The 60,211-nt window shown below is 38.6% G+C and overlaps 4 protein-coding genes across 4 annotated transcripts; 2 read left to right on the top strand and 2 right to left on the bottom strand.

The window, feature by feature from the left end:
- Nucleotides 1–12,320: 12,320 nt before the first annotated feature.
- On the bottom strand, nt 12,321–26,298 carry LOC139733972 (inhibitor of growth protein 3-like). Its single transcript, XM_071644784.1, has 10 exons — nt 26,271–26,298; nt 23,714–23,785; nt 22,408–22,508; nt 20,443–20,508; nt 19,773–19,869; nt 17,444–17,500; nt 16,378–16,634; nt 13,962–14,137; nt 13,155–13,356; nt 12,321–12,458 (listed from the first exon to the last, which is right to left on the bottom strand). Exons 1-10 carry the CDS (start codon nt 26,296–26,298, stop codon nt 12,321–12,323), a joined length of 1,194 nt encoding a protein of 397 aa, XP_071500885.1.
- An 8,354-nt stretch (nt 26,299–34,652) lies between these two features.
- On the top strand, nt 34,653–38,048 carry LOC139733971 (cytochrome P450 2U1-like). The gene is made up of 4 exons (XM_071644783.1): nt 34,653–35,028; nt 35,756–36,384; nt 37,045–37,372; nt 37,870–38,048. The coding sequence occupies exons 1-4, from the start codon at nt 34,653–34,655 to the stop codon at nt 38,046–38,048; spliced, it is 1,512 nt and encodes a 503-aa protein (XP_071500884.1).
- Nucleotides 38,049–42,858: 4,810 nt separating this feature from the next.
- On the top strand, nt 42,859–53,191 carry LOC139733970 (MICOS complex subunit mic25-like). Its single transcript, XM_071644782.1, has 7 exons — nt 42,859–43,037; nt 45,228–45,282; nt 45,784–45,821; nt 49,124–49,204; nt 50,014–50,084; nt 50,431–50,566; nt 51,513–53,191. The coding sequence occupies exons 1-7, from the start codon at nt 42,963–42,965 to the stop codon at nt 51,549–51,551; spliced, it is 495 nt and encodes a 164-aa protein (XP_071500883.1). The 5' UTR covers nt 42,859–42,962; the 3' UTR covers nt 51,552–53,191.
- A 3,239-nt stretch (nt 53,192–56,430) lies between these two features.
- LOC139734013 (mitochondrial inner membrane protease subunit 2-like) lies at nt 56,431–59,829 on the bottom strand. Its single transcript, XM_071644820.1, has 5 exons — nt 59,700–59,829; nt 58,715–58,818; nt 57,883–57,948; nt 57,450–57,552; nt 56,431–56,640 (listed from the first exon to the last, which is right to left on the bottom strand). The coding sequence occupies exons 1-5, from the start codon at nt 59,820–59,822 to the stop codon at nt 56,431–56,433; spliced, it is 606 nt and encodes a 201-aa protein (XP_071500921.1). The 5' UTR covers nt 59,823–59,829.
- Between the last annotated feature and the right edge of the window lie 382 nt (nt 59,830–60,211).

Below are 60,211 nucleotides of genomic sequence, written 5' to 3'. Positions count from 1 at the left end.
AAATTAAAGCAACATATCAGTGAAGTTCAAGCAGAACATGTATAAAATAATATCTGCTCACTTGCTTTGCAAGCGAAATGAAAAGACATAAAATCCTCCTCTCCCCTGCTGCACGGAAGAATGCCAACATAATATCCAAAATATGAAGATCATGACGTTGCCATGCTATGTAAGAGAAATTTAGAAATTCAGGACAATTCACAATTTTCATGTTGTCTAAAGGATTCCACGTAGGCTGACTATACGCTGTAGACTATACCCACTATACCTCCTTTTTCAAATAGTTAGGATGATAAACTAGTGTTACATATACTGTATATCACTTGGCCTAAAAGCGACATTCAAGTAGGTTAGTGCATGTACATAGAGAAAAGGTAAGCTTACATAATGATTAATCATGTTCTTTAACCCTTTATCTGCCATGGTGGAAACCCCCCATGTGGGGTGAGACACCAATGTAGTCATGCGTTGAGAAAACATCTCTTGTTCAAATTTTTACTTTTACAGATTTCTGTTAAATTGCAGATGAAGTGAGCAAAGTTGCAGATACTGCCAAGCTTTGCATTGATGTACATTCTATGACAAATCTATAACTGCTTTTCTTTCAAATGCCCAGTAGCTACATTAATGTAAATGTGTGACTTTTTGCACACAAAATAGTGACAGATTAGAATTTGCAAGGAAATCTAGTATGAAACACTGCTTGTTACTCAATCACCACATAAAAATGCAGGAATCGCGAGAAACGCTTTCATTGTAATGTGGCATTTGGCGATTTATCGATCGGTTTGGGCGGGTTTGTGCATTTGAGCGGAATATGCGAAGTTGGCAAGCCATCCACCGAATCGAACGTGCGAACGTGGCACATAAAGAGCTAAAACAATGCAGAATATATGCCAGTGATTGGCACATTAGATTTCATTCTTCCACAGGCCACAGCACAGATGAGACACTTTATACCCCACTTACACTGCGGGCGGGTTTCACAGCCTCAGTAAATGTGGTTCGAAAGCTTACAAGTTGTAAAGACTCAAAAAAACATAACAACAGTCTCTTCTCTGTTTATACTGCTCAGGTTGGTTTTGCCCAAGCAGGCCTGACTGCCTATGTTTCCATGGTACAGTAATCGAGTTCCCGTCCAATACACATTGTAGGCTTTTGAATTTCTTAGATATTTATCCACGAATGTGATTGAGCACAAAAGTGTACAAATCGTGTGGTGCTTATAATCAGCGGTTGATTACGACAATTTGTGTGTTTACATTAACCAACAATGACCTTCAGTGATAATATTCGGGTCGGCAACAAAAGCGGCTTCTCGAACCCTTGGGTCAATGATATCGATAGACACAACTCACAAGTCTATGTTGACATCAACAAACAAATTCTTCATGCATTGTCGGTAGAGCCTGAAGGTAGATCAAGTCAGGCCTAACTGCGACCAGCCCCAGGGCTTTGCGTTCGGGCTGCGGATTGTAATATTCGGAGTCTCGTACGGGGTAGTATTGCCCCTAAATTCCAACTTAAGCACTAAAATTGCTTCAATTTGAATACATACCGATGTAGTCTTTTTTCTCTGAAATTTGGTTGTCTTTTTGCACTGATTTTTTCACCTAACTACTAATTGCGCAACACAAAACTTCGCAGGTAGACTAGCAATTTACGTTAATCAAATACATTCATGCGGGTGCAGACTTGTGTCTGTAAATAATCGTAACCCTTTCCCATGGTCGAATCAAACAGAAAAAAAAAAAAATCTGGAAAGATACATCAGCATTTTCACCCAAAAATCACACGAAGGATGATCTATCCACGTATTAGATATATGTGTGAAGTTTCAAGGGATTTGATGGTAAAATAAGGGAGATACGAGAAGGTGAACTTTCGAGATTTTTTTTTTCTTCGCTCCGCACAGTGCTTCGATGACCGGTAGGAATTTAAAAGCATTGGCTTCTTAGCGAAGTTAATTGCACCGTATCGCCATGGCCTGTTTCTGTCGAAATTGATGACTTTAAATGATACGGTCAAGAAGAATCTGTGAAAACGACATCTGCTCCTTACGACGGATTTAAAATCTGTGCGCTTTGTTATTTTTTTGTTTTTGTTGCTAGCCGGAGTGCAGTGTAGCCTTTTGACAAGGCCCTCTCTCGCTGTATTGTGTTGCTTTCTGGGTGAGTGAAATGCAATTCCAGCTGAGCATGACATCGTGAAAGCGAAAGGGCCTTGTCCAAAGGATAAAACATTGCACCTTTCAGGCATATTCATATCGCCAATGCGCAGTGTGCCATGCAAAAGTTGTTTCGAAAAATGAAGGAAGTAACGGGGAGAATGGAAATGGACTCGTAGAAAAACGTCTTTTCAAGATCATGGAATTAGTCTGGAAATAACCAAGTAAGCAGTAGGAATGAATTGGGAAATGCATGTATTAACAAGGAAAAGTAGAAATCACGCGGTGCGTACAGTAATATATGTCCCCGCCGGAAGTAGCATTTAGTAGCAAAATGTACAATTTAGGTAAAAAATCAAGGCAAAGGTCAAAGAAGTCAAAGGTCAAAATTCTGTGTAGAAGTTTTGAAGCCCTCACCTAGTGCCATCACATAAAGCAAACGGAATCGAAATCGGGTTAGAAATGGCGAAGGAGTAGCATTTTGTAGCCAATGTACAATATAGGTCAAAAATCAAGGTCAAAGGTCAAAGAAGTCTAAGGTCAGAATTCTGTGTAGAAGTTTTGAAGCCCTCACCTAGTGCCATCGCATTAAGAAAATGGAATCGAAATCGGGTTAGAAATGGCAAAGGAGAAGCATTTTGTAGCCAATGTACAATATAGGTCAAAAATTAAGGTCAAAGGTCAAAGAAGTCAAAGGTCAAAATTCTGTGTAGAAGTTTTGAAGCCCTCACCTACATGTAGTGCCATCACATAAAGCAAACGGAATCGAAATTGGGTTAGAAATGGCGAAGGAGTAGCATTTTGTAGCAAAATGTACAATACAGGTTAAAAATCAAGGTCAAAGGTCAAAGAAGTCAAAGGTCAAAATTCTGTGTAGAAGTTTTGAAGCCCTCACCTAGTGCCATCACGTAAAGCAAACGGAATCGAAATTGGGTTAGAAATGGCGAAGGAGTAGCATTTTGTAGCAAAATGGTCAAAAATCAAGGTCAAAGGTCAAAGAAGTCAAAGGTCAAAATTCTGTGTACAAATTTTGAAGTCCTCACCTAGTGCCATCACATAAAGCAAACGGAATCGAAATCGGGTTAGAAATGGCGAAGGAGTAGCATTTTGTAGCCAATGTACAATATAGGTCAAAAATCAAGGTCAAAGGTCAAAGAAGTCAAAGGTAAAAATTCTGTGTAGAAAATTTGAAGCCCTCACCTAGTGCCATCATATAAAGCAAACGGAATCGAAATCGGGTTAGAAATGGCGAAGGAGTAGCATTTTGAAGCAAAATGTACAATATAGGTCAAAGGTCAAGGTCAAAGGTCACAACTGAAATTCTGTGAATAAGTTTCAAAGCTCCCATGTAGTGCTATCATATAAAGCAAACAGAATCAAAATTGGCTCATAAATGACAGAGAACTAGCAAATTGAACATTTTGATCACACACCGACACACAGACAGACAGACAGACGGACGGATGGACACACGGACACACACACACGTACGGAGCCCGTTTCATACTGTAAAAGTGGAAATTTTCGCGGTGTTCAAATTTTCGCGCATTTCACGCAACCAGAAACTAGCGCGAAAATAAAAGTACGCGAATATTTTTGCTTGCCATATGTGCCTGTGCATGATGTCTTGATTCCGCGGAATTAAAAACACGCGAAACTCTTCCGACCCGGCCAAGCGCGAAAAATTAGTCACACGAAAATATCCACTTTTACAGTAGTCCCCTGCTCGAACTCGTTCGGCGGGGACAAAAATATACTGGTAGTACAAAACTAAATTTGCCTTTTGCTGGTGAAATACATGTACATAACATATATTTCTGGAGGGGCAAAAATTTCTGTTTCTCTTCCATCGTACAGAGATAGCACTCTGTTGACTCAGGGCACTCCCACTATCAAACTGTGGAGTGGAGGAGCACCCCGGAGTTTAAGTCAGGCCCGGTCAAGTGTTCCTGTTAAGTGTTGCCTAGTGCTGTGTCCCCTGATCATGATGATATTGATCTACATAACTTTTCATAAACCACAACTAGATTCTAGTCTACATCTAAAAATAAAATGTCTTCCAATTGTTATTCAGGCTCTTTGTTAGAGCATGCATGCAGTATCCGATCGATACAACATTATTCTAAGGAGCTGCTTTACCCATCCCTAGCCCAGAGCAATGCAGCCCCTAGACAGAAAGATCCGTCTGTCCGGACGAGTCCTCTTTCTTTGATGTTATCGCTCTCCTCCTGAGCCAGCATCATAGCCTTCGGTCTGTATCATGTTATGGAGGGGATCTGTGAAGCCAGACGCAGTCTCCGCAGAACATATCCCCAATGACCAGATGCAGACCGGTCTTTTGGTCAATGCAGCCCCCTGTTGGATCTGCCACTATGTAGAAGTCCTATGCTTGTACTCTTGTAAGATGATCAACGCTGTTTTTATTCGCACTGAGCACTCATACTCACATTTTATTGTATGATTGTGAGACACTTACTTGCATACATGTACACTGAATGACACCCCCTCACGACACACAGCTTGAGTTCATCCCAGTATAGCTTTATGTAAGAGCTGCTTCTCAAGGGGTTACTGCATCAAGCAGGTAGGTATCACAAGGTAAGGTATCAAGCCTTAGGGTGGCCTCACACTATGCGGTTCTTTCTTGCGACTGCTTGCGGTTTTGAGAAGTCGCACGTGGTTCTCGACCGCATGCGACTTCGCGCGACTCGGAGGCGTCCGCAAGCCTTGCGACCTCCTTGCAGCTGCTGTCAAATTTTGAACATGTTCAAAACCTTGCGATTGTCTGCGGTTGCCTCTGCGATCCCTTGCGACCGGCTGAAGCCTGGTGATTGTTGCGCTCACACTATGCGACTCGATTATTGCGATCTAGCTGGCAACCGCAACTGATCGCAAGCACTGCGATCGAAAAAAACGCATACTGTGAGCTTGTGAGGCCACCTTAAGGTATCCCACCCGCCAGCGAGCTTCGCGGGCAAAAGGGCGCGCCGGTGAACTCAGTTTGGCAGTGCGGATCTCACCGTTGCGTCGCCCTCGGCCTCCGCCTCATACAGCTGTATGCCATGTAAGTGAAGTGCGTGTGCGTGATGGCAGTCATGCATTTTCATCGGTGCGATATTTCATACCCTAATAAAATAGCCTAATTTAGCAGTGCATGCAAAGTCGAGTCCTACTAATTGGTTGACCGACAAGTAGACTCTATGTCTAATTCCGCGAAAAACTTCCCAGCAAATGTCATTAAAATTTATTATAATTTATAAATGAGAAGTTTTTCGCAGAATTAGACATACGTCATAAGTGTGCTACGATGGGTACGGACATAAATTTGATGGAAAACGCCAGAGTGGTTACCACGGTAACTAGTAAAATACACACCCTACAAATGATAGCCTAGAAGAAAATTTCTACGTCAGATTACACGGCACGTAGCCCGAGGCAGATCAGACGCCGTGCCGCACCACCGTGCCGTGTAAAGCGACACTACGCGGACAGGACTGTAAAGTTACACGGTGCACGGCACGGTCAGTGCCAGCTGCCGTCTGTTAGCAGTATCGGGACTATCGGGGTTCGTTTTAACTTGTTAGAACCTTTGAATATCGCTGCCAAATGTGATAAACAGAGACGTTTGGAGAACATTATACTCACATGGCTTACTCGTAGCAGGTTCTCAGCAGCTAGCTATCAGGTGTGGCGGCGAAGAAAGGATGCTGATTGGTAAAAAGAAACGAATGACCCAACCCTTTCATGAAATGTGGATATTTGTAGTCGCTGACCTCAACGGCATTAAACGCTGTAGAAGTCAGTGGTACTGTAGAGCGAGCGTATGGCGTAGACGAATACGCTTGGTACACGTTGCACGTACGCGTAGACCTCGCGCTGGCATCCCGGAAGTACGCACTGACTGAGGGCTATGCTTGCTAAGTTCGTTCATTACGTAATTCTCCACATGGCTTTGGCTGGTCATGTTATGATGTCATTCAGAAGTTTGTTGTTTCTGATGTTTATTTGCTTGCATTTCACCGCGTGTTTTTACCACAGAACACCACATCGGAATAAAAAAGTTTATGAATGACAACTCAAAGATGACATATTTCACGTGCAATGTGATATTGACTGATGATGACTAGGCCCTAATTGGAAATAACAGAGAACTACTTATCATGGCTTTTATAGTTAATTAAAAAGGAAAACTTAATTCATTAGCCTTCCTTAATTACTCTGGCAACTACTTAACCAGAGCAAATTTAGAGACCGAAAGATGAGCATTCTTTAGTTTTTTGTAAGGAGAATTCCTCAAACCCTAGCTGATCCTAGCAACATATTTGTGCTTGCTCCATACAGCTAGGAACTTAGTTGGTAATGGCGTGACAAATTTCATCATCCCATGAATCACCCACAGTAATGTCATAATGATGACAGACACAGGTTATACAGGATCATAGGGAGTAATTAATTTGACACAGCCAGGGGATAATGTTTCCATACACATCCAATTAAAGCATGCACTTGTATAACCTACAAATAAACGGAGCACACATGCACTAAGAAACATTGAACAAAAACGACAACAAACAGAACATCCAAAACTATAAACTTAAGCGGAATTCATTTTGCCAAAAGTAGTCTGCTGAATCCTGCACAAAGAAATGTTTACACTAATTATATAGACACGGCTACTCAAGACCCATAGGATATACACATACACATTAATGGATAAATAGATGAGTTGATAAATATATAAACATATATACAAATACATTGGTCTATTCGAAGTGTGTATGTGTGTGTGCATGCATGTGACAATTCATACATATATGTATATATATATTATATGTAAATAAACTATGTATATATATATATATATATATATACATATATATATCTATATATTCATAAACACACACTATAGAGATTGGTGTAATCTCTTCGATACACACACTGTTTGCCTATACATTCATATATGTGTGTTTGTGTGCATATGTGGAAGCATGTGTTTTTGTCATGTTGAACGCTTGTAATAGCTATCATTATTCATTGTCATATTACCACTAAAGATGTATAAAAGCAAGACGACATGCGAGACACGTGGATATGTTTGTTCAAAGTTATTTCCATTAGATCAATGAATGTTTTGAAGTGATATGATTGTACATATATTTATGCTCTCTATAAATGTTAACATCACTTTTCATGTCGTCTGCAATGTGGAATTTAACCTAGCTGCCATTGTAGCTAAATAAGGACCTGTAAGCAAATCTTACTCACAATCAATTCCATTTTGTGCTCAAATATTCACTCTGAAGGCCTGTGAATATAATAGCCATGTTCAGTAAATGATTGCTTGATACATGCAATCAGTTTGTTCCTCTCCCCCCAAGTTGACTGATGACAATGGAACTCCAGAGCTTTTCCACAGCAAATAATCTGTTAGAATTCAATGCCCACTTTTTTCCCCCGATGCATGGATCATCACCTTTCACTCTGCCACATTCCGGTGAGCTTAATCATAAAAAATAGTGACCAAATCAGTAACATTGTGCAGCACTTGATGAGCAAGCACTGCAACACACACACACACACACACACACACACACACACACACACACACACACACACAAATGCACACTTGTACACATCCCCCCATTACAGATACTCACAATATCATCACATGTCACCATATTACAACCACAACAGTAACAACACTGATAACATCAGACAGCAAATGTTGTCTTTGTAAGAAGGTATGCATTATTTAATCTTTTCTCACTTCTCAAACTTGTATTCTCTCAGTACTGCAGCTCTCAAAGTTAGATGCAACTCTATGTACAATTTACATTTATAGGTATAAATACATATTTTCATTTATATGCTACATAACATGGTATGTACAAATAAATTTCAAAGAGGTCAGTCACCTAAACTAAACCCTATGACACTGGTGTGTTGGGGACAGCTACAGACACAGCATGCCCCTTTTAGGTGAAATCTCAAATTCAATGCTGGAAGATATTTTGTGATATAGTAACAGACACAAAATCACAAATAAGAAGAAAAAGAAAATATGTGTATGTCTTTGGATCACTAAAGCATTCTGCTAGAATTGGATAGAAGACAAAATGATAAAAATACACCTATTTTCTGAAAAGATTTAATGTGTGAGTGAAATAAATGTGTGCAAACTATCCCTCAGTAACAACCATGGAAATACTTCAGTAGTATATATACAGAAAATGGAAGCAAAAAAAAAAAAGACAAACAAGAAAATAGCCAATCCAAAATCAAAGCTTATCAACCAACCAAGAAAATACTCTTTCTCGTGTTATTCATGTAGTTCTGTGAACATGCATACACTATGATAATCATCATTGCACTCCTCATATCTCCATGACTACAAATCATTAAATCCCCGGGGCATATGTCTTAAGGATAGCATGTATTGAACAAGGTGGGTGATCTCTGCTAATGAAGTGACAAATTACTACTTGTCACTGGGAATTAGTACATTGTAGCACCATTCTGTTTTTTTTTTTTTTTAAATCGGGGGGGGGGGGGGGGGGGGGATGTAGCACCTCTAGCTTGCCTTATAAAGGTGCAAATGTGCCACCCCTCCGTATCTCCCCCATAGGAACCATTTATGGAATGCTACAGTACACATTACAGCAAGCACATGTAAGTGTTTGTTGGGTTGTTGTTGTTGTTGGTTTTTTTCCCCTGGCATAAAGAGATAAAAGAGAGAATATATAATAATTCTACTCAGAGAAGTTCTCCACACTGTTCATTTACACTTCCAGCATCAGTTCAATCCCTGGATTTTCCTTGTAAGACATTAATTTCGTGAGAGACTAGCACAGCATCTGAAAGAAGGCAATGCCAATCAATCTTGTTCAACAATCAAGTGAATCTTGAACTCCCATCAAATATATTACATTACTACATGAACCGTTTGAATACATGTCGGCCGTATTTCGAAAGAGCAAGTTTGAGACAGAAAATACATTACAAAGGAGCCTTACTTGGAGGGTAGTGCTAAGAAGTCCTACCTAGTTGTTTCCCTGATTTTAGTTTACCATAGATAAAGTTTCAGTCAAATACACACTGGTCATAGCTCCCACATACAAACCAAGGAGGAGATCTCAAAAGAAAATACTCACTTAATCCTACAAAGATATCACAGCCACTTAACATATCATCACCCAATGCAGGTAGGTGATGGTCCATGCATTTTTGTAGTACTACCTCATACAGTGCATGTCGTTAACATGTGGGGACTGTGCAACCACAAATATGAATCCACTGCTTGAAATCTGGCTGCTTCCTTTCTCATTCATAACTTTGGGGATGAGTTTGAATTACACCTTTGGCTCACGCCATGTCACATGAATTTGATGGATCAGCATAGGTTTGATAATAATTGAGAAACCTTGAAAAGATAGGTGGGAGCCAGTAGTGATAGGTATATCAGAGTATCTGCTGTTCATTTGAACATACCGGTAAATCATGGATAAGACTGAAAATGTACGAAACTGAGTAGTACAATATATTATGCTGTTCAAAAAACTTTACCACTATGTTTCATTATCAATAATAGAAATTACCTCTGTCTATATACTTTTAGAATACAATCTCATTAGCACATATAATTAAAAAATGCTTCTACCATTGTTTCAAGATCTTGTCAGGTTGAGACTCCCATGCACTTTGGATATTTTTATCCAAAATTTTACAATAATTGCAGAAACCAGATAAATATTTAACTTTTCACCATTTTATGCAATACTTAACAATCACATCAGAAGGCATAGCATGTTTCAGTGAATTTGCTACAGTGATCATCATTATTACTCATTATCAATGTTTATTCAATTATTAATTTATCACAGTGAATGTCTTTTAACATGGGTCTTATGTGGCCCCATAACATATCTCACTGAAGGTGAAAAAAAACCCAAAACAAATCTATTTGTCATTTCTGTTGATTTCTTCTGTGAATCAAAATTCATGAGTATTCCCATCAACAATCACATGCCACATCCCAATATCACATCCAAAACAATACAATAGATTCTGCCTGCATGAAGCAACATATACCCGGTACTGTGTATTCCAGCATACATGCTCAGTCAATATCAGTGCAATTCCAGAACTATAAAAACACACATGTACTGTGGACCAGGACCAGGGGTGACCTTGTGCCGATCCGAAGCGGCACCAACTCGGCAAATATGAAACACTATTTATGAAATCATTAACAATTACAAAGGGCAGGGGACATTTTCAGGGTGTATATGGCTTTTAGTATTCTCAAATCAGATTATCTTAGGTATGAATGTCTTCTAAATTGTTCATTCTTTGGTCTTCATTGGAGTTCTACATTATCATAGATAAGTTTATTGTAACAAAATAATGAAGGTTATTATTTCTCCCTCTGCACTTTGATTGCTAACTTGATCCACAGAGAAAAAGAAAGGGGTTTACTATACTTTCACCTGACAGTGGTATAATCATCCAGCTTCTTAGCTGCTCACAGACGTAACTTCATTCTTACACATCTTACAACTAAATGCACAAGCAGCCTATAACGCTGAAACAAACCAACTTGAGAATACATTTTGGAGAACACAGAAACCGCTTCATCACTTCAGAACTCTCACCCAGTTACAATATTTATTTTTTCTGTCACACATTGTGTCTCCTGTTGTTGGTTTTGCTAAATACTGCTACAAAATAAACTTTCAGACAAGAAAACAATCACACAAACAAATATTAGTATAAACTCAACTTCACGAAGAAAAAGAAGAAGCCACGATTCACAGATACGATGTTTACTGCACCACTGCACAAAGAGGTGGAACCTCCATGCAACATCACCTTAAGGTAGTTCTACAGCTAGACACGGAACTACCAATGGTGATGGGACTGTGAAAAGGGTAAAAGCTAACTTCATGCACAAGAACGGAAAGAAATATAACAACCAATATCCGACACGAACAGTGGTCACACTAGATTGTGGGATTTGTCTGACTGTGTCATGTCAGAATGAAACCTTTCTACAGTGATGTTGTGGTAGAGAAGGGAGGTTGTTATCGACCTGACATGCCAGAACTTTTGTATATGCAGCTCTGGCATGCGGATATTTTAAAGGTCAATTGATCACGAAGGGGCTTTGGACTGACCGGGATAACAAGGGAAGTAATATTTGCCACAACTAGATACCAACGTAGCAACAGTAGCCTATTTAGGCAAAGGAGAGCATCACCACCTCCTTTGCCCATACTGTTGCCCATACTATTTTGTGTAATGTTCCCCAGACGTAATTGCATACACATACCTCTCAGCAAGATAAATGAGCTCATACTTGCGTAAGAGTGATACTCAAGACAGAAGTCCTCTTTTGCAAAATGGTGCGGGACGACAAAGTGACTACTAGGCCATTGTAACTTAAGACATCATGTGGAAGAGTAAATACATCAGAATTATTCCATTTGTGCGACATCTTTCATAAATCTCACCACCAAAATAACAGAAGTGACTGAGAGATGCCTTTAGCATTTCCAGGGATGCCAATATTGTTCACATTATTGCAGTAATCCAATGGGTGAAAAGGCATTCTTTCTTTTTTTTTTTTTTTGGGGGGGGGGGGAACAGTATTTTAATTTTTCTGCAACAGACATATGTGTAATACAATTTTGAAAAAAAATAACACAAAACAGTGTTTTCTATGAAACCTACTGGCAGGTTTTGCAAAAGAGGACTTCTACTTCTGAGTAATCCAAGTTTGCTCTTACAATGATGGACAAGAGCACCTTGAATCACCTGTAATCACTCTCAGCTCTGGGATAAGCTGATCTTCGGCATGTACTGAGGTCGTCAAATTTTGAGATGGGGGGAATATTTAAGAAAAAAAAAAGTCTTAATAGTTTGCCCAAAGAGCAACAAAATTCAGTAACTATAATTATGATGAACATTCTGCTTGTTTTCCGGAAGGCAACAAGTTCCTATAGCAGTCTCCCAGTACTTTACAGTGTTATTGTTGATGACCAAAGTGGAATAATCTGTCTCTTTGTCCAAGCCCCTTCCATCCGTTCTTGCTCACAGCCATTCTGGATGGCTTGGCATCTCAGCGAGCTTTCTTCTTCTTTTTCTTCTTTGCTAGTCACTTGTGCTTGTGCGATGACGGCACGTCTTTCTTTTCTCGGCGCTTCATGGCGGCCGTACACTGTGGACAGAACCACTTGCCCTTGGGCGGGTTTGTGATGCCCACACACCCATAGTGGAACCATTCAATGGGACACTGGGGAAAAATGCATACAGAGAGGAAATGGTCAGAACAAAGAATCAGAGCTGAGACAATTTCTTCATTGATATTTCAAGGTATACTTTTCAAAGTATACATACATATCATCATTTCTCGGTTTTTCTTTTCATTCAGCTGCCAGAAATATCACTGTTAATTGATTGCAGTATTTGTCACCAAACATCTAGACAGAATCACACAGGAATCCTGGCATCCCTTGTGATTATTCATGTCAATCTATCTTGGGCATCTTGCCTTCCAAAACCTTCCGAGGAAATATTTACAAAATAAGCAGGAAAATAACCAGAACTCCCTGCTTCAACAGGGTGGAGGTGCCATGACACAACTGAAGTAGATGGTTACCTAGTCCCTACAATCTTATTAGATTTCTGATCTTATCAAAAAAGAAGCAAGTACATAGAATTATTGCACTAAATAAGGTGGACTTTCTTGTCCAAATATGCAAGTGAGAGATGAGGTATGTTCAGCTGTTATGGAAGATTCAAGCTCTGTCCATAGACCACAAGCTTGCAAAATATGTGAGCACATTCCAATTGGTGTAGCAAAGGGCTGAATTCCAGTACAACTCCAAACGTAACTTTACCCACATATTTTCAGTACACATTCCATGGGGGTCAGGCCAAGAGCCAGTGTAATCGGCAGAGATTCAGTTCCAGTGTTGAACTATCTTACCTTGGGGTTGTCACAGCCAACCATTTCGCCATAGGACACCTGGTTGCAAACACAGTATCTGGGCTCGTTGGGGTCATACGCCCAGTCGTAGCTCTGTGAACTCTCATCCAGCGGTTGCTCTGCGAGAGGCTCTATTAAGGGAGGTAGATCTACTGCCTGTTGCTGCTGCTGTTGACTACTTGAGCTTGATGAACTTTTGTGCCTAATGAAGGGGAAGCAAATATTACTCACAGTGCAAAACAGTAACAAAGACTATTTCTTGAAGAAAGTGACTTTGATTAAACAATTTTTTTTTTTTTTTTTTTTTTTTTTTGGGGGGGGGGGGGAGGACCCAAGATAATCCAAGTACGAACTGCACAGATGAATGGAAAGAAATCTGTAAGATATTCTTTGAAACTGGACGAGTGTTGTACACTTGAAATGCTTGTTAACATCTAACTTGGTAAGTGTCATCTCTTGTAGACCCAGTAGCATGGGGATACCATGGAGTGGGAAGGCTGGACCGCCTCATATATTTTAGAATCCCTGTAACGAACTGTATACAGCTTTAGCACTGATCTCTATGTACGTACACACACAGCCGAGGAATCTTGACTGGAGTTGACCATTACTGATGTGTGTATGCTTTCATACACATATTTGCTAACGGATGCTATTTGTGGTGTTTTAATGTACCTGGTGGGCAGCAAATGAAGCCAGATTCAATTGGACCACCCATGTTTCCCCATGCTCAACAACCACAATAAAATGACATGCTAACATCCCTTTCTACCCAGCAACATCTTGGCAGGAAGAGGAGAAACTCACTTCTTGTTTCTGTGACGTCCACTGGACTTATTGCTGGAAGATGATGTGCCTTCTGAAGCTGCCGAGTTACTGCCATAAGTGAAGTCTCTGCCCAGCGTTCCCAGGCCAGAGTACGCACCGGACTTGATGGCTTCGTAGCTGGCCTTTAGACTTGCTGTTCTTCTACCCTGCTGCATCTGAACGTTGGATAGCATGGCATAAAAAATTGCACGTCACAAGACCTGGTATTCTGCATGGCCAGGAATTTATACATCTTATCATCAGCAAAAAATAAATGGGTTTTCCCATGCCTCAGAGGTATAATAGAAGCAGTTTCCCTATTTAACCATTTAAGCTGACACAATCCATTCCTGTACAGAAACTTCAATCACTTGAATATAAACAATTTACCCATTCTGAAAAATATACCCCAGACACAAGGTTGACATGCATGCTTTTTGGCAAATTAGAGCCCGAGTACGTTTTTGGCAACCAAAATATCTTTCGTAGTGTGGACATGCAACAATCAAACATGTAGAAAAAATGAACAACAACGTAATGATAACCACATACTCCTGCACAAAACACAAAAAATCACGCAAATGGAACTATGTAGACTTTACAAAAGCATAAAACAGATATTCAACAGTTGAAATTTTGATTATACAATGAATAATTCGCTAAATTGTTTCTCGTACGAATCTGTAATGATGTTTCAAATGATGTGACTGTAAACATGGAAGCGCTCTTACCTCTAGCATAATTTGGCTTGTAACAAAATATCTGAAGGCTTCATAAACCAACCTTTATACTTCATGGCATCTCTCATCTTTTTATTACATTCAGCTTGAGGAGATGGAGGCCATCATGCTCACATTATACAGGTAACCAATTATTATGACAGTGATGAATACTAGGGGGTTAAATTCTTCAGCGGCTAACAAATGGTAATTTTACTTTTTCCCATACACTTCATAAAGATTAACTAGAAATGTTGCTATGGCGACTGGTATGCCTCCGCCATAATGCATGATTCTCCTAAGAGGTCTGTAGTACGTCTTGACAATGTGTGATGACAGTTTAACATAATTAGCAAAATATCAAAATGACATGATTGTCACAAATGTGTTGAATGTTCGCTTTCCTTCAACTAGGTTTAATTGGATGAATGGCTATATTTTCTAAGAGAGCATGTATTTGGGGATTTGAGGATTTTTTACTAGACTTTTGACTCTTAAGTTTTACATGCATTGAGTAATTTTCAAGGGATGGAGAAAAGGTATAATTTCAGTATTAAATAGCGAATTGTTAGCATTTTAACCTGGCCGTTGACCCTTGACCTTTGACCCTAATATTCTTAAGAGAATCACTGTCAGGCAGAACATGCATAAATATGTACTAAGTTTCATGATGATACCTTGAGCCACTTCCTAGATATGGAAGAAGTGAAATTTACCACTTTCACATGACCTTTGACATTTTCACCATTGACTTTTTGGCAAAAGACTTTCCAGAGAATCTCTATCGTGTAATACATTGTATACACTAAGTTTCAAGAAAAACCAGGCATTGCATAAACATGAGGGGAAAAAGTGAAATTTTGAGGAGTTAATCTTGACCTTTGACCCCATGACCCCAAAATTCCCTAGATATTCACTTCCAGTCAGTATATGCATATGTACTAAGTTCCATGAAGATACCTTGAACCACTTCTGAGATATGGAGAAAAAAATGAAATTTTAACATTTTCACTTGACCTTTGACCTTTGACCTCATGACCCAAAACTCTGTCTAGAGAATCTTCATTTGGTAGTACATGTATGCACTAAGTTTGAAGAAAATACAGTCAGGTATTGCATAGATATGGGGGAAATAGTGAAATTTTGAGCACTTGACCTTTTGACCTTTGACCTTGAGCATGTGCACCCAAAAGTTGATAGGCACAATTTCGCCCACTCATACATACACATGCCAAGTTTAATCAGAATACCTCCAATGGTTTTTCAGTTACGCTGTCCACAAAATTGATTACAGACGGACGGACTAACGAAGGACAGACAACCCGAAAACATAATGCCCTCCGGCGACACTTCGTGGCGGAGGCATAAAAAAATGTATATACAGACAATTACCACAGAGATTTAACATCATTGTATACATTTGTAAATCTTGTGACAATTATGACTAGGATTTTAGAAGCTTTGAGAATGATAGTAAATGATTGTAAATATGGTTATCGTGAGCATATCTCTTTGCATTTCATGCACAATGCATTTCTTTTTGTGTTTGTCCGTATAATATCATTGTCTTTACCTCTCTTTGCAGGCACTACTTGGTGTGCACATATACCACAAACTCATTGTTTGATTATGATTAAAGTATGCAGCACATTCATCTTTTATGCATGCAACCCAACGAAGACTTGACAACACCTTACTTGTAATGTGTTGGACACTGCTTGGGCCGCAGCCATGGCGATGGCAGTGCTTGAGCCCACGTTGTCCATGTAGGACAGGGTTGGCTGCGCATTGGCCCCCGCACTGTCCCTGGAGTTCACCATCCCGGTGCTGTTGCCGACCAGGCCGCTGCCCCTCGGCGACGCGATATCCTGTGCGGCGTTTGTGGCTAGTGTTGACAGAAGCTTGTCTGCATTTACCCGTTTGTCTACATGATTGTCAAGAGCATGTTTTCTCTCTGTGAGGGCAAAAAATATGTGATGACATTAAAGTGACATCCATGAATATGCTCTGGCTTCATACACTAAATGTGCTACATATCTCCCACCTTTCTCCTATCTATCCACCGTCTCATGAATTCCAAATGCCATCAATCAGTCTAACTTGTGGTTTAACCCCCTACTGTTGAAGCAGCAAGGACAAAATCCATTTATTGATGATTACTGTTATGATGGCTACACATTTTACCATACCTGACTACATTTTGTCAAATGTTTGTAACATTTTCCCCAAGGAAAGTGGTTTCTTAAGATCACAGGTTGACCATCAATCCCGATCTTTGTCATATCCTCCTCAGAATCATCTCAATGAATGACTTCCTTCAAACTAAATACTTTTATCTTATCTGACTGAATTTCATCTGACATCTCTTCCATTACCACAAAAAAAAGGAATGAAATTTCATGTTGACTATTGCTTATAACCTTGATCCTTATATCACACCAGACAGTTGGCCTGTCATGGTAAATTTCATCAAAGTTTATATAATTTCACCAACCATTCTACTTGCGTGAAATGATAACTATTACTCAATGACTTGAGCTTGACCGATGAACCGTGCCATTATGAAAACACAGCATAACAACATAACCAATGCATGAGACGTGAACAAGGTCTCTTTGGATTACCTCTTAGGATTCTCGCATTATCATGGAATTAACAATTAATGAACAATTGTTTTACTCTGGAAAATAAATAAACAAACAATAAAATATAATAAAACAAAAAGTAAATAAACAACTAAAAAGTAACAGTAAATGAACTTACTGTCCGACTTGGATGACCCTGATTGTGCTTTCTGTGAAGATTCTAATTCTAGTGATCCTGGAAAACAAGATGAAAAAAAAAATGGATTACATATCCATACACAAACTCTCTGGAGTAAACTCAATGAAACTTGAAGATAAGCATGCCAATCATGTTTTACTTTATGCTCATTTGACATGGCAGTCCACGTAAAGGTTGTGGGCAAAAATTTGTAGTTACTGTTACTAAAAGGATTAAAAAAAAACATTCTAACACACCGGCATTAAATATACTTTGTGAAAGAAGCGGTAGCACTTTGATGCATACAATGTATATACACGCACACAAAGACAGAAAAGCATACACACAAGCACATACTACAGAAGGTGTGTATATGAATACATATATATCAATTATATACAGGGTGGCCCAGAAAGAACGGAACACCTAAGATCTTTAATTTCAGCAATATTATTGCAAATATGTCATTATTTTGCATACTATTGGAAAGGCCTTTCTTTTTCCAATAGAATGACACCATGTTCTTTAATTTTGGTTAATGCATTATGATTTTAGGACCATTTTGGTCACCCTTGCAATTTTCAAAATGTGATCTTTTTGCACTCTCAGAGATACCGAAACCAGCGAGAATTCAGCTTGCCATAGAACCAGCAGCCATTCGTCTCATTCACAATGATAACGGACAATGACAATCACACCGTCTGCCCCACATTCCACACATTGTGAACGCTATTGGTTCTATGGCAAGCCGAATTCTCGCTGGTTTCAGTATCTCTGAGAGTGCAAAAAAATCACATTTTGAAAATTGCAAGGGTGACAAAAATGGTCCTAAAATCATAACGCATTAACCAAAATTAAAGAACTTGGTGTCATTCTATTGGAGAAAGAATGGCCTTTCCAATAGTATGCAAAATAATGACATATTTGCAACAATATTGCTGAAATTAAAGATCTTAGGCGTTCCATTCTTTCTGGGCCACCCTGTTATATATATAATATTACACACACACACAAACATACCAGTGTATGAGATAATTCTCCTTCAAAAATTCTTCACTGTGAGCTGACTTTATGTGATTACTACTGCCCTGCCCTGATTCACATTCTAACTAAACTAGAAATGTCGCTATGGCGACTGGTATGCCTCCGCCATAATGCATGATTCACCTAATACGTCTGTAGTACATGTGGACAATGTATGATTACATTTTCACAAAATTGGCGAATTATTAAAATGGCATGTTTGTCACAAATGTGTCGAATGTTCACCTTCCTTGACCTACACATGTAGGTTTAATTAGATGAATGGGAGAGCATGTATTTGGGGATTTTAGGACTTTCACTTGACTTTGACCCTTTCATAAGTTTATGCATTGGGTAATTTTCAAGGTACGGAGAAAAAGTGCAATTTCTGTATTGAATAGTAAATTGTTACCATTTTCATCTGGCCTTTGACCCTTGACCTTTGACCCTCAAATTCATAAGAGAATCACTGTCAGGCAGAACATGCATATGTACGAAAATAAGTTTCAAAATAACTTGAGCCACTTCCGAGATAGGGAGGAAGAAGTAAAGTTCAGTACTTTCACTTGATCTTTGACCTTTTGACCTTTGACCTTTTTGGCAAAAAAAAAAAAACTTCCCAGAGAATCTCTCTTGGGTTATTCATGCATACACCAAGTAAAAAAAAATAATAATCTTGCAGGCAGTGCATAAATATGAGGGAAATAGTAAAATTTTGAAGTGTTGCCCTTGACCCCTGACCTTTAATCTCATGAACCCAAAATTCCCATGATAATCACTGCCAGTCAGGACATGCATATATACTATGTTCCATGAAGATACCATGAATCATCTCCAAGATATGGAGAAAAAAGTGAAATTTTAACATTTTTACTTGACCTTTTGACCTTTGACCTCATGACCCCAAACTTTCACCAGAGAATCTTAATTGGGTAATACATGTATACACTAAGTTTCAAGAAAATATCTTCTAGCATTGCACAGATATGGGGGAAATAGTAAAATTTTGAGCATTTGACCTTGACCTTTTGACCTTTGACCTTGAGCATGTACACCCATAAGTTGATAGGCACAACTTCACCCCCTAATGCACATACATGCCAAGTTCCATTACAATACCTCAAAAGGTTTTTTAGTTACGCTGTCCACAAAATTCATTACGGACGGACGGAAGGACGGACAGACAACCCGAAAACGTAATGCCTCTGGCACCACTTTGTGGCGGAGGCATAAAAAAAAATGGGACTTTCTTTTCTTTACCAAAACCTTTGATGTAGTACTGTATGATCCAAAACTGCTCACTTACTTCTTTCGAGGATTTCTGTTATACCCGCATGATCTGCTTCTAACTCCATCTTGAATCTACTGACTTCTTGATCTAGCTTGCGTAAATATCTATCCACCTACAATGAAAAAGAAAATAAAGCAAATTGTCATATTTAGGCAATCACATCAACATGCTCAATCATTTTACACAATTCTTCCATGCTCACTGAGACAAGATACACTGTAAAAGTGGAAATCTTTATGCATTTTGCTCGACATAAAACTGAGTGCAAAAATAAAATTAAGCAAATTCGAAACACTGATCAGTAAGCCTTGAGCATATAATGAAAGTGCTGCCAGAGCCCTAAACCATCACAGCAGCGGTGAGCTACTTGAAGTGTTCACTAAATTGTCGTGACCATTCGCCAAATCAAAAACATGTAAAATTCACCTCACCTGCTTGAGCACAAAACAAACTATTTGCACAAAAATATTCATGACATACAAGTAGAATACTTTTTCTTTGTTGCTGTTTTTTTTTTCTTTTAAACAAATACAGAATTGTGTCAGGAATGTTGGGAATGCAGAAAATACACTTTATACTTTATATTTCGATAGCCCTAGCACAATATTAAAAAAATTGCATCAACGATACATGAAATTTATACCTTCTACACTTTCATGATAAAATATCTGTTGCAACATCTTACCGTATCATACACCTGATTTGCTAGTTGAACTTTTTCATCGGCACCATCTAATAATTTGTAGTATTCCTGAAGAGGAAAACAGAACTATGTGAATAAATGCATGCAAAGAACACATAATACAGTGGTATTTACCTCATGTCATGATGCAATGCATGCAAATGTACTTGTACAATTCATTATGCTATGAATGTGTAGCATGTTCTTATTTTTGTCCGTGATTTAGCCACAGGTATTATGACGTATGTACCTGTATCTAAGTTTTATGCGCATTCTATTATTAAGTAATAATGAGCGCTGCGCTATTTGAGGCGTGCCTCTTTGTGCGTTGTCTGAGCGCATCGCGCTCAAGTTTTAGTATTGTTATGTCGTTGCTAAGACGTGAGATTCTATTAACGCATTGTCTTGCGGACATTTCTTTTTAAAGAAAGAGATAGATATCTTGTTTCATATACTCACACTCTCACTTACTTACTTACTTACTTACTTACTTACTGGTGAATATTCAAGGCAGGAGATGATCCTATAATTTCCAGATATTTTTCTTTATTGTGGAGAGAGCTTGCCACCTTTTTTTTTCCTTCAGAGACACTTACATTTCGGACTTTGTTGTTCATCATCACGCGATTTCTTTGATCTTATTACGGAGAGAGCTTGCCACGGTTTTTCCTTCAGAGACACTTTCATTTCGGACTTTGTTGTTCATCATCGCGCGATTTCTTTGATCTGTCTGGCAACATCTCATTTCATCTCATCTCTTCTGCGAACATCTCTTCTCATCTCTTCTGCAACATCTCATCTCACCTCACCTCATCTGATATCATCTCATCTCATCTAATCTCATCTCATCGTTTCCTGACTATTTCTGAACTCTCCCTCATCACTATCTTGTTTTCTTTGGAACTGTTACATCACTGTCGCTATTTCAACTGTTGCATCGCTACCGTTTATCGCCGCGCACTGTCTCCTATCTGCAACGAGGTTATTCCAAGGACATTTATTTCTCATCAGAGCCTGATCTCTCTTGGCCACCCGTTCGTATATAGATCTATTTAATAATATTTTCAATTATAAAAGATTAACATTCAATTGCTTTATTTTTAGGGGTTATTATTAGAGCATTCCTACAGTGTAAAGTGATCTATGTAAGATTTTAATTAGATGAGTTTATATTGAAGTTCTCAGAGAGTGTAAAACGTGGTCTCTTATTCTTATTAGATTTATTTTTGAATCTTAATACAATTATTAAGTACTCAATTCTTGTCATTGTTTACAAACATATATAATTTCAAGTTCAGGTTTAAAAATCCACTGGAGAATCTGATATTTTATTGTTTTAATAATAAAAGAACATAATCGATTATTCAATTAATTCCTTTGTTTACATTTGTTGATATTTGTGTTGTCCCAACCGATTACTTTTTATTTTTGGAGGTTAAACACGAAAGAATATTTATTAATATACTGGATAGTTTAAAATCCTCCACAAATGAATGAATTTTCAATGACCAGAATTTCACACATAGCATGGTGACTGACTAGCAGAGCTGATTCCCAACGTAGATTTGTGTATTACACTGCAATATTTAGTTCTCTTCACAGAATTGAATTAACATTTATACACTGAGCCTCATTATCATTACCATTTATGCATATTCATCAAGAATGTGACTATAGATATCTTTCTATTTCTTCATAAATCTGAACTGTATATGCTAAGAATTTAGTTTGATATATGAAGCAACTTTACTTGACAAAATTCTGTTGAAAAGAGAGTGTCCTAAGGTTGTATTGCCTTACATGTATTGTTCCTCATTCATAAAACCAGAATTATGAAAAGATTAAGTCCACTTTCACTGGGACCTGCCATACTATAAAACTTAACCTGTTCAGTCGAAATGTGATATGATTAATGTACAACTTTCCAAACTGTCAGCGCTGAGAAGGAACTATCTTTTGTGCTCTCACCTTTCGTAATGTTTCATATTGCTGCTGCTTGGAGTCTGGTTTCAATTTTTTGGCAGCCTCAAAGAACTTTTTCACTTTGTCCTCCAGTGTATCTACAGAATCTGAGCACATAGAAAAGAATGGGAAGAATCTCACATGCATTTAATACCAGTATATTTGCATGTGTGCAGTGCATTTTTCAACAAGCTCGCAAATAAATTCACAGAATGACTTCAAAAGATACATGGATTGCATCTGTTTTTTACCTCATAATAACGCAGAATCTACTCTGAGACACATTTATTCTTGTTTAGATTTACAAACTAGTGTAATGGGGAAGAGAAAAATGATATGAACAGTGCCGAAGAACGTTTATGAGTTTGGTTCAATTTAAACTATTTCAAAAAGAAACAGACCAATAAACACAGCTATGGATGCTTACACAATTTTTAGCAATTTTCCTTTCCACTGTGTAGAGCCAACAGCCAAGAGAAAGAGTTGCCCAAGAGGCTCACTGTGATCTTTTTATTCAAGAAAAAAAAAATCCTGGCTTTTTGCAGATAAAATTTTACAGGATCAACGCAACTATTTTCTGTAAACTAACATTACATCAGAAGTTGTACAATTCATTCTCCACTCTTACTCTTATTCTACAATCATTAATGCTACAAACACCAAAAAAAAAAAAAAAAGTAACAGTGCCTGTTAAATAATCAAGACTATGTGCTATCAAGACTATGCTTTCTCTCCCTCTCTACTCTACATGTACTGTATATACATTACATGATACAGGGCTCAACACTAACATTTTTTCTAAAATCTTAGAATTTGAAAGTTTGGTAGCTGAATTAACAAAATGTTGTGCCTCAAAATTATATATATATGGATATATATATATATATATATTGATATATACACATATATATGTGTATATACATACATATATATATATATATATATATATATATATATATATATATAATGCAGTTTTGAGTTTCATCTGCCTAATCAGGCCACCAAAAGACAAGCTTTTTGGAAATTTGGTTGGCCAACATCAATGTTAGCCAAAATCACTGCTAATGTCGAGTCGTGGGGCCCGTTGCATAAAAGTTACTACTATGGTAACTTTGCCATCCAATGGTAACTACCATGGTAACAATACTCAACAGCCAATCAAAATCAAGAATTCCATGGAAGTTACCATTGGATGGCAAAGTTACCATAATTGTAACTTTTATGCAACAGGCCCCTGGTGTATATACATACAAACACACAAATACATACATACATAAGATAATACAATGAAGGTGTAGATGTCATATCTTACTCTGAATTTGTAAATCCATTTCTCTCATTTCTGTGAACCTTTCCTTTAGTTCCATCGGGAGCTGCTCGATCACTGGAAGAAACAATGAAAAAGATTCCAGAAAATTAATATTTAACTCATGTGTTGTCAAATGCCTTCATGTAGAAGTAGGAGGTGGCAGACAGTGCAATATATCATCCAGTCTTGTTACAGTTTGCATTTGATATTTACACATACAACGGTAGATGTTATGAATCACTTGACAAGAAACAAATTATCATATCCCGTATCTGAATTTGCCATTACAGAACATTCACAGATGAAATTAAAAATTAGTTATTTACTGCTTATAGGAATAAATTTTAAGTATACTGTTTCTAATATAAAAAAAATTAAACAAATAAAAACATGATTTGCATATGATGCTGTACCGAGTACCCTGGGGTACCAAGTAAAAATCCACTATTTTGCATCATTACCTTCCAGCTACCTGGCGCCTCACCCTAGATGAGCATGCACTTTTTAAAACCTCAAATATGCGCAGCTTCAACTCTCAAGTTCATTGACCATATCGGCCAAAAGATTTACAAATCCTTCAGAAATCCATAAAAATTTCTGCAGCACTACTAAATCATTTGTTCCATGTGTCATTATCAACTTCTCCTGCAAGTTTATCAGTCAAATCCTTTCACAACTTGTTTTTTTTTTTTTGCAAACAGACAAACAAACACATCAATGAGCCTCCGTACAATGAAAACAACCTCCTTCCTTGAATTGGCGGAGGCAGTAAAATCTAAATAACAATGATAATACTGATAATCACCTATTGTGTGTACACCTATGGTAATGGTTAGAGGATTAGGGTAGAAAATCAAGTTTGAGTTTTATTCTAAATTTTTATCTTCAATGCCACTGGGCCTGCAACGCAATGTCAATGATACTGATGACATCGATGTATCTTTTTTTTTTTTTTTTTACTGGAATAAACTTCAATGGATATTGATATAAAAAGTCAGGAAGAATGAATGGAAAGAGTTCCTCATGTCCCCCCCCCCCCCCACTAGTTTGCACAAAATAGATAGGTTGCTGTTTTGTTTTTGTTTTTTTTTTGCTGTTGGTGGACTAAATAAAAGGTTATGGGAAGTCTTCCTATAAATGGCATAACCTTTATTTAGTTTATTATTGGGAAAAGGGAATAGTAGTTTGTTTGTTTTGTGCAAGTTGGGGGGGGGGACATCAGGAACTTTTTCCGAATTAATGTTGAAAAGAGAGTTGTTATTCAAATTCATGAATTTTCTCCCGTCGAGATGTTTTCATTGCAACTGATTGACAAATTAGTGATTTAGATATTCTAGAGTAACGATGTTAGACCATTCTAGTCTAGATCCTATAGCTATATGGATTGTGAAAATAATTATGAAATTATGAAATTCGTGTAAAGATTTTTGTATAAATTTGTTTGTACATTGCGTTTCTAATTGATGAAAAATAAAATATTCTTTAAAACGAAAAAAAAAAGTACCAATTATCAATATCATCACATCGATCATCATACTTATATTCATAGTATATACTTGGGTGACCCGCACCTCGTCATAGTAAATGTTTGCGCATATTTGAATCACATTTCGCCACTGAAATTCTTTGAAATCCAATTCACATACAGGAAAAATGCTGAAAATTCCGATGGAATCACAAGTTCACTGATGAAAAGATCGAAAATTTACAGCTATCATCGTCAAACGCGAACGATGCGAAAAAGTTGCACGCTAAGGAAGGGGCCCGCAACTCGTCACCTGCGCTCCCATAGACAAAGCACTGAAAGATGTGTGCGGGTGACCGTGATGCTCCCATAGACATACATGTAAAAGATGCGTGCGGGGACAGTGGCGATACTTGAACACGTCGTCATAACGTAGGGTCCTATTCCGATTAAAATTTCAGATTTTCGCGAAAAACTGTTTTGTTTTCACGACAATTTGCTTGGTTGTGGTAGCCTACCAAGTTTCAAGCGTACTGAATGAACACAGTCCCGGGCATAAATTTTTGTTTAGCGCGCTTAAAACAATTTTAAGCGGGGTTACGGTATTCGGGCCCCTGCCCTGGCGAGGTGCGGGCACCTCGCTAGACTATACACAACACACGGACACACAACATGATCTTTAGTATATGGGACTACAGACATCACGACGCCGACGGTTCGGCTCGTAAGTTGAAACCAAAACGTTTTAACGAATAGTAATACAAATGGTAATACTGAGACGAAACCATAACTTAACCATGAGTCTTAACAGTGAGGAATGTAACCACAGACATAACTGTAAATTCATCGAAACTTAAAGTATGACCGGAAACACAGTATCGATTTCCTTACATTATAGCCACGTTATGCACGACTTTCGCGTAGAAAATGATTGACCGGAAATCACTTGCACTTGATACACCATTCCTTTATACACAACACAGATAAAGAATAAAAAGCATTTTCGATCAATGTAAACTCTGAACAAGCCAAGGTTACCCTCAGATGTATGTATTCACTACAAACAACAGTTCTACTTTGAAACAGCATACTCACTTTCAAGATAATCCTCTAAATACAACATTTTAATGGTTTATTCCGCGCGCTACGGCCTATCTTGCACAACCAATTGCGATCTCTACGTATGAGATACAACTTCAACGTTGATGGGGCTATTGAAGCAGAGAGAGAGAGGCCAGCCGAGTGCATGAAAAAGAGGCTATTACTTAACAACATGATCGCACGGAAGGCCCGTATATCTGTTCGGGTCTAGGGCAATTACTAGTACCCCTTGGCAATTACCCCGGACCCTTCTCCTGGCCGTAATCCTAATCCTAATCCTGAACCTAATCATAACCCTACCAAAACTCTTAACCCTAACCCTAATCTTTGCTCTAACCTTACCACATTACCACTATGTGGGGGGTTAATTGCCCGGATACGATCTGTTCAAGGCACAATGTGGATATGTAACCATCATGTTAGTTTAGGTCTCCGGTAGCGGGAGACACATCAGAGCCAGGGCGGGAGAGTATAACGGAAGAACAGGAGAACGGGGGTTTTGCGGAATAATGGGCTTTGGCGGGAGATCTCCCTTCGAACTAGAGCGGGAGAGCCTGGAGCCTCTTCCAAATTCCAGGACAAAGTTGTTAGTTTAAAAACAAAGAGCAACATCTTACAAGCACAATCAGTGAAAGCCACAGTTGCTGTTTGATCGAAGTCGAATGAAAATTAAGGGAGTTGTGAAACTTTTTGTGAAGTTTTCGCTAACTTTCAAGATATATATAGTCAAGTCATGAATATGCAAATGAACTTTTGATGACTCCCCTCACAATTTGCCATAGTAAACTTGAATTTTCGTAATTTTTCTGTATGGCAAATTGTATAATCACCTGAAATGAAGGTGATAGCATCGGCAGCTCACTCATTTGCATATTCATATCCTGGATTCATTTCAACTGTACGAGAACTGTTTTGAAGAAATTAGCAAATCTTCACAATTTTAACTTACCAAATTCTTATATCCGATTTTGATCAAATTTCTACTCTTGCGCCTGTAAGATTTTACTCTTTCCTATCCAGACCATAGGCGTACCCAGGATTTTTTAGAGGGGGGTGTTCAGTGGCGTACCGTGGGTCAAGACATTGGGGGGGGGGGGGGGGGGGGGGGCGCACCTCATGGCCGGAAGCAACATCAGAATTGCATAATTGTACAATTAAATGCGAGCGAGCGGAGCGAGCGAGCTTGAAAATTTTGATATTTTACAGTCCCCAAACTGCCGTTTGTAGCTATGTATAATAATATATGTATATATATATATATATATATATATATATATTTGCTTTGGAAATTAAGGGGGTTGCACCGGGTGCAACTGCTGGCAGTTGCTGGCAGTAACATCAGGAGAATGGCATAACGATTAAATGCGAGCGAGCGAAGCGAGCGAGCTTGAAAATTTTGACATTTTAAGTCCCCAAACTGCCGTTGGCAGCTATATTTTTTTTGCTTTAGAAATTAAGGGGAGGGGGCGCACTGGGCGCAACTGCTGGCAATTACTGACAGCAACATCAGGAGAATTGCATAACGATAAAATGCGAGCGAGCGAAGCGAGCGAGCTTAAAAATTTTGACATTTTACAGTCCCAAAACTGCCCTTTGTAGCTATATTTTTTCGCTTTGGAAATTAAGGGGAGGGGGCGCACCGGGCGCAACTGCTGGCAATTGCTGACAGCAACATCAGGAGAATTGCATAACGATTAAATGCGAGCGAACGAAGCGAGCGAGCTTGAAAATTTTGACATTTTACAGTCCTCAAACTGCCGTTTGTAGCTATATTTTTTCGCTTTAGAAATTAATGGGAGGGGTGCACCGGGCGCAACTGCTGGCAATTACTGACAGCAACATCAGGAGAATTGCATAACGATTAAATGCGACCGAGCGAAGCAAGCGAGCTTGAAAATGTTGATATTTTACAGTCCCAAAACTGCCGTTTGTAGCTATGTATAATAATATATGTATATATATATATATATATATATATATATATATATATTTGCTTTGGACATTAAGGGGGTTGCACCGGGTGCAACTGCTGGCAGTCGCTGGCAGTAACATCAGGAGAATGGCATAACGATTAAATGCGAGCGAGCGAAGCGAGCGAGCTTGAAAATTTTGACATTCTAAGTCCCCAAACTGCCGTTGGCAGCTATATTTTTTCGCTTTAGAAATTAAGGGGAGGGGGCGCACCGGGCGCAACTGCTGGTAATTACTGATAGCAACATCAGGAGAATTGCATAACGATTAAATGCGAGCGAGCGAAGCGAGCGAGCTTGAAAATTTTGACATTTTACAGTCCCAAAACTGCCGTTTGTATAGCTATATTTTTTCGCCTTAGAAATTAAGGGGAGGGGGCGCACCGGGCGCAATTGCTGGCAATTTGACAGCAACATCAGGAGAATTGCATAACGATAAAATGCGAGCGAGCAAAGCGAGCGAGCTTGAAAATTTTGACATTTTACATTCCCCAAACTGCCGTTTGTAGCTATATTTTTTCGCTTTGGAAATTAAGGGGAGGGGGCGCACCGGGCGCAACTGCTGGCAATTACTGACAGCAACATCAGGAGAATTGCATAACGATTAAATGCGAGCGAGCGAAGCGAGCGATCTTGAAAATTTTGACATTTTTACAGTCCCCAAACTGCCGTTTGTAGCTATATTTTTTCGCTTTGGAAATTCGGGGGGGGGGGGGGCGGGGGCGCACCGGGCGCAACTGCTGGCAATTACTGGCAGTAACATCAGGAGAATGGAATATAACGGTTAAATGCGAGCGAGGGAAGCGAGCGAGCTTTAAAATTTTGACATTTTACCGTCCAAAAACTGTCGTTTGTGGCTACATGTATATATACATTTTTTTCGCATTTTTTTTTTTCACATTTTTTTCGCCACTGGTCGTCAAGGGTGTCGGTTTATGTTCATGATTGGGGGAGGTATGACCAGTGAGCTTGAAAATTTTGACATTTTACAGTCCCCAAACTGCCGTTTGTAGCTATGTATAATGATATATGTATATATGTTGATAAGGTAGTATATATATATATATATATATATGTATATATATATATATATATATATATATATATATTTGCTTTGGAAATTAAGGGGGTTGCACCGGGTGCAACTGCTGGCAGTTGCTGGCAGTAACATCAGGAGAATGGCATAACGATTAAATGCGAGCGAGCGAAGCGAGCGAGCTTGAAAATTTTGACATTTTAAGTCCCCAAACTGCCGTTGGCAGCTATATTTTTTCGCTTTAGAAATTAAGGGGAGGGGGCGCACCGGGTGCAACTGCTGGCAGTTGCAGGCAGTAACATCAGGAGAATGGCATAACGATTAAATGCGAGCGAAAGTCCACTTGATATGCTTTTTCGAGCACTTAAAAGGTTTTTTTTTTTGAGGGTGATATAAAATCTGATAAATTTAAGAGGGGTCTTTTGAGGGTGATTTAAATGTATAAATAGGCAACCCTAAATTTTGATATATTTTGGCGAGCGAGCGCAGCAAGCGAGCCGAAAATTTTTATATTTCAGCTTTATACATAACATGGAATTCTTGTCATTTTTGGTTATTAAATCTTCAAATTACAATTCTAATCATAGTGACGGCCTTATAGATAACGATTTGTTCCAACAGTGTCCAACCCCATCCCGGTAGGGACTTAAAAAAAGTCCACATGATGTGCTTTTTCAAGTACTTATAGAAGGGGTCTTTTTGAGGGTGTTTTAAATGTAATAGATATTGAAGAATTTTGGCGAGCGAGTGCAGCGAGCGAGCCGAAAATTTTTGTATTTCAGCTTACAAAACATGGAATTCTTGTCATTTTTGGTTATTAAATCTTCGAATGACAATTCTAATCAAGATATAGTGACGGTCTTATAGATAACGATTTATACCAACAGTGTTCAACCCCAATCCCATCCCGGTAGGGACTTTAAAAAAGTCCACTTGATGTGCTTTTTCGAGCACTTAAAAGGTTTTTTTTTTTTGAGGGTGATATAAAATCTGATAAATTTTGATAAATTTTGGCGAGCGAGCGCAGCGAGCGAGCCGACAATTTTTGTATTTCACCTTACAACACATGGAATTCTTGTCATTTTTTGGTTATTAAATCTTACAATTCTAATCAAGATGGGATAGTGACGGCTTCATAGATAACGATTTATGCCAACAAACTAAGGACTTGGAAAAATACTCTAAATTACTACGAGTGAGTGACCCGAAATTTTTATATTTCCACGTCATCATTACGTTTTGTTCTTCTTTTTTTTTTTTGGATAAATTTTGGCGAGCGGGCGCAGCGAGCGAGCCGAAAATTTGTATATTTCAGCGTTACAAAACATGGAATTCATGTTTTGTTTTTATCTTGTTTGATTTGGTTTTCTGTTTGCGCGTCAGCTTCGCGCGCGGTGCAGTAACGTAGTATTAACACGTACTGTACACGAGTTCTTTAGTGCGTATGATATTATGTAACTCCATAATGTATCATCATCCACACAAACATTAAAACAAGGAAGAGAGAGAGAAAAAAAATGAACGCAAAAGAAAGGAAATGCGGAATTCAAAACGGAAATAAAAGCGGTAAAGACAGCTTTTGTTTCATTTGTCAACATCTAAGCATTGCTGAAGAGGGGTGTTGAATAGCTCAAACACCTCCCTCTTGCCCAAGGGGGGTGTTTGAACACCTTAAACACCCCCCTTTTGGCAAAGGGGGGTGTTTGAACACCCAAAACACCCCCCCTCGGTACGCCCTTGATCCAGACTAATTAATAACTGGCGCGGAACTCTCCTCTAATGATATCCCTGTACATATCGATCATTGAGCTACATTTTGGGACTTATAGGCCTATATCTCCCGTGTTGTTTGCTATTGTAACGGGGTCTTGTTTTTGTGTATTCCACGTCTGCCGTTTATAATGTTCATCTTGGAATTCACTGACGAAGGCCTGAGGCGGGTTGAAAATTTTGTGAATAAAAACCTTCTTGTTGGATCTACACATGGCGCATTTGAGACTCATTCTTCTTATATATATATATATATATATATATATATATATAATTATATATATATTATATATATATATATATATATATATATATATATGTATATATATATAAATATATAAATATATATATATATATATATATATATATATATATATATATATATATTGTATATAGGCCTAATAATCAAAATATGACAGTTCTGCGTCGGTGTGTAATAAATAGATACCAAGAGCAAAAACAGTCATATAAAAACACCGCAGGAGCAAAAAATAAAAAATAAAAGAATAAATGAATAAAAAAAAAAAATGGACAGACGTTTCGGTCAAAGGCCATTATCAACGTCAAAGACTTTATCCGGGATTTATATCAACTGTACGAGAACTGTTTTGAAGAAATTGGCGAAACGTCACAATACCATAATTCTTTCTACTATCCGATTTTGATCAAATTTCTACTCTTCCGCCGGTAAGATTTTACTCTTTCCTATACAGACTAATTATAACTAGCGTGGATAAAGGTCTTTGACCGAAACATCAGTCTAATATTGTTTGGCTCCTGTGGTGTTTTTTCTTTTTGTTTATATATGACTGCTTTTACTATTGATATCTATCTATTATTTTTATAATATTCAGGCGTACATGGCGTACCTCACTTGCTTTGGCGTCTTGAGAGGACGGATGTATACCCAACGGACACACACACACACACACACACACACAAACAAACACACACACACACACACACACACACACACAAACAAACACACACACACACACACACACACACACACACATCATGAAGAGTTCGTTGTTTGCAAAAACCGATAAGTCCATTTTTGAAGATTTTGAAGTACGGTCTCTTTCATAAAGTACAAAATAATACCTTTTAAATGATATATTGGTCACTACATAATTATAAAGGTACATTTTAGAAGTTATGGTCAAACGAAGCAAAAATTTTCTTATTATTCTCTTTATTTTTCTTGACCTTTAATCGCAAATATCTCCATTTGGCAAATATGGACTTACCGGTTTTTTCGAACAAACTCTTCATAATACAAATACATATATTTTTCATTTGAACTAGATCAACAAATTTTCTCCCCCATTTTTCTCTCTCTCTATCCCTAGCTCTCCCCCCCCCCCCCCCCACTCCTCCTCCTCCTCCTCTTGATCACTCATCTTCCGGTTCAGCGTTGCCAGATAGTGATCTCGGTAACAACAACAACAACAAAAAAATTAAATTTGGTGATTTTTTTTTTTCAAACCCTTGGTGATGAAATTTTAGCCTCGTTTACCAAATCAATATTTGGTGATTTTTGTTAACTTGACCCCCAAACATTGATTGACAATCATTACATAAAATCATGTACGTAGGACTCCATAACATACGGATCGAAAGTCATATTGATGGTGCTGGCAGGGTGGAAAATCTCTTGGCAGTTGTGATTGTACGTCTCACAAGCACGTAGTATGCGTATATGAATTTATCATATAACTTGAAATAACAACAACATGATTGTATACACTCATAGTGTATCTATATCTTCCGTATCATGAACACGAACGCGATTTACAGTGTAGGCCCTGTAGGCCTATAACAATATCCAGGGTATAGTCGTCAATGGCCACAGGGATATCTTCTAGAGCATATTTTCGTGTGTGCGTGCGTGTGTGTGTTAGGGGGGGGGGGGGATCTCCACTCTCTAGATACTGCGCCTTGTTCAGATGTTTCTAATCTCTCCCTGGAGTCCATATAGGAAGAAATTAGAAACATCTGAACAAGACGCAGTATCTAGACTACACGTATATCACATTTCCTCTCTTTCATTGACAACAAAATGCGCCTGGTGAATTAGCTATTGGCGGTGTATTATGCTAGTGTGCGGTGAGCCTGAAAGAGTATACGTCGAACAATGCATGGGGTAATAATTCACTCTTGTATTCACTGCAGCGAGAAATGAGGCAACGTTCGGACGGTAATGTCTGCGAGGAAGACGTTCCCATATTCCTAACGTCGAAGTTGCAGTGAGGCGTACTGAGATTTTTCACACGCTGGTGTCTGCTGGAACTTCATCACACCGAAGTTCACCGCTCCGGATCTGCGAGTCACACAGCAGTTTTGATCGTAGCTGCAGGTTAGTTCGATAGCTATATATATACCTACACTAATTATTTAAATTGTGTGTATAATCAATCTGATAATGATACCATTAGCCTGTATGCTTGTATGTATTACAATCCAAACATGGATATCTCTGCTGGGAGTGCTGGTATATAACCTACGGAGGTGCTCGACCACCAGTATACCTCCTTGGTATAACGCACACGCGCCACATTGGGAACTCATACAGCAGGACTATGAAATACATTACGGTACCCGTAGGCCATATCACTATAACGATGGTGTAACAGATAAGGATATTTAGGGTACAAGTACAGAATATAATATTATGTCAAGGATGTCAAGTTCAAAAAAAAATTATGAGTGAGATTTTCATGACTCGGCATCTCGGCTGGCGAATGTGCGCGCGAGCGAGGGTGTGGGAGGGGTTTTCTCCCCTGTGGCCTCCCACGGTAGGGAGCTTTTTTCAATTTTTAGATCTTAATGGTGCGATCAGGTGCATACTAATTAAGTGACTATTTTTACTTATTTTGAAAGACAAAAGGAAAATATACCTTCTATTGCAACTATCATTTTAATATTTTGAGCTAGGCCTATGCTCATTATTATAGGCCCAAGTTGCAGACTTCGCCCGATGCGTGAGAAAAATGGGTGCCATGCGTGAGATCGTGAGACGGCCCCTAAATGCTTGAGTCTCACGCAGAATGCGTGAGACTTGGTAGCTCTGATATTATGTACATAATATATTATGTTTGCTAATATTGTGTGCACGTGTATGCACGCTCTCGTTCTGTCCTTAGACGTATATAGCAACAATGGTTCTGCACAACCGTGCTTATAATATGCATGCATGTCGAGTCCTCAACAAATGGATTTGCGGATGATAATGATTTAATGGACTATGATATTCCGATGAGAGCTGGGGCCAAGATTGGAGTTATGTGTTTGTCCACTGGTCGCTGCACTCAAAAGAAGTACTATTTGCATATGATATGATAATTATATCTATTTTATTTTTCACTGTAAGATTTGTTTACTTTTTACCTGTTGGAGAGAATACAGACGCTAGCTCTGAAGTGTTAAATTATATTTTCCTGGATCAATCTTGTAGAGATAGAGGCTGTTGTTATTGTTATACAGCGACTGTTATGACTTTTACTGCTTATCAATATAAATTGCTTTGCATTGACTTCATTTTGTTTTATTGTATTTTGTTCTATCGTATTTTAGGGAAAACGGGGGCCCTACAAAGATATGGATCCAGGAACGTTCACACAAATATGTATAGGTGTTGCTACGGCGCTCTTAACTTTTCTTTGGCTACGCCGTCGAAAGGGCGGGGCATCCGGCTCACGCCCTGCCCACCCATATCCACCTGGCCCTACCACACTCAGCATCTTCCTTAGCGACCTCTGGCGCATCGTGTCGCGTTCCAAGCCGCCCAACCTGATCGAGCTGGTGACCGACCTCCGCCGGCGATACGGTGACATCTACTCCGTCCAGAAGGGGAAGAAGCTCCTCGTCATCATGAGCGACCCCGAGATGGTGAAAGAGCTGTTCGTGAAGCAGGCCGCGATTACGTCGGGAAGGGACACCGCGCCTCTTGCCCACGTGGCATTTAAGGATGAAGGTATAAAAAAAGCCGAAATAAGGTACATACAGCGTATAGAATGCCTGGATTCTTGCTAATTAGTGATTCAAGAGGTGTATAGATAAGGTCAATTAGGTTATGTTTACACGAAGGCCTATATAGGCCCTATTGCTTCCCTAATGTATAGGCTTAGTGGTGTGGATGATTACTGTGTTACGACGTAACACCCCATCACCCCACTCGATCAGGGTTACCTGAAATTGGAATATTGCCTGCTCTGACTGTTTCAAGTGGCTAAGGGATAGGGCCTACTTGTGTACCTCCAATAATAGGGCCTACAATAATTATGATGCCATATAGACATTATGTTTACGTTTTGAGTTTTGAGTTTACACATACGTGATCATTGAACTGCACTTGAAAAGCATTGTCTATTGGCTCAGAGTACAGATGTATTATGAGAATGATGATGATATATACATGTGATATCCTTAGCGCATGATAATTATTGCAACCCATTTTATATGCGCTTTACGTAGAGAGATTCAGACCCCGATTACATAACAATAAAATGATTACTCTTTAAGAATTAAGAAAGTTATGAAAAATGACTTTCCTTTATAAAATCAAAAGTAACAATAAATTCTACTAACAGTCTTCACTTGATTGATTCAGATTGAGTTATGTAATGATTATGGTAATGATCTCCAAGAATAATACATAGAGTATTGTAACGACGCTTTACTCCTTTTCCTTTATTCGTCAGGAAGTATAATTTTTGCTGAAGGGAAGCCTTGGAGCGAAATGCGTCGCTTTTTTCTACATGCCCTTCGGAAGCACGGTATGGGGAAAAGGACCTTAGGCGATACTGTGAATGACGAGGCTCACATCCTCTGTCGAGAATTTTCCCGTACCGATGCTCAGCCCTTCGACCCATTCCGCATGGTAAACTACGCTGTTGCAAACATAATTCGAACTATTACGGCTGGAAGAAGGTTTGAATACTCAAACGAGCGTTTTCAGCAGATGGTGCAGCTTATTACGGACGTGTTGGGTGCGGAGAACTTCTATGGTCCACTTGAGATGTTGCCCTGGCTCTACTACACTCCTCTGTTCAACAAGGAGCGAGGCATGTGTAACGCTCTCATTGGATTGATGAAGGGTGAGGTGACGGAGCACCGCGAAACTTTCGATGCCGAACATCCGAGGGATGTAATCGATATGTGTCTGGCCGAAATTGATCGGGCCGAGGCAGCAGGCGAGATCAGCTACCTGGACGAATCAACTCTGTGGCGCACCCTGCTGGACATTTACCTGGCCGGGACAGAGACGGTTGCCACTACCCTGACGTGGGCGATGCTCTACATGGCAGGGTATCCGCAAGTGCAGGCAAAGGTACCGGTGCTGGTTCCACTCAACCACCTATCATCATGCTATGATCATCCTCTCCAAAAATGTCAATCCATTCCGGGAAATTTAGTGAACATAATGCTGTGATAGGTCAGTGATATTAAGTTAGACCATGGTCATCACATTCATCTAGTTTGTATAAGTTGCTACATACTAATTTTACAAATTGAAGCATTGAAATCTACTAACTTTTTCATTTTTTAGTTTAATGAGTTTGATGAGACCTCGAACATCCTGTTTCTTTGATTTTGAAAGACAAACGTATAGACGGTTTGACAGTTTTATTATAGAGCAGTAAGAGGCCAAAGCGCAAACAGTCCATAAGGTCCCTTCCAGAAATACGTGTATTTTAGATTCAAAACGGTAGTGATAATTTTTACCGTGTTAAGTAACATCTCCGCAATATCTGTCACATCTGTGTTGAGAAACGTGAATCGTATATGAATCGAAGGTCCTGTTTCTAGATAGCCGATTTATTTGCCTCTACTCTCTATAGACCAAACGAGAACTTTATAAACGAAAACTTGGAGATGTTGTATAGAGACGCATCTTATCCTGTGATCGTTGAAATTGCCTTGGCGAATCGTGCTTTTATCTTTGTCTATTCGATGGCAATTTCACTTTTTGTTTGTGGGATATCTTCAGATTGGGGAGGAAATTGACTCCGTGGTCGGGCGACACGGCACGCTGAGTTACGACGACCGTATCAAGATGCCGTACACCGAAGCCGCCATTGCTGAGCTCCTCCGAATCCGCCCCATCGCTCCTCTCGGCATTCCACACATCACGACCGAGGACATCTTGTTCCGAGGCTACCATCTCCCCGAGCGGTCAATTGTCATGATGAACATGGTTGGCATGCACCTTGACCCCCAGCTGTGGCCTGACCCCGAGACCTTTGACCCCATGCGATTCCTGGCCGAGGACGGGAGGACGACCGTAAAACACGACGGACACCTGCCATTCGGAGCTGGTATGACCTTAATAAACCTCTTCAGCTCCGACGTCGTGCTTTTTTGCATCCAGGTGTTAAGACCAATCATAAAGTTAACTACATGTATGAATTAAAAACGCTCATACAGTGAATTATAATGATTACGATCATGTATATGATTGCCTGATGGTCCTTTCCCTTATGTGTAATAATAGAAAGTGAATGTTAGTTCACAAAATTATTTCCTCTGAAAACAGATGTCTTTGATACATTAAATTGCGTACAGTAGGAAAATTATATTGCACCCCACAAATCACTCGAAAAGTATAAATACAGTAATTAAAATCGAGATGAGATGTCCACATTTTTGTTACTGGAATGCAAAATCTTTTGTTTTACATCCTTTGCATTATGTCGATCGAGTGACTATAATTGGTCACATGAATAGACACTTTGAGGCAGTCATAATTATACACACCTATACTCATACCTATAAGGAGGATCATCGCAACACATCATCTTCCCTCTGTTTTCAGGTCGCCGAGTGTGTCTGGGAGAGCAACTTGCCAAAGTGGAACTATTCCTGTTTTTCACCAGCCTCCTGCAGAATTTTGTCTTCCGACTGCCAGAAGGCGTGCTTCCTGACTACGGCTTTGGTCATCGAACGTCCACTCTGGCTCCGAGGAAATTTGAGATCATCGCACGCCCGCGTTGATTAGCTGGAATCATGCTGATATGATCCGAAAATGAGGCAATTTTCTACATTCAAGCTTTCCAAATAAGTTATCTTAATGATCAATGCACCTGGCAGTAGATATCTAAAGAATATCTGCAACGAAATGGAGAATGTTGTGTGATTCTTTTTGAAATGTTTTGGAAGTAGTGCAACTAATGAGCACAGTTACTTTGTTTAATATTCAAGTTTGTGCAACAACCGCTCATAACAGAGATTTTACGCACTGGCTGTGGATTGTAAGGATGGCGAAAATTCGCTCATCACCAAGTATTATGACTATACTGTACTACATGTAAGGCGTTTTTAGATACATGTACTTTCTCGACGGCACTGATTATACAACTGTATAACACGATTTTGTCTGCCAGTCCTCCACAGTATATGCTTTGACCCGAAAGGAAATGAATATTCATTGCGTGACAACATACATGCACAGGGTTTGGGTTATTTTTCTATTGTTACATTATGATTGTAATCCCAATTTCAAAAGCCTTAGAAGTGTCACTCAGAAAAAGGTTCATTGAACATGTGCATAAAAACCGCAACTTGGATTAGGCAGGATCAATGCTTGAACCTCATTTATTCAATTAACCTTATTTCTTTGTCTCCAGCTTTGCGATATGCACATCACAGTTTTCGTAATTATGATTTTGCATTTTAATTTAACTCTTCAGTTCTGTATCAGTGCGCTTATGTAAACATTTTCATATTATTATTATCAGTATTATTATTATTATTATTATCATCATCATCACCATCATTACTACTTCTTTTAAGAAGACATCTCAAACATGTTCATTTAAGATGCATTTTCTAATTAAATGTTGTTTATTTCACACACAACGATTTGATCGACTGTTTATTTCTGCATTTTCTCAGCAGCAAGAACGCAAATATAGCGTGATAATGAATTTATGATGTGAATAGAACTAGCTACTGTATAAAGCAACGATTATCTGAAACTTGTTTGTGATTTGTAACGGAATCATAGACACTTTATTTTCGGGAAGTGTTATTAAAAGCAGAAGAAACCAACATTTCTCATTTGTACCGGCTATCATGCATGCAGCGGAGAAATATGCGCTCTGGCGCAGGTGTGAATAAATTGCTTTGACAGTTTCAGAGACCTCTCCCGTTAAAGGGATGGTCTATAGGCCTAGTATTGGTTGAGGTGAAGATTCAGCTTCTAACTTTTGGCGAGATACTTAGAAATCACTACATGAAATACTGAAGAGCATACAATGCTAGGAGGAATTCAGAGTTTATTTGATGAAAGTCGGTTTTGAAATGGCTGAGATATCAAAAAACAAAGTACTTATGTAAAACAAAGCGATCCTAATAAAAGGTGGGCCCCACCTTTTATTAGGATTACTTTATTTTGGATATCTCACAGTCATTTCAAAAACAATTTTCTACTGTACGGAGCTATCTACTGTGCGAAGAGCAGGACACGTGAACAAAATCAGTAACAAAAAAAAGTACATCAGTCACTGTAAAGGGGGTATCTCACCGGGCTTGAAACTAGTTCGCGACTTGTTCGCTACTTCAGATTTTGCTAGTTGTAGAGACGTCTCCGCGACGCCTCCGAGACGTCTCCTGAAAATTACAGAGTCTCCGATGAGTCGCAAGAAATTTAAACATGTTCGATTTTTCGCGAAGTCTCCGCGACGTCTCCGAGACGTCTCCACCAGTTGCGGAGATGTCGCGGAGACTGGTTATATCCGCGACTGCTGAGACGTCTCCGCGATGTCTCCTCGATGTCTCTGAGACGTCTCAGAGACGTCGCCGAGACCTGCTGGAGACCAGTTGGTGAGATACAGCCTTAAAAGTGGTATCTCACCGGGCTGAAACTAGTTCGCGACTAGTTCGCGACTCCAGATTTTGCTAGTTGCAGAGACGTCTCCGCGACGTTTCCGATACGTCTCCTGAAAATGACAGAGTCTCCGAGGAGTCGCAAGAAATTTAAACATGTTCGATTCTTCGCGAAGTCTACTCGACGTCTCCGAGACGTCTCCATCAGTTGCGGAGACGTCGCGGAGACGTCTCCGTTGGTGAGATGCTAGTTTTAGGCCGTATCTCACCAACGGAGACGTCTCCGCGACGTCTCCCAACTTATCAGTCGCAGCAGTCGCGGAGGCGTCTCCAACATAAAAATGGCTTGCGGTCTCACCAATTGGAGACGTCTCTGAGACGAGTAATGGCACGTGTCAAAAAGTTTCATATATGATGGAGCCGTTGCAGGATCAACTGACTTGATGTAGGCAGGATGCCAGCACGCAGATGGGTCACGTGGTTTCTCAAGTAGGTCAAACAGCGTCAAATAGAGTCGCGGAGACTTCGCGGAGACTGGAAATAAGTCCCCCCCCCCCCCCCCCCCAAAAAAGAAAAAAAAAAAAAGAAAAAAAGAAAAAAAGAAAAAAAATCGAACATGTTTACATTTCTTGCGACTCCTCGGAGACTCTGTAATTTGTAGGAGACGTCTCGGAGACGTTGCAGAGACGTCTCTGCAACTAGTAAAATATGGAGTCGTGAACTAGTCGCGAACTAGTTTCAAGCCCGGTGAAACACCCCTTTAACAACATCGTACTATATGGCGTATCTGATCACCGGAGGAGACTTCGCCGCGACTGACGCAACTCGTGCGACTCGAAAGACCAAACAACTTAATGGCCTATGCTCTCACCAAAGAAGCGACTTCAGAGACTCTCCAAATTAGGTGATGAATTATTCGTCCAGAAGTCTACAGAGACCTCGCCGCAACGTCTCCGAGGCATTTTCTCAGTCGCAGAGACGTCTCCGATGGGTTGCCAATGTCGCAGACACGTCTCGGAGACCGCGCGAATAAATTTGGTCTCCGCAACTTGGCCACGACCAGAAGGAGACGTCTCCGCGACCAGCTGGAGACTAGAAAGAGTCTGCGAAAAATCGAACATGTTTGATTCTCTCGCTACTCCCGAGACTCGGCTACATTCCAGGAGACGTTGCGCGACCAGGAAGACTCGAGTCCTCGATACCCATTTACGCAGAAATGCGCATTTACCAATTACTTAAAGGGGCATTCGAGACGATTTGTATGATTTCAAACCATGTAGTACATAAATCAGTATTACGATTAGTTATGAATTTTAAAACATTATTATTCTTCACATGGCCGGCTCCACGTTTTGAAAAAATGGGGGGCCCACTCCAGACTTCTGGTGCCACTTCCGGGTTTTATCAGCTAACAAGAAGGAGAAGAAGAAGAAGAAAAAAAAAAAGGTCATCAGCGCAAAAGCAAAGCCTTCAAATACATGTACCGCGCTCACACTTCAAGGTTTCTATCTATTTCTTTCTAGTGCCACTTACGCACTTCCGGGGTAAAAGAAAAAAAAAAAGGGGGGGGGGGGGCAAAGTGGTGACACCTTACGTATTCCTTTGTATGGTGGGGGGGGGGGGGGGCGACCCCCCCGTTCCGCCGGCCCTGCCTCACCCCAATTTCCTGTGGTAACATTTATTTATGTGGTACATTGTGTGGTACTGACAAGTACTACAGGGAGTACCCTGCAAGCCTGTGGTACAGTACCACACAGTTCCTGTGGTAACATTACAAGTGTGTGGTACATTGTGTGGTACCGACAAGTACCACAGGGAGTATCACAGGACTTTTTTGTTAGAGCGCCATAGATTCTGAAACTTTGTACACACTTTAATCATTTTATAGAAGTTACACAATATTTGGGCATTTATAACAAATATATTTAAAGAAAACCTGGAAGGATTTATTCCGTACAATATTCCCCAAGTACCATAGAGGATTTCAACACGAACCACTCTTTGGTTGCCATATCCAAACTCTTTGGAAGAGCGGCCTATAGAGCATGGACCATCAAAGCCATAGTGGAATGCCAAACATAGAGCACTTTACTCACATTATAAAATTATGAATGTTTCCTGAGGTAATAGTGAACAAGCTATTATATCCTGTACCTTCTAAAGACTCTTCAATACTTTGGAAACCAGTTTGCATACATCAGTTGTTGCTATGTCAGGCAAATATCGGGCAAGCTTTCAGGTTATCAAGAGGAACCTTTCTCAGAAAGGGATATGTGCATAGAATTTGAATATGTATACACTTAGTATCAAGGACTATTGGAACGTTGTAGATCCTATGCATTAATGTGCACAAACAGCAAAGAGATTCCACTCTTTCTATGACACCTCCTTGTTCATAAAATGTTACGACAAATTAACTGGGCCTTGCCGACGGAGAACATAAATAAAAGAAAGAAGTCGAAGGAACTAAATGACTTTACAAGCAAAGTAACTGCTTAATCTACTACGATGGTGACCTCAAAACAAATGAAAATACACCTGTATACCAAAAAAGAAAGAAATCCGAAGATAAATAAAAAAGCTAAAAAGAGAGGGGAAAAAAGAAGGGACAGACAATTTGCATGCAGGTGGTAGTCTGTAAGATTATGTATCGTGTCATGTGTGTGTGTGTGTGTGTGTGTGTGTGCGTGCGTGTCAAAAGTTCGCGTGCGCGCTCATGTATGTCATATGCACTACTCTAAAAGAAAGAGATATAGAAAAATCTCTACAGAACTTTCCAAAAATTAGATAAGAAATAAAGGAAGATATGACTTTCTGAAATTTGAAAATGACACGTTCACAAAAGATTTCAAGGGATCATGCTGTGTTTTTACCAAGTGCCTGTGCTATTTGACACTACCATAGAAAATAGCCTTGCGCGCTGGCATTGGTTTTGGTAACAGAAAGTTGAGTGTATGGGACTGAGGCGACTCTAGATGCCAGTGTAACTGGTTGGTTGTGCAGCCCTTTCTGGAACGAATAGATCTGGACCGTGCCTAAACCCTTCAACAAAATTCTTTAGACATCAAAGATTAACTCAGTATGGGAGGCAGCAGTAGCACAACTGCAGGTAGAAGAATTAGCCTTGAGCAAGATGGTGAAGGAGGTGTCGTGAAGGTAAGTTGCACCAACATTGCAACAAGACGTCTTACTGTCAGACTGTACAGCCAGGTCTGTACAATTGCAACTCGCCATGTTGCTCACGGTTTGGTTCGATCCACTATTAAAGCATCGAATGCATGTGTGCATTTAAATTTACTGGCGACGTAAGAAAGACGAAGGCAAGCCAAGCAAAATCAAATACGGGCCCTTTATTTTGGGGGGTTCGCAGCACAGGCACAGCAATAAATCTGTCGAGCTGTCCAACCCTGTGAATCACGTGCAGTGCCAGTTATTTGATTTAAATAAAATTGCAATGTACAATTTGTATTAAATTTATAGAACTAGTCGACTAACTTACCGTAATTTAAATTTAATCAACAAATTGTACAACAGCAACATAACCTAAATTTACTAAATAGGTAAATTTTAAACGTATGTAGATTTATTCATAACTAATTTCATACACAGCCCTGTCGCAGTCGCTGCTGTACACAAGTGTCGCAGCGCGGCGTCTACCCTTGTGACCCTGGGCTAGTAAATTTAAAGTAAATTTGAATAAAGACTGAGTGTTAACACTGTATATATGATAAGTTTATGTGGCTAGACGATGCAAAACACAAGTAGACGCTAGATCTAAATTTAATTTAGATTGAAGAATGAAGTAGAAATCTATGCAATATTGTTATGCCAGTAAAAACAAGCAGCTTGAGTCTTGAATTTGATTTTGATATTTGTATATCGTAGAGAGGCTTCCTTTAACTTAGTATTTATTTCTTATCTACAAATACTACAATATCATGAATAGAATGAATCACACTGCTGACAGTGCTGTTGTTTGCGGACCATTTATTGGAAGAGATTGAACAAATCTTTGCACACAAATTGTTGTGTGATTAATCTATTTAGCCCGCATGTCGTTTTTGCGGCTATGACAATACAATAACCTGCCCTTGGGCTTGACTCATCAAAGTATCACACAACAAAAATAGTGCTTTTCATGCAACTTATTAAACTTACAACTTACAAGTTCTGTTCTCAAGTTTCAATACATTAACATTTTGTGCACACACTCATAATTTATTTATTTTGTTAACACATAACACACTGAATTTTGCTTCAGAATCCTGACACAGAGCTGTAATTATGTCATTCAGTTCACAGTACACGGTATATACCTTTAAAACTTAGAATTAATAATAAAAGGCACACATGACATACACACAATATGTTAGGACAGGCAGATAGAGACCCCAACAAATTAAATCTATTGTCAAATTAAAGAAAAGTTATTAAAGTTTTGATCGAAAGAAAACCGTTCTGCTTCTTTGTTGCTAAACACGTTATACAGTATATGAATGTGGTTTTTAAGAAGGTTTGGCCTTATCACCAATGAATATGGTACTTTGGACCATATCAAAAGTGAACTTAAGTGGCAATACATGGGTCCAGATACAGCCAGCAGCAGTGCAGACACTGGATGCCCAATATGGCCATATGGTTGTCAATTTCAATATAAAGTGCATGTATCTTGTGTATGCATGTAAGGGATGAAAAGGTCAGAATGATTTATATCTGACTTTAACTGTGAAATCACAGTAAATGCTAAAGTTACATCTCTTTGAGGGTGAAGTTGCATCTTTCTGATGTTAACAGATATGACAAAAATGAATTAACAGTACTTTTCATTACTACTACTGGTACCAGTGTTACTCAACGCAGACTCTAGACTAGAGTCTTATGTTAGTGGACGTTGCCATAGTCAGAAAGTAGTGACAGCTTGTTTATTCTTTGATTATGCCTTCTTTTTATTTGTCAACAGGGCTTGTCCTACATCATGTGTTCTCAGAGAATTCATTCCCAAATCCCTTTTCCATGCAGATACTGTATGTCCAAGCTATACCTAAAAAGTAGATTTTGTTTTTGTTTTTTTAATGTCAGCAATTTGTAGAAACCTGTTTGTTCCCTTTTTGAAAGTAATGTAAGCAGTAGGAAGGGCATTGCAGACAACATGCTTCCTTCCTTTCTCCTTTTCTACATCTAACTTTGTATTCGTTTATAGTTTTTGATGATGCGTGATGATATTGCAGAAAAAAAAAATTGCTGAAAGCCAGGAAAATGAGGAAATATGAATGTTTTCAGATTGATTGCATTGAGATCGGTGTACCCTACAAAATAGTTTTTTTTTTTTTCATTTTCCCATGCAAGGTATCAGAAGATGTGCTGAGACGTATAATGGGGGAGGAAGAATCTCCCAAGTCGGGTGAGAACAAGTTTTATCTGTTTCTATTGGAGATTATTTGGTCGTTTGATGTGTTACTGGATAAGTGTGCAGCTTTGTTCAGATACTCTCTCAAGGTAGTCATCTATGATTTTATTTTAATACTTTGCATATTTTCTACAACCAGGCTACAACATTCCTAAGTAGAAATAATTTGTAAAACAAAGTAAATCAAAGTGGTCAGGTGAGACCCACCTTATATTACTTATTAGGACCACTTTGTTATCGTATATCTCAGCCATTTCAAAACCAATTTTCATCAAATAAACTTTTAATTGCTCTTAGAATTGTATGCTCTTTAATAGTTCATACATGTGGCTTCTGATTTATCTTGCAAAAAAATTAAAACCTGAATCTCCATCTCAACCCTAACTACACCATCACCTTACGTGTTATTCTTTTATATGTTCTTCTTTCATTGAGTGTGGGGGCATTGTGTAGATTTATATTGTCGTTTTTCTGTTATTTTCCCCCACAATGCAGATCAAGATCCCACAAGACCAGCTCGGCCATTACCAAGGGTAAGGTTAAGAATAAGATAAAGATATAATGGGTGAGATCAGCACTACAGTCTTGGTGTGTGAAAATAGGATGAGCATGTAGTGTCTAAAACACACACACACACACACACACACACACACAAACAAACAAAAACAGAACAAAACTAACACACAAACACACACACAAATTAACCTACAGCATGCACATTGCAGCCCGGGCTGAGAAGTTATGTACAGTCAAACTCGGATACCTCGAATTCGTCGGGACTGAAGAAAATGGTTCGACGTACGCGAATTTCGAGGTACGCGTACGTCGAATTTTCTTCGACTTATCCGATGTTTATCGATGTTCGACGTTTATCGATGTTCAACATGGTGTCTGTTATAGTGCCTACTGATTGTTTGCATGCTTGTCAATTTGAATTGAATCAACTTTTATATGAATGAATTGAGTGAAAATCGGAAATGAAATCAAAATTTCAGAAATAAAGGTTTTGGTGGCCCGATCGCGCCACCAAAAAAAAAAAAGAAAGTCGGATGTTTGCCTTTACTTTTGAAAATGAACAGCGGTATAACAATCGGCTACGTAAGATGCTAAAATAAATGTCAGAGTTTTGCGTTTATTTGTGGAAATGAATGACGGTATTATTCGACTCGGTATGATACTAAAATAAATGTCGGAGGTTTGCTCATACTTTTGGAAATGAATAACGATAAGACTCAGCTCCGTATGGTGCTAAAACTGTTAGATATTTGATTTTGCGTTATGAAATGAATAAGGATAACATTCGGCTCCGGAAAACGCTGAAATAAATGTCGATTTTTTGCTATGACGTTCAGAAATGAAAAACAATAACATTCAACTCCGTACGATGGTTAAATAAATGTCGGATGTTTCCTTATACTTTCGAAAGTAAAAAGCAATAGCATTCGGCTCCGGAAGATGCTAAAATAGATGTCAGATGATCGTTTTTATGTTCGGAAGAAAATAGCAGTAATATTCTGCTCCATCATGTCCATATGATGCTTAAATAAGTGTCTCATGTTTGCTTTTAAATTTCGAAATGAATAACAGTAACATTCAGCTGCGTTTGATGGTAAAATCAATGTTTGATATTTGCTTTGACGTTCGGAAAAGAGTAACAATAATATTCAACTCCTGACAATGATGAAATAAATGCTGGATGTTTGCTTTTATGTTCGAAAGTAAATTGCAATAACATTTAGTTCCGGAAGATGCTAAAATAAATGTCGAATGTTTGCTTTGATGTTCTGAAGTGAATAACAATAATATTCAACTCCGTACGCTGATAAAATAAATGCCGGATGTGTGCTTTTACGTTCGAAAGTAAATGTCAATAGCATTCAGCTCCGGAAGATGCTAAAATACATGTCGAATGATTGCTTTTACGTTTGGCATGTTTGGAAGTGAACAGCAGTAACATTCTGCCCCATACGATGATAAAAAAAAATATTGGATATTTGCTACGGTACATTTCAAAATAAATATGAGTAACATTCAGCTATACGTTTCATGGTCCAAAATGTCTGATGTCTGCCTTGACGTTCAAAAATGAAAAATAGTAACATTCGGCTCCGTGCGATGATAAAATAATTGTCAGATAATTCATTTCACTTTCGGAAGTGGGCAGTGCCCAGTAACATTCGGCTCCGTTCGATAATGAAATAAATGTCGGATGTTTGAAATGAATAACGGTAATATTCTGCTCCGTACGATGCAAAAATGAATAACAGATTGTTGCGTTAACATTTGGAAATGATTAATGGTATTAATCCGCTCAGTTAGATGCTAAAACAAATAGCGGATGTTTGCTTTCACGTTTGGAAATGGATTAGGATAGTATTCAGCTCCGTAAGATCTAAAATGAATGTCGGTTGTTTACTTTTACATTTAAAAATGAATAACGGTAACTTTCGGCTTTTTACAATGCTAAAACAAATGTCGGCTTTTTACAATGCTAAAACAAATGTCGGATGCTAACAAATGTCAGCAAATGCTCCCATTTTCTCATTTCAAACGTAAGTTCAGACCTCCTCAATATATGGGCATCAACTTTTATAATAATAGCTACGCCTACATGTATTTGTCAAATCTTTAAACACAGAGTAAGATGATTGGATTTTCTATTCATTTGTTTTAGACATGGACATCTGTATCACTTCAATAATGTTTAATATTAATTTGTCTATGTTTAGTAGGACCGATTTAGTTTTTCCAATGTTTTTCCTGATTTTTTTTTTGTCACTAGATTTTACTTTCGACCACCAGAAAATAAAAATCAATGATATTGGTGGCCCGATAAAACTTAGTGCGGAGCCCTGTGAATTCTATTCTTCATTGTGATCGGCCTACACTTCCAGATTTTCATAATCGCATTGCTGGGGGAAAAAAAGTTTCAGTGCTTGCGTTCTCGGGGAAGTAAACTTCGTGAAAGGCAAAAAAAAAATAAAAAATAGTTTAAAAAAAGGCACTACGAGGGAGATTGATGTTTTGACAGTGGAGCGTGATTAATGGCAAAGATATAACTGTCAACGTAAGCAGGTGCGCCCCGACGGTTGAGAAATCTACGCGCACGGTATGACTGTCTCGATCAAAAATCAAAACACAGTGGTTAAAGAAAAGCAAATGATGGGGCAGCGCGAAGTGCTATCGTAAAGCACTCCATTGGCACGGGTGCTATGTGCATACCATGTACGTGTGTTGGTAGGTGTTGGGGATTTTCCTTGTCAGCTGTGTATCGGGTATTTCTTCTTGGGCGCGCGATTGTTCTGGTCTCAGAATATTTACAATCGAGTGTGAAAACATTTGTGACATGTCTTCGCTGTCCACGCGCGCTTAATCGGAGATGCTGAGTGATGTTTACAATTTCGATTCGAGCAACATGCTGGGAAAAACAATAAGTTAATTAAGATCGGGACATTAGATTTCCCTTCGAGGTAACCGAACTTCGAGTTATCTTTTTCGAGCTACGCGAATTTTAATACACGGAAACTCCATAGGAACAATTGGGACTTTCATTTTGCCCCCGAGGTAAGTGATATTCGGCTTATCCGACGTCGAGGTATCCGAGTTTGACTGTACGTACAAAATTGTGTAATATTGTAACATTGTATGAAAAGTGAATGCACCCCAATTGGCTGCACAGGAGTAACACTGTTTTAGTTGACTGTGACATACTGTTGATCGATTAGAGATAATGCTTGTTGAGTTGAGCACCAAGTTTGTAAGGACTTTGTGATGGTTATTTTTTTCCTCTCTTTCTGTCTCTACCTCTGGCTCTATCTCTCTGTTTTTCTGGCAGCATGTAGAACAAAGATGGAAGGCTCGAATGGATGAACTAGAGGACCACTACAGAGAGAAGCTACGACATGCGGAAGAGAAGGTAGGGTCACGTCAGTACTACATCTGTACAAATCATGTGTGTGTGTCTATGTTCTCTAAGAATGTTTTGTGTACTCATAGCATTTGACTTACAATGAACAGCTCAATAGCTCATTGCAACAAACTGAATATCTCAACTCATTTTGGTACCTTGAAAAGGGGCGAGGAAGAAACTGCATGATACAACATAAAGGTAGGTCATAGATATTGATAACTTTATTGTATACACATATGTTCTTGGATACAGGGAAACGTGTGAAAATTTGAAATTAGAAATTAACAAAATCATTCAAATTACATTAGTACATAAGTGTATCAAATGATGATACAAAACTGATCACAACAGAGTGAAAGTGAAGAAATGTCTTTCTGACTGAATTTTTTTATTTTTTATTCTTTTGGTAGTTATAACAAGGTGCGTTAAACACACCTTAAGTCATTCTTTTCATTGTTAGTCTTGCCAGTTGTTCAGAATTCAGATTTTGTCACTAGGTATGCAGGCCTCCAGTACATATATTTCACCATTTTATGCTGGGTATTTACAGAAATGCACTAATAATTTATTGTATTAGGACGAGCAGTAAGAGCAAGAAGTGAAGCAGGAAAAAAACAAATGGACAGTCCTACCAATGAATGTTTGGCTGGACCTCATTTTCCTAACACAGGGTGAGAGCCAGACATGGAGTTGCAGCTAGTGTTTGAATTGCATTTAAGAGTGTGTAGATTTTGTCTGCTGACTGCTTTGGGTTTCAGTTGTAGGTGTATATCTGTTCAGTGATGATGTTTTCATCATGTTGTCTGCTGTTTCAGAGTGCTGCTTTCTACAAATTGACTGCTGATCAGTTCCAGAAGGCCGCTGACGAAGTGGAAGCCAAATTTCTGTGAGTATGGTAATCACACACCTTGGGGGGAGTCACTGCAGTGTGACATGTCATTGTTGCCTGCAAATGCCTAACTTGTCTTGTGAAAGTTCTTCAAGACTTGCTTCAGTCCAGTTGAATGTCACATGGTGATCCAGCAAGTCATAATTGGCAACTCAAAGCTGATCATATATCAAACGTAGCATGATTTAAAATAATATTAAAGACTTCAGGCCAAAAGATAAGGACTGGGATGAACCATCCACATCTAGTGACTTAAGACTTAAGTATATCAAGTTTCAATTAAATTCATTATCTTGCCCAGTGACATATTCTGTGTATTTCTGGCCCTGGTTGTTGTCTCCAGGAAACAGCGGTATGTTCCCATCTGTGAGAACCTGCAGAATGAAGTGGCCAAGTGCTACGCTGACAACCCAAAACAGACTCTGAACTGTGCTCAAGAAGTCAAGGCCTTCAACACATGTGTAGAGCAGGCAAGAATGGTAAGCGTAGAGCATCGTGTCAGTCAACACTTCAGCCTGCAGATGAAGGCCTCATTTTTAAATGCAGTCTTCATGTGCTTAAACGCAGGTCTAAAATGTTGTGCCAATAACCTGTTGCTTAAAATTCTCACTGACCTCATGTCTGTAGTGCCAACTACAATTCAGTAGCTCTAAAGATTACATCATTGAGTTTGTATTTGTATTATCCTGTTACAATCAATAAAATGATTCCCTTTACTTCTAAACATGACTCTAAGCAGTGCCTGTGTGTGTGTGTGTGTGTGTGTGTGTGTGTGTGCTAAAAACTGACGTGTGCCATATAATGTGTATTAGAATGTTATTTTAACAACCACTGTTGTTCAACTATAGCCGCTGCTTCAGAATGTTGTTTGTTAAAATGTAAAGACTGAAACTGAATGTACATACACTTTGAAAGTGTGGTTATGTTATGAGCCTTGATGGTGGCAATTTTTCAGCACAAAATACACAATCTTTCACAGCTCATTGTTTAGCTTACAACGCTGTGACAAAAGTTGGTTTGCATAATATGATTTGAAGTGGTGAACACATGAAAATAAAATCTTTTTCCAGTAGGAGCTTTATGTGATTGTAAAATTATCACTTTTAACTGCATACATACATTACAGATTGTATTATGCTTTTTCAAGTCTCCATGCACAATGGGATATGTCACACTAGGAGTTTTATTTTCCTCCTATCATGCAAATTTGAAGAATAACCAGTAATTAGGAATTTCTGAAAGGCTGTTAATTTATGGCCCTATTTTCTTTGTGATCCATAACTAGGTGAACCCATGCAATCAAGGAATGTGTTCATTCTGCAACAAGGTTTTCATAGGTAGCTTCTAATCACAATGTGCTGCATGATTTGACTCATTTCCAGCTGCCATTGCATTACTCTTTGTTTTCCGTTTTCATTTCCACAGAATGTCTTACTGAAGAGGAGTGTTGAGAGTGCATCATAGCGAAGAAAAGCTCTATTTTTCAACTTCAAAGCTGTCTACGACTGTAAATAATTTAAGATTTTTTTTTTTCCCGGCTTCTCTCATGACATGCATCTGTCATTTTAAACAGTGAGAGTCAAATATTGCATACCTGCAATTTGACAGTAAAACTGTCTACTCGAGACAAGCTGGCCTGCATATCAAAACTTTAGCATTTAACTCTTCCGCATGCTTTTGTAAGTGTGCAGTATTCATTTGTTAATTTCTTTTGGGGGGGCAAACGAAAACTAAGAAAATATTGACTAACATCATTCTTAGGCAAGCTGATCAATATTTACCATAAATTTTGTGCATCATTATGTCAATCCGTCATTTATAGAGTGAACTGGGAGTGTAGAAATAGGAATTATTTCAAATCAGCCATGCTTTTGTCCCACCCACAAATGTACACATGAAATTGAAAGTTTTTCAGCAGAAATCCAAGGGCCATTATGCCAGAGATTTGACAGTATCAGTAAGACATCTCAGCTACAGTGTACTCACAAGGGAAATACACTGTATACTACAGTGTACTGATATCACTGCAGAGCAGTAATAAATGCTCCAGCATGCAGACGCAATGACAAGAGCAATCTCGTATGAGCTATGCAGTAAGTTAGATAAATACAGAGATTATGTTTCAGGACTTCGGTTAACAACTGATTTTGACCCGTGTGCCAAGGTTGAAGGTGTGCTTGCGCTGTATTGTGGGCGTCGGATGTCACTGGAATCCAGCTGCTTTTATTCAGGGTGTTTTCTTATTGTATTCAGTTACTGCTCATCCCTGCTGATAATGTTAAAACTCTGAAAAACAAGAGGAACATCCAAATTTTCAGTTCTGTAACCACTGAAGTGAGGTGTTGGGTTGTCTCCTTAGCAGTATGAATGGGACCAACTGTACCGACGATTAGGCATTATATGTCTAATCTGAAGTTGGTTAAAATGACAAGTTTCTTTAATCTCTTAGAGGCATTTTGTGATAAATTTTAAACTACATCCTGGTAAATGTCTGTTCACATAACACTATTTGACAGAATATGGCTTAAACTGTTAAAATGAAGTTTATTTTTTTCTGCTAATCTTGTTGAGGACAAGTGTATGTGATCAGTCAGTTGAGAAGGACAAGGGCATTGTATACATGTGTATTCTCTTACTGTGTTTCGGCCCTTCTGGTGCACAATTGACAAGTGTTAGCACACACTAGGATTTACTGTAAGCTAAATATATTTTGCTGCTGGTGATGTTCAAGAGGTAACCACTTCAATACACATATTGCATCATTCTACAAGACATAAACAATTAATTCATTAATTCAAATTCATTATGACATACCTGTTGATTATGGACAAGTTAATAAATATTTGTACCTGAATCTGAAGTTATGATCCAATTTAGGTCAGTGTGTTTCAAATACATTGTCCAAGTATCATGGACAAGATACAGTGTAATTCCACCAACTACAAAACCAGGTTGGTATTGGTCAAATTGCATCTGAGAGAGAGAAAGAGCTGCTTATGTAGTCATACATGTACCACATATTAATACATGTATTCAAAGACATGGTTTATACAAAAGGCGTCAATTTTGACTACAAAAAATAAAGTATGCATGGCTTGTTATAAATCTCTGTATCCCGTTTTTGAGAAGCATAATGGAGTGGTGGCTGCATTCTTGGACACGAGACAAAATGTATTTAAAAAAAGAGAAATGCCAGTGTTCGTGCAATCTTGAATAAACATTGTGTGTATGAACACATGACTTCATTGTCTTGCAGTTGTTCTTTTTGGTGTTTGGATTGTCTTCAGGCATCTGTGAGCATGGGTCTGTGTCTGTATGTTAGGATTTTCTTTGGATTATTTATTTTTGGTGTTTTGATTGTCTTTGAATTGTTTGGTGTTAGAATCTTAAGGGGAAACTCAATGCCATGTTAAAGTTGGCATGAATAGGAGGCAAAAAGTGAAATTTCTGAACAGCAAGTTTTGTGAAAATCTTGAGTTTTGATTTCACCATACTTCACAAGGGTACTTCTGTGCAAACACGGAAAAGAAGAAGAAGAAAGAACGAACAATAAAACAGAAAACAGAAGTTCACTCCTGAGAAGCTAATTGTAGTACATATGTACAGTGTGTCTCTAAAAAAAAGTAAACCCAACTTCAACGGCAAATTTTCAGAAAACTATGAAATATTTACACATTTTTTCATGGTTAGATAGTCCAATAAGTCCTGTCCAATGATACCACGTAGGTTATGTAACTCTCATGCATGACTGAGCATGATTCAACTTAGTGAATGGGTGTGAAATCATCACTGTGGCAAGTTCCATGATCAGCATACTTTCTCACATTGTACCAGATGGCTCTTTTTGTTGGAGGCTGCCTGTCGGGGGAACTGCACCCGTAAAGCCTCTTGAACTTCCACGAAACTTCTTGTTTCCTGGTATCGAGTTACCAAGAATACTCTCTGCTCAATTGTCAACTGTACCTTGGTACCATGTTTGGAAAGCATGTGAAATGTGAATGTGTCAGGAACAACCTTTGCTGAAGTTGTTATGTAATCATAGGCCTAACATGTGACAAAAATTTAACTTCAAATATGCCCTGAATGCATGACAATAGCAAGAAATAACTTGCCACAGTGATGATTTCACACCCATTCACCAAGTTGAATCATGCTCAGTCATGCATGAGAATTACATAACCTACGTGGTATCATTGGATAGAGAACTTATTGGACTATCTAACCATGAAAAAATAATGTGCAAATATTTTATAGTTTTCTGCAAACCTGAAAATTTGCTGTTGAAGTTGGGTTTACTTTTTTTAGAGACACACTGTACTACATGTATACACCTACATATGTGAGCTGTATCCTGTTCAATGTTGTCCTTCGAGAGTGCTCAGTAATTGGCGATTCCAGCAGACTTATGTGAAATACATGTACATGTACAACTTTAATAGGCAATACAAATATACCTTTACATGTAGTTTGTTTCTGTTTTTAAATGGCTTCTTTTGGAGAGAGAGAGAGAAAAAATAAAATCAATATTTCTGAGCCAGAGTTGAATTAGGTACATCCTAAGAGCAAAAACATATACACTGATTTCCATACAATTTACTTTGTTGATTTATTCACAAGGTACTGCAACGTCGCAATATATCACGGTAACAAAAACTGAGAATACAACTGAAGATACAGGGGACCGTGACAAAATATTGGGATCACAGAAATTCCTGCACACAAATTGTATTGCAGCGGGTCCTCACAAATCAGGGGTGTACACAGTGGGGCTCTATTATCTATTTTACTCTGAGTAACACCTTGAGACAATGATCTACTTCTATAACAACATTAAAGGAGACCTCCAGATGATTTTCAGATTTCTACATTTGAACAACTATAAATTAGTTATACTGAGGACAGAGTTTCAGAATTTGTGATAATTGGGATGAAGAATAAGAATATTTTCAAAATTTAGAACAGATTGCAATGAACAAGGATGATGACTTGGCAGAGTCACCATAAGAATGCATGAGTTGGGGCTCAAGGAAGCAGAACAAAAGAAGAAGGCATGCATTGATTATACACAGGTGAACTCGCAAGCAAGCGGTATTGTAATGGAATTACACTGCTACATTTCTGAAATATGTGAACCTCCTATGTCATCAACATTATTCAGTGTAATTTTTTAAAGGTTTTTCAAAGTATTGTTTCTCTGTTCAAGAACCACAATAAATTCCACAAATCTATACATGCAGTTGTCGATTTATGTACTACATTATGTGAAATTATGAAAATCGTCTAGAATGTCCCTTTAAAGACTGCCCACAAAGAATGAACAGGAGGGGATCTCTGCAATGGCATTTTCAAGAACAGTGTTTTCTTCCTGTTGATTTGAACAAACCTGAGCTCAGTAAAAGTTTATGGCTCTTTAGTTATCAGCCAGCACAAGGAATGATGTACACGATCACCTGCTAAAAGCTGAAATGATTCATGTTCACAATCTACCATACATACATGTACTGTACCATTTCACTGAATTGTTAACACAGAAGGATAATACCGGTATGGAGCATGCACACTTAAATGGGTCTCTTGATAAAGTGTGTGCGGACATTCAAGACATATTTGGCCTAGCGCTGACTGAATTGGCTGAAGTATACATATATTTACTCTACGCAACTTTACATGAAAAGTTCAGAATCTCGTGGTGAAACCTCCAGTATAACTCAGTATAAGCACTGTCAATACTAACCTCCAGTATAACACAGTATAAGCACTGTCGATACTCTGGCTCACTCTGTATGAGATATCTTTCACTAGTCTGTTTTAACAATTCAAAGCAGAGATGGATAAAATCTGTTATACATTCAGAAAGGTAATTTCTTCTCTAAACAGGTAATAACCGAGTACTTAAAAAATTTCTCTGGACCTGCATTCAATGCTTTAACTTCTCACTTTCTCTTCAAATCCATGTCCAATTTTTACACTAAACTTTTCACCTCTACATGTTAGATTACACCATTCACAAGAGTCCATCTCAACTAACAAAACAGCCTAAAGCAAGGACGGCATTCATGACCTAGCAAAGCTCAGCTGTAATAGATTATTTGTGGCTATTTTGTGCTGCATACGACAATCTGATTTTGTATTGGACATCAAACAATCTCTTCATGTTTGAGTATTGTGTTTTCCACGGAAGCTCTTACTTCACTCAAACACTGTATAGCAAAAAGTTTGCTCAAGCTACCTCACATGGTAGTGCATGAGGTAACTGGATGTGTAGTCCCACATATTGCACAGGAGAAGCAGAGTCAATTCACTTTTCTTGCACACTGCTGGCGGCGTACACAGAAAGCCTGTGCTACCTGTCGTCTTCAAACAGTTCAATGCCACCCTCAAACTGGCTATCAAGGGATTCGTCACTGCCGAAGTAAAGTTCCGCCATGGCCTCCGACAGATGGACTCCGGTCAGTGGCTTGCGGTCATCAAGCTGACAGCTCTTCACCTTCTGATATCGTTGTGGAGGCCAAACGATGTGGCTGGCCTTTGCATGGACTAGACCCAGAGCAATCTGTCATACAGTGAACAGGACAAAAGCAATGATAAACACGAACATACAAACTGTGCAGTGTATAATGAGTGTAAGAGAGAAAATCCTTTCCATGGACGTCTATTCTACTGGGAAGAACAACTCACATGAAACAGCTGACAGAAATACTTCTATGATGCAACCTCAATGACATCATCAGTTTGTTAAATTGCTAGCTCTAAATTTCGTACTGCATTTCTTAAATTGGAGAGGGATTAACAGTAATTTGACAAAGCCATAAAATAGGCAAAAAGAAAAATCAAGAAGAAATTGTACAAAAGCTGCCAAATTGAAATGAAACCAGGAACTTAAAATCTTCTAAACACATCTTCTTAAATATGTTAAAACATTGCCAAATCAAGAATCAGTTTAGTCTGGCAAGTTAGAGGCTTTTGTAAATTCTGCAACCAAAGTGAACAATTACATACATTGTATTATGAATGACAAAGACATCATATGAAGGAGAATTCTAACTCGACATTTTATTAATGAAACACTAGCAATGAATAGGAAAAATCAATTAAAAATATGAGTCAATGACTCAGGAACCACAGAAATATGGTTTCTGGGAATTCTATTATTGGATTAATGGGAAAAAGCATGAATTTATGTATACAACATAGGGGTCATGAACATTGCGAGTCACACAATCACGAGTTTCATGCTACATGTATGCACTATCTATCCCTCAACCAATCTCTACCGTCTTCACATGAGTACACAAAACGTGGCAACTAAGGCATCTTTATGTGAAGTGGACACATTGCCTGCACATTGCACACTTTACTCACTGGTCCAAAGTAGTTGCTATCCAGACTAACTCCATGGTGGTCACCCTCTAACCAACAGTGACCTTCAGGAATGACCACATACCGGTTCTTATATCCGAGTGTTCTGTAACAGAGACAGTATAAAATATTGGAAAGACAACAGAAAAATGTAAAGAAAGTGGTAAAGCTGATAAAACTTGTAGACATGCTTTCTAGGTTTATCCATTTTTAAATATTTAAATTGACTTACCTACTTCCTATGAATGCAAATTCAAAGTACTATACAAAAACATACAAACATGAGAATATCTTTAAGAGAATGACATCATCCCAGCACAAAGTGATAGGAATTGTAGAAATATTAATTTTCATAATCATTCAGAGCTACATATTTATGGTAAAACATGAAAGAGCAAAAACCAATGAAAAAACATTGCAATATGAATAAGATTACCTTATTGTGTCTCCCTCTAATGCAATCACTCTTTTGATAAGCACTTCCCTAGGATGGTGCGGTGATCTGTAAAGTAAAACACAAAAAGATGTTTTACAAATACAATTTCAAATCAAAGGTTGCCTAGTGTGCACACTAGGGTAGAATATGATGCAAGGCACTGATGAAAACATCAGTCCTCAGAGGAATAACTTTTGTGACAATGGAAACAATCCTTATTCAAATAAAAATCACTGCAGTATGATAGGACAAAGCATGACCAAGTGAAGTAAATTCATGCTAGGATTTCATCTAAGAAATGTACCGTACAATCTAAGAAGAAAAGAAAAGAAAAAAAAACCAGACAAAACCCCTTTGCTGTACAACAGGTAAGCTAAAAGTAATCGATAAATTCTTGGCACATACAATGTAGAATCAAATTATGATTATAATGATAATTTATAAACAAGAATGATAACAGTTCTGATGATGAAATAATGATATTAATAAACAATGATGAAAATAATGATAATAAATGTTATCAACAATTACATTATTATCTGATCATTGTTATCTTGCATGGTAGTAGTATGGTGGATAAGACTCCTGTCAAGAAATCAGGTGAATGTTGGCTCCCAGTTCAGCTTGAATACGATATGTAGTATGCCCATGAATTTTTATCTTAGTTACCACTAAAACACTGAATAACGGGTGCTTAATTTAAATCAAAGGGCACTTTGTCAATCACTTGCAATAAAAAAAAAGGCAGACACAAGAATTCAACAACATGACATTTATGTAATTCTGAATGTCGTATAAGATAGATCTCTGATTGTTGATAGCGTAGACTTACATAACAGAAACAACATCTCCACGATGGATGTCGTAATCTCTCACAGCCCAGCGACTCAAAAACAGGATGTCTCTCTGCCTGGAAAATTCCGGATTGAAGATTGGCTGCAGTTTAAAAGAAAAGAAAACATAACACTCTTAACAGAAACACAGGTAGCTGTGATTAATAGAAGACAGTGCATTAAAATTTGTAAAACAACAATTTTCAATCAAAGGATGATGAATATAAGGCAAAATAATTTGACTTTCAATTGTCTCACAAAATAGTCACATCTTCATTTTGTTAACAATAACACTTTTGGTTTGTAGCTAGACTTAAGAAAAAAAATAAGGCAGGGCTTTAGCTTTTATCGAAGTACGTTATAGGCCCTAGATGGCTAGAATTTAGAAAGGAGAAAGTTTCTAAAAAACCTGTTTCGTACTCATTGATTTTCTAGACGTAGGCTTTCTAATTATAGGGCCTGTAGATGCTAGATTGGTCTGAAGTTTATTTCTAACGGCACGTAACGGGTTAGAGCCTAGTAAAGCTCAGCTTTTCTTGTAAGTTGTAAATTTAGTTGTAACGAACGTTTAGTGTGTAAATTGCGTATCCATATGGGTATAAAGACTAAAAGTGGCAAAGGAAGATTTCTAAAACTTCCACAAACTTCCTATTTTCTTAATTCTAACGTTAGTCGAAGAACCACTGCACACAGAGTTGTTACACCGAATGAACACAACTGGCAACTTTTATTTTCTTTTTTTTTCAGCTCTTCACCATATCGGAGACCATGCACGCAAACGTAAGACTTTGGTTACATTACTAAAATTAGGATTAGTAGCGGATTAGCGTCTAACCCCGCCACCGCCAGTCACTGAGCGGTCAGCCGGTGGGGAGGCGGACGGCCTAGCGTACTGGCGTAGCAAAGCAAGGAGGAGGAGCCCGCTCAAGGCATAGAATGTTCATGTTGAGTGAGTAAATAGTTAGATGTCCGATTTGTACGTACCTGCATTGACTTGCCTGAGACTGTTGCAAAATATCCTACATTATCAAAGAATGTGAGAGACCCAACAACACCGAATGCAAATCCACCGGTGAATATTTTAAAGGCTTTTCGACCAGCGCTCATGTTTCGATATGACCCGAAGATCTAAAGAGAATCGCTCATGCAGAGCTAGCGCCTAGCCTCAGCTTCACATGCTCGTAGCTGATCGTACTCTCTTTGCTGAAGATATCAATTTGCGGCTGCTAATTTCAGTTGCAACATTCTACGGTATCCGTAGTAAGTCAATAAGGATGCATGACCCATTGAGACTGAGTACATAACTTACTGGTACTACATGTACCGGGTACTCAGTACCGGTACTGTAGATTTACATTGTACATGGTTTACGCTGTATCCCCTCCCCCTCCCTCCCCCCCCCCCGGATGTGTTGAGGCAGAGAATTAAAAAAAGAAGAAGTCAGGAATCCTATGTGCAGAATTGATTGTATAAATCTCATGTTGTCTCAAGAACTG

Source organism: Diadema antillarum, unplaced genomic scaffold (genome assembly GCF_040938485.1).
Source record: "Diadema antillarum isolate AM-2024a unplaced genomic scaffold, OU_Dant_1.0 seq00000507_RagTag, whole genome shotgun sequence".
Classification (NCBI taxonomy): domain Eukaryota; kingdom Metazoa; phylum Echinodermata; class Echinoidea; order Diadematoida; family Diadematidae; genus Diadema; species Diadema antillarum.
Note: the sequence above shows the minus strand (reverse complement) of the source record. Positions and strands in the feature narration are given on the sequence as shown.

What these genes read in the sequence shown, in the direction of transcription:
- LOC139733972 (XM_071644784.1), bottom strand. Translation starts at nt 26,298, where the DNA reads ATGTTGTATTTAGAGGATTATCTTGAAA. An exon ending in AATATGAAACATTACGAAAG is followed by an intron (nt 20,509 to 22,407) that starts GTGAGAGCACAA and finishes TTTCCTCTTCAG; the next exon opens with GAATACTACAAATTATTAGA. An exon ending in AGGGTCATCCAAGTCGGACA is followed by an intron (nt 16,635 to 17,443) that starts GTAAGTTCATTT and finishes TTGCCCTCACAG; the next exon opens with AGAGAAAACATGCTCTTGAC.
- LOC139733971 (XM_071644783.1), top strand. Translation starts at nt 34,653, where the DNA reads ATGGATCCAGGAACGTTCACACAAATATGTATAGGTGTTGCTACGGCG. An exon ending in CGTGGCATTTAAGGATGAAG is followed by an intron (nt 35,029 to 35,755) that starts GTATAAAAAAAG and finishes TTTATTCGTCAG; the next exon opens with GAAGTATAATTTTTGCTGAA. An exon ending in ATCCGCAAGTGCAGGCAAAG is followed by an intron (nt 36,385 to 37,044) that starts GTACCGGTGCTG and finishes GGATATCTTCAG; the next exon opens with ATTGGGGAGGAAATTGACTC.
- LOC139733970 (XM_071644782.1), top strand. Translation starts at nt 42,963, where the DNA reads ATGGGAGGCAGCAGTAGCACAACTGCAGGTAGAAGAATTAGCCTTGAG. An exon ending in GTGAAGGAGGTGTCGTGAAG is followed by an intron (nt 43,038 to 45,227) that starts GTAAGTTGCACC and finishes TTCCCATGCAAG; the next exon opens with GTATCAGAAGATGTGCTGAG. An exon ending in CAGCTCGGCCATTACCAAGG is followed by an intron (nt 45,822 to 49,123) that starts GTAAGGTTAAGA and finishes TTTTTCTGGCAG; the next exon opens with CATGTAGAACAAAGATGGAA.
- LOC139734013 (XM_071644820.1), bottom strand. Translation starts at nt 59,822, where the DNA reads ATGAGCGCTGGTCGAAAAGCCTTTAAAATATTCACCGGTGGATTTGCA. An exon ending in TCTCAGGCAAGTCAATGCAG is followed by an intron (nt 58,819 to 59,699) that starts GTACGTACAAAT and finishes TTTAAACTGCAG; the next exon opens with CCAATCTTCAATCCGGAATT. An exon ending in ATAGCAACTACTTTGGACCA is followed by an intron (nt 56,641 to 57,449) that starts GTGAGTAAAGTG and finishes ACTGTATGACAG; the next exon opens with ATTGCTCTGGGTCTAGTCCA.